Genomic DNA, 70,708 nt, shown 5'->3' with positions numbered 1-70,708 from the left:
GCCTGTAAGCCAAGCAGTTAAGGTTCTAAGGATATAGTGACAACATTCAAAACAAAAGGCATAAATTCCTACTTTTTAAGCTTAAATTATAGTGGAGAAAGAGAGAGTAAGCAAGTTAATTAACAAAATATAGAGTATTTTAGAAGGCAACAGGAAAAGAGAACGACACAGGAGAAAGGCTGTGCAGTGAGCTTAGTGGGCGTTGGGTCAGGTGCGGTGGCAGAGAAGGTCTCTGGGAAGGCAGCATTGAGGAAAACATGAAGAAGGGAGCTAGCCCTGAGGTTACTTGAAGGAAGAGCATCCCCTATAGAGAGGACAGTGGCGCCTTTGTGAGATTAGTTATTATGAGGCAGGGAGGAGACATGGTTGGGTTTTGGAAAGGAGAGTGATGTGGATGAGGCTGAGCTTTTCCCTTCCCACATCTTTTTGGCTTGGTTGGATTTTTGTTTGTTTGTTTTTTGGTTTTGTTTGTTTGTTTTGGGGGGGTGGGTTGAGAGAGGGTTTCTCTGTATTGCTTTGGAGCCTATCCTGGAACTCACTCTGTACACCAGGCTGGCCTTGAACTCACAGAGATCTGACTTCCGAGTGCTGAGATCAAAGGTGTGTGCCACCACTGCCTGGCCCCTTCCACATCTTTTTATTTTGAAAAAAAAATTTCAAATATTCAAAAAAATTGAAATCATCAGAATAGCATAATACTATTTCCATAGATTCACCAATTAATACCTCGGCACATTTGCTTTTCTATTTGGTTCTTATTGTCTGTGTACCCTTATAATTTGTTGTTAGAGCCACATGAAAGTAAATTCCAGGTATCGTGACACTTTACCTTAAATCTTACAGCCCTTACCTCCCAAGAATGAGGACTTTGGTCATAATCCCCACACCACTTCAGTCCTAGAGACAAGGCTGCACAGCACTCTGCAATATTGTCTGATCCCCAGCCTATGTTCAGAACCTTTCCCCAGTATTTCACATTAGGTTCCATTTCCTTCTCCTTGTCAGCAGGCCTGGCTAGGGACTAATCCTGGGTCTTCAAGCCTCCCCCTTGACCACACCCCATCTTGGAAGTTTAGTTTTAAATTAGTGGGATACCCAATCAGGGTGCCTGTATTTTTTGTTTTCTTCTGCAGTGTTGCTGGCGATGGGGTCCATCAGCTCCCTTCTTCAGTCTTTGACTCTCTTGTAGTCCTGCTGTCTGTTTGCTTACCTGCTCAGGCGACTCAACCCAAGACTTTTTTGCTATTTTTCTGATAGGTCTTCCCTGGACTCTGAAGTAGAGGGTGACCCTGTCACAGCTCTCATCCCTACTGTATCCCCATTTCTACAGTGGTCTCTCCTAGAACATCACATCAGTAATCATGTCTGATACTCACTCAGACATCAGTGACTCCTGTAGCTGTGTGGCTGGCCCTGGGACACCCTCACAGTCCTGTCCCCTGGAGCCTGACAGTCCAGTGGGCGTTAGGCCCCAAGCATGGCATAGCTGGATGGTAGATGGGGCTGGAGTGTAGCTGTGACTGAAGATGTGGCATTCTTCACAGGGAGCACTCCACTTGGTTGCTACAAGAAGCTGATTGAGTACTATAAGAATGGGGACCTGTCCTTTAAGTACGTGAAAACCTTCAACATGGACGAGTATGTGGGTGAGTGTTTCTTGCAGAGAACCCAAGTACAGTTCCCAGCACCCACCTCAGGTGGCTTACAACACCTGTAACTCCAGTTCCAAAGGATCCAGCACTTTTTAATGTACAGTTCAGAAGTCTCGTCTGCATTCAGTTTACTCTGTTCCCCAGAACCTGACTTCTCCAGGCACCTCATGGGAGTCAGGTAATGAATGTATTTAGCTGTTTGTGCCTGGCTTCTTCACATAGCATTCTTCCATTTATGGTATGTACCAGAATTTTTTTCCCCTTTTGGTTTTTTGAAGTAGGATCTTGCTGTGCCCAAGCTGTCCTGGAACTTGTGATCTTCTTACTTTTCCTCTGGAGTGCTAAGATTACAAGTATGCACTACTATGCACAGCAATTTCTTTCATTTTAAAGACTAAATGTATTTTGAAAAATACATCCATTTATTGCGTGTGTAGATTAGAGGGTTACTTGCTGGACTCTGTTATGTCCTTCCACCATGTGGGTCCTGGAGATCAGGCCACCAAGCTTGGGGGCAAATACTTTTTCCAACTGAGCCATCTTGCCATCTGTTTTTTTTTTTTTTTTTAGACATGATCTCACTAGGTAGCCTCGTCCTAGATCCCATTTTGTAGTCCTCAAACGCAAAGATTGGCCTGCCTCTGCCTCCTCAATGCTGGGATTAAAGGTGTTTGCCATAAAGGCGCTTGCTACCACCTCTTGGCCATTGCTGCTTTTAAATATGTTTTGAGACAAATTTTCCTTTGATTTTGGCATAGCTGGATTGAACCCAACACCAGGGGTATCCCTGGCAAGTGCTCTACCACTGATAAAAATTCTTTGTCTCTGGTTTAAAATGGTTCAAATGTTTTAAGACAGGGTCTCACTATACAACCTTGGCTAGCTTGGAACTTACTGTGTAGATCAGGCTGACCTTGAATTCCTAGAGATTCTCCACCCCGCTTTGTCTCCTGAGTGCTAGTTTTAAAGGCATGGTTTTAAATATTCTACACATTGAAATTTTTCAAAAACATCTTTCGGTTTTGAGACGTTCTGATATTCTCTCTAGGCGCTTAGTGTTTAGGTTGGAGTTCAGGGTTAGTGGGGAACGATGGAATGAAGGGTGGGGTAGAAGGCCCAGGGTAAAGAATGTGGTTGCTTCTATCCGCATGGACTCAGCCTTACCATCCAGGTGGGAAAGCCACCTCTAGCTACACTGTGTTCCTAGACTGCATCTTGTGATCATTCCCTTATGAAAAGGTGATGAGTGTTTGCCCCCTCCCCCCCCCAAACCCTAAGCTGGTGTGAAAGACAAACTGAGGGTCTCATACATGCTAGGCAAATGCTCTATCACTGAAGTACAGTGGGGATCACAATGAGATTTCCCCCCCCCCCGCACTCCCCAATATGTAGCTACATCCCAGCCCAGCTTGTAGTCACAGATAATGGCCATGGTTGATTACAGCCCAGTGTGTCCTACATGGTCGGGGGTCAGATGGACAGTCTCCCAAGGGAACCTGTGGCCAGTATGACCTCCCAGCATTGTCCTTGGGAGGAGGGCTCTGGCTTAGCCTTGGCCTGATTGAGTGTCCCCTGGTCCCACAGGTCTTCCTCGAGAGCACCCAGAGAGCTACCACTCCTTCATGTGGAATAATTTCTTCAAGCACATTGACATCCGCCCTGAAAACACCCACATACTGGATGGGAATGCAGCTGACCTGCAGGTCGAGTGTGATGCCTTTGAGGAGAAGATCCGGGCTGCAGGCGGGATTGAGCTCTTCGTTGGAGGTGAGCATGGCTACATAAGACACTCTGGAGAGAGTGGGGGAGGGGAGGAGAAAGAGAAAGAGAAGGAAAGAACTAATAGAGGGGAGGGCAGGAGTTTGCAGGTCCTAGATAGAGTTTGGTTTGCTGGATTCTAGCTCTGGGCAGGAGGGAGGGAGAAGTTGTACTCCCCCACAGTCTGGAGTGGGAGGGAAGCTATTTTACACAGTTCTAAGCTATCTCAGGGTAGAAACATGTTACCAGAGTCTGTGTGTGCCTCAAGTAGAAGAGGTGGGGAGGGAAGTCACATGTTTGACGTAGACCTGACTTAAGGTACAAATGAGAGAAGAAATGTAGTTTTCAAAGATTTTTTTTTTTTTTCCAGAGCAGGAAAGACTGTTGCTTTTTAACTTTCTGGTCCCTGGGACTCATGGTGCTGCTCTCTCATCTGCACAGGCATCGGCCCAGACGGACACGTTGCTTTCAATGAGCCAGGTTCCAGTCTGGTGTCCAGGACCCGTGTGAAGACTCTGGCCATGGACACCATCCTGGCTAATGCTAGATTCTTTGATGGCGATCTTGCCAAGGTGCCCACCATGGCCCTGACGGTGGGTGTAGGCACTGTGATGGATGCTAGAGAGGTAAGGGTTCAAGGCTCTGCCTGCAAGCCTTTGCTAAGATTGGAGAGAGGGCTTATTTTATTGTTCATTTTAAGCTATACAGGCACCAAGTATACATTCTTATTAACTGAACTCTTCATAGATAAAGCTAAAATCCCAGCTGGCCTTGACACTGCTTGTCTTCTGCCTTTAGAGGTGAGGTCGTCCCTGGGGTGAGGGCAATCATCTGGACCAGAGCCTGGGCTGGCTCTCTCTGCTTGTGTACCTCTTTTTTATACTTGTACGCAGAGGCTTCTGGCACCACTGGTGGAAGACTAAGACATTTACCTGCCTGGGTACCTACCGAGGAGCTACTTGGTCCCTATGGTTTACTGTTTGAAAGGACTCTGCTCCTGCAACCCAAGAATGCTGTGTCTATAGCCTTGTGCTTGAGGGCAATAAGTACAGTTAGATGTAATTAGACTGTAGAGAGGTTTTTCTCTTTAAAAATCAGGTATCTTTTAATTTAATTTTATTTTATTTTTGTAGTTTCAATTTCCTACTGTGTCTGAATTATATTTTATCTTATTCTTTCTTTGGGGGGGGGGTTTGAAGACAGGGTTTCTCTGTATTGCTTTGGAGCCTATCCTGGAACTAGCTCTGTAGACCAGGCTGGTCTTGAACTCACAGAGATCCGTCTGCCTCTGCCTCTTGAGTGCTGGGGTTAAAGGTGTGCACCACCACCTGAAAATCATTTCTCATTGTGTCTGTATATATGTATATGCAATTGCCTGTGGCAGGACACTCGTGGAGTTCACAGGATGACTTTGTGAGTCAGTTCTCTCCTTCCACCGTGTGGGACCCGGGGACAGACCTCAGGTTGTCAGGCTTGGCTGCAAACAAAGTGTTTTCTTTGTCTTTCCCGGGTATTATACTCTGTGGGAAATGGCTGTAGATAGTTACTTTCCAATTTCTTTGCTCAAGTCTGTGACTAAGCATCTGAATCATTGGAAAAGTAGGTGGCCTGAATCAGTGCTTGCCTCTTAGAAGTACAAGGGTTTGGAGGCCAGGCACATAAGACCTGGAAAATGGACCAAGAGTGGAATGTGTGTTAGGGCTTTTAGAACCAAAGTCGCCTCACTGAGCCTCTGTGTTCAGTTCTTTAAGAGGAGCAGTAGTAGTGCACACCTTTAATCCCAGCACTGGGGAGGCAGGGCCAGACAGATCTCGAGCTCAAGGCCGGCCTGATCTACAGAGCAAGTTCTAGGCCAGCCAGAGCTAAATGTAGTGAGACCCTGTCTTAAATTTTTTCAAAAAAGGGAAGAAGCAGTGATCCTGTTGTCTGCTCTGAGGTGGGAGTGGAGGACTTCAGGTGAAGGGCATCCGCAGAGCTGAGTTTCTCGGGGTCACCTTTCAGCATGTGTGTTCTTGGTATCTTAGCTCTGGAGTGCAGCCACATCATTGTCTTCTGAAAACAGAAACACCATGCCTATCACACTAGCGCTTTCAATGCTCTGAAATGAAAACAGTAGATGTAGGGGCAACCTTTGTGAGAGTTGACCACGGGCCCCAGACAACTCCCACCATGGCCTCCCATGCTGCCTCGTCTCCATCGCTGGCCCATGGCTTCCCACGATGTCTTGTCTCCATCACTGGCCTGTTTTCTAATCCCTAGGTGATGATCCTCATCACAGGCGCTCACAAGGCTTTTGCTCTGTACAAGGCCATCGAGGAAGGTGTGAACCATATGTGGACTGTGTCCGCCTTCCAGCAGCATCCCCGCACCGTGTTTGTATGTGACGAGGATGCCACCTTGGAGCTAAAAGTAAAGACAGTCAAGTATTTCAAAGGTAAGGCTCAGGCAGCAGAGAGCTCTAGGCAGGCTTGGGTGGGAGGTAGGGAAAGGAAGGGAGGGCAGATGGGAGGGAGGGAGGGAAGGAGGGAGAGGTGTGGATCTGGCTTTCATTCTGGGTTTTGCTTCAAGTCAGGGTCTCTCTGAGTTTTCTTTGCTTTATTTGAGTCAGGGTCTCTCACTGGGTAGCTCTGGCTGACCAAAACTGACTTCGTACAATGGGCTGGCCTTGAATTCACAGAGAACTACTTGCCTCTGCCTCCTGAGTGCTGGGATTAAAGGAATGTACCACCACACCCAGTACTTTTTTTTTTGTTTTCAGACAGGGTCTCACTTTATAGCCTCCAAGTTGTAATCCTGCCTCAGACTCCTGGGTGCTGAAATTAGAGTTATTACTACCACACCCAACTTACTCTATTTTAATCAGCACCTGTGTGGTGTGGTGTGTGTGTGTGTATAGAGAGAGAGATCAGAAAGCAGTTGTGGAATTGGTTCTTTCCATTCAACCTTATGTGGGTTCTGAGGATTGAACTTAGGTAGCTAGGCTTGTGCAGCAAGCACCGTTACCCACTGAGCCATCTTGCTGGCCCATCACCTATGATCTCAGTAATAATAAACTAAATAATAATCAAGCCCTACAGTTCCACAATTTGGTCATTCCTTTTTCTGTCTGACTGGAAGATGGAGAGTCTGTCTCTGGAGATGGTGACTGAGGAGACAAGGAGATGTAGGTACAGACCATAGGGCTGCGGTAGTCTCACAAGACATGGAGCCTCTCATTTTCCCTGTCACATCTCGTACAGGCACTGCTCCTGTAGTTGGGGCACTAAACCAGCTAGCTGGGAACCTTTGTTTCGAGGATACATACTAGGACAGTTGAGAGTAGCTTTTCTAGAGTGCCTGCCCAGTAATGGTAAAACCCTAGCTGTAAGAAATCTTATGTGACAATCCTCATTCATTAACCAACTAAATAGAATTTGCCCTTTGCTAAAAAGATTAATCTTTAAACAGCCCTCTCCCACAGTGGTCCAGCTGACATAGTTGCGAACTCTGTTGGTCCCCAGAATCAAGTGTTGAGTGTTTGGAGATCACAGATCAAGGTCTGCTGGGCCACTTGAGAGCCTGTGTTCCTCTTGACAATTGTGAACTTCCGCCTCTGCCTACATTGACTACTGTTTGCTTTAAATCTGTTACAGGTTTAATGCTTGTTCATAACAAGTTGGTGGACCCCCTGTACAGTATCAAGGAGAAGGAAATTGAGAAAAGCCAGGCTGCTAAGAAGCCATACAGCGACTAGCCTGTGCCAAGACATTTGAGTACCTCGGAGACAGGAAGGTCTTTCTGGAAATTGTCTATAAAAGAGTAGAATTACTTTGCTTCAGTTCACTGTGGTTGCTGCAGACCCTTGGCTAGGCATGTACTGACTGTGGAGAACATTGAGTTTAGCTATGGAGAACAGTGTTTATAACTTTTACCTTTCTTTTTCATTCAGTACTGGGGTTTGAACCTATGGCCTTGCCACATGTCAGGCAAGTGCTCTACTGAGCTATATCTCCAACCTTCTGCCCCTTTTCATGATTTGATTTTTGTGTAACAATAGAGAAGATCTCCGTCATTGACTGTAATCACACCCAAATGAGGACTCTTGGCTCTCCTTCCGTCCTGATACACATGGCCAGCACACTCCCACTGAGAAGTCCATCTGTATGTGCACTTGCTCTTTAGTGGGCAGGGGTTAGTTAGGGCTTGTGCACTTTGGACACAATTTTTTTGGAGTCTTGAGGGCCCCTCTTTTGCAGGTGTACCCATTGAGATCATTGTTCTTGAACACACTTCCAGAAGCTGAATTGTGCACAAGGAACCAAGTCTGTAGGGATGTCTGTACTTGCTATCAACAGCTAGCCTTCCTATAAACAGGTTTTCTGGTTAGGTTTTGGCACAAGAGGGGGTGTAGAGGCTAAGGTGGCTTCCACAGATAAACTCAGTTTCCAAAAGCCAACCATGTCTTGCTCTCTCTCCAAGATTCCATCAGGAGAAAGGTGGAAACCCTTTCCCCCCCAGACTCATGTTTTTTTCAAAGGGTTCTTATACACTCCCTAGTAATGTGGTAGACATGGCCGTGATTTCAGTGTTGTTTACCCATGATGGAAAGCTGGCACCTCCACACACATGTGCTTCACTCTCCTGCATCATCAGAGCTGAGTGACAAGATTATACACACATTAGTATTGTCACCGTGCTTAAACCACCCTGTCTTTCCCACCACTCAGGTTTGCGAGGTGTCCTCTGGTGGTCTCAGAGCATCAGAAATACAACCCTTTGCCCACTTGTCCTTCAGGCCCCCATCCCAGGCTCCTCTGCTAGGCCTGTGTTTATCTTCTCCAGCCTCTGTGGAGTGGTCACTGCCTCCTCCTGTCTTTGTGCCTGTCTGAAGCGACAGTTTCCTTTTCCCAGGAGAGGTTTTTCAGATCCTGGCCCAGGCTCCTCTAGAAGTACTGTGCTTAGTTCCAGCATTTTTGTTTAGTTTTTATATGTGATTGTGCTGTTCTTTGTTAAGCTAATTAATCAATAGACATGTTTACAATGTGATGTTTTCTATTAAATCTAATATTTTCAAACAAGATGAGTCATTTGTGAGTTTTGACATTCTCCTGAGTCACTATTCCATTGCTGTAAAGAGACACCATGACCAAGGCCACTTACAGAAGAAAGACCATTTAATTGGGACTTGCTTGCAGTTTCAGAGGGTTAGTTCATCATCATCATGACTGAGTGCAGCAGCAGGCAGGCATGATGCTGGAGCAGTAGCTGAGAGCTTACATCTGCAGGATGGAGGCAAACAAAGAGAGACTTGGCCTGGTATGAGCTTTTGAAAGCTGAAAGCCCATCCACAGTGACATAGGAGGCCACACTTAATCCTTCCTAAATAGTCCACTAACTGGGAACCATGACATTCAAATATATGAGCCTATGGTGGCCATTTTTACTCAAAACTTCCCCAGAGTGCAGAAGGTCATCGTCTGAAAATGTATTTGGGCAACCTCTGTAGACATGTGTTGAAAGAAGGGAGAGTGTGGGCCACAGCCTGCAGTCTGCAGCCTTTTTCTTGGCGCTGGGGGCTGAGAATGGGTGCTGCCTAGATGCTGCACACAGGAGAAATGTGACTAAATCACAGATAATGGGAAGCGGTAAATGGTACAGGAAGCCTTTGTGGGGAAGGGGTGTTAACTGTATTCTGAGGTTGAACAAAACTGAAAAGGAAAATGAGTTTAGTGCTTTGGGAAGTGTTTTAAGAGCTGCCACTGAACCCTACTTTTCCCCTGGAGAGTAACTGAAAGTCAGGGTTCATCAGCAAACCTAGCAAGACTATGGCTTGACAGGTCGACACAGAACTGGTAAAATAATAAGCAGGAAAAGCATCTAGTAGGGAGTGAAATGGACCTTTGGTGGTTAAAATAAGGATGGTCCCCATAGGCTCACGTATTTGAATGCTACTTGAAAAGAGAAGGATTGGGAGGCGTGGCCTTGTTTGGGGATGCCAGTCACCAAAGGTGGGCTTGGAGGTTTCAAAAGCCCAGGCCATGCCCAGAGTTTCTCTGCTTGCAGATTAGGCTGTAGCTCAGCTACTGCCCTGTGCCTTGCCTGGCTACATGTCACCATGCTCCCCACCATAATAACAGACTGACCCCAGTTAGATGCTTTTGTGTAAGAGTTGCCTTCAGGGGCTGGAAAGATGGCTCAGTGTTAAGGGCACTGGCTGCTCTTCCAGAGGCCCTGAGTTCAATTTCCAGCAACCACATGGTGGCTCACAACTATCCGTAATGAGATCTGGTGCCCTCTTCTGGCCTCCAGGCATACATGCAGGCAGAACACTGTAAAAATAAATAAATCTTAAGAGATTTGCTTAGTAAAAAGAGTTGCCTTGGATGTTGTGATCCTTCATAGCGATAGAGCAGTGATTAAGGCATACCCCTAAATAAACTAATGAGGAATACACAATACCCTAGTCTCACAAGCACAGCTATTGTCTGCTGATCTCTTCTTTGGGTCACCAGCTCACAAAAAAATGACACAGAGACTTAGACTTACTGTTAATTACGAAAGCTTGACCTATAGATTAGGCTTATTTCTAACCAGCTCTTGCAACTTAAATGAACACATTTCCATTTATTAAGTGATGCCACGTGGCTCATGTCATGCTTTCTCCACATCTCCTTGTGACTCCCCAACTCCTCCTCTTCTTCCCAGCATTCTCTGTGCCTGGAAATCCTGCCTAGCTATTGGTCATTCAGGTTTTTTATTAAACCAGTAGGAGTGACACATGTTCACAGTGTATAAAAAGATTATTCCAAAATACACCAGTCAGTGCCTTTGTAGGTCAAGTGGGACATGCACCCCTGTGACAATGTGAGCTTCTTGGAGAAGTTGCAACACATCATTCATCTGGGGCAAAGATCATACTGGGCCTGTAAGAATCTTAGAAAATAAAGATGCTTTCAAGGTGTGTACCGCAGTGTTGAGAGCACAAAGCGGCCAGCTGAATGGGACTTCTTCCCCCACTGGCCAGACCAAGTTTGATTAGAAAGGCTTAATGGCTGGATATACAATGTAAACCTTGTTAAGTCAGGATCATCATGAATTCAAGGGTAGCTTGGGCCACACAGCAAAACCCTATCTCAATAACATAGTTGATAAGGCCAAGCTGAATCTATACAACAGCAAGCCTAATATCCACAAAAGGGAAAGATACTTCAGCAAGAATGAATAGAATGACTAGGTTTCACTTTGTTTAGTAAAAAACTATCATGGACATAAGTGTAAGTCATCATCTACAGATACCTCTGCTCCATAGATTTGGAAACAGAGCCCAGGCCACTGGTCCCCCTACTCAAATGCCATTTACCAGAGCCATCTCCCCCACCTTACACATAAAACCACAAGCCCTATTCCCTAAACGCTGCCCAACTCTCTTCTCAGAACTGCTTACAGGCAGGTGTTTTATTTCCTGCCAAACAGAAGCCTCACAAGGACAGAGTTTATATTGACACTTCTCCAAGCTCTCAGATCCCTCCCTGGCTGTGTCTAGTCTACTGATGAGCCCACTCAAGAACATTTGTGGCCATTTACTATGTTTAACGTTTAACTTTCTTTTGGGCTTTAGTTTCGTATCTAGCTGGCATTCTATCCTTTCATGTGTTGTTACTGAAGACTTTAGATGTGTTAACTATAGTCACTTCTCCGTCAACTCCAAAGTCTATGTCATAGATATCTAAGTCTGTGTCTGATGTCTCCATTGTGTCTGCTTCCCTTCTGGCATTGTTTTACATTGGAATCTGGACCTGCTGGACTGGGAATAGGAGCTAAAGCCAGCAAACCTTTCATGTAGTCATGTTACTTACATTAGCCTAATGTTTGCTGGAGTTATGCTGGAGGCTACAGGTCCCATGTTCCATGTTTTGTTTTCTCCCCTTGTCTTTGGGTTTTCTTTTTAAAAAGCCTTATATTGCATGAGACTTCCTGTTCTCAGTGGTCATCCAGGTTCTCAGGAACCCCACTGATGACCCCTGCTACAGAGGAGCAACATTGATTTGTTTGTGACACCCCCCACCCCCATCCACTCCACTCCCAGTAGGGGAAAACCACTGGGTTGGAAGTTTTCCCAGCTCTCTTCCCCCACCACTACTCCTCCTTCTCCATCCTTCATGAGACGGGAAGGCCAGAAGGGGCCTTGAGACATCCAGTTGCCCTCACAATAGTGGGCCAGAGAAGGAGCTAGCAAAATGATTGTCCCAGGTCAGGCTTGTCTGTGAACAAAGTATGGAGCTACTTAAGTGTTTCAGTGGCTCCCTTCCGTTCTTCTGCTCAAAGCACAACAGAGTCTGTGCTGTGTGTGTTTATGCAGTGTGTGGGTGTGTGTGTGTTGTCATGGTCCTACGGTGTTTTCCCCGACTCCAGTCCCCTGCATGCACTGTTTCAGTGAGAGCTGTGAGGTGCCTGGAAGCCACAGAGATGTGAAGGCCCCCCTTAAGACAAAGGACAAATGTGTATTTTTCTGCTTCCCTTTTATGGTGGAAGTTAACCTGTGACCTCGGTTCTCTGAATGACCTAGGAAGAGAGCTCGTGGTTTTTACTTTAAGCTTATTTTCCTTTATGATACCCCATTCTTTTTCACACACACTCCAGATTTCACACATATGCACATTCCCCAGTGCTCTAAGCATGGATGGCTTAGAGGCAGTCATTAGAGTTCCTGTTATTGACCTATGCGCAGCATGCTACAAGGCTGATCACATCTGCTGTTCTGAGATGACTGGTCACTCAGTGTCCTTTGCTGGCTTATCTTCATTGGTCTCTTAGCATTTGTAATATCCCAACAGTCCACAGTAAGACTATTCTCTATATACAGAGCTATACAGTGAGACCCTGTTTCAAAACAAAATACTCTCTACCAACCATAGCTTTCTTGACACAAACTGTTAGTAGGCTGAGTTTAGGCAATGGTATCAGCGGGTACCAGTGTCTCTTCATCCTATTTGAGAGTATCGTATATAACTTAATTGCTTATGTCAGGAATGGCTAAAGGTAAGTATGACTGTCAGGTGTGGCACTTTGCTACAGAGCAATTGTATAAAATACCAAGAATGGATCTAAGATACTTTTGAGTGCCCTTAAAAGTTTTTTGCAACACTGTCATTTCTGTCTTGCTGTTATCATGTTGTATCTTCCAAGGAAAAATCAAAATCCTAAAAATTGGGGCTAGAGAGATGGCTTGGTGGTTAAATGCACTGACTGCTCTCCCAGAGGACCCGGGGTTCAATTCCCAGCACCCATCAGGCAGCTCACAACTGTAACTCCAAGATCTGACACCCTCACACTGACATACATGCAGGCAAAACACCAATGCACATAAAATACATTATAAAAAAGAGCCTAGAAATTGAAACTGCTTTCACCACAAAATACTACCAGTTTCTTGAGTCAGTCTTGCTATGTTACCCAGACTGAACTACTCAAGCCATCATGAATGGCTCTTGGCTCAACCCACCCAGGTGTGTGTGATCAGGGCCAGAGCCTGTTTTTAATGACATAGTAACTGCTGCCACCTGCTGGCTATGTTCCCAACAGTACTGGGGAGCTGCAACTTCCAGTCAAAATTTTAATATTCAAAGCAAGTAGCATATGAATAGTATTAAGATTCTTATTGGTTACTCTTGGCAGAAACACACATATATAGAGATTTATATTGTTAACTACACCTTCTACTACTAAAAATGACCCTACTTAAGGTGGGCATGCTGGCACACTCCTTTAATCCCAGCAATTAAGAGGCAGAGGCAGTCAGATCTTTAAGTTTGAGGCCAGCCTGTCTACAGAGTAGTTCCAGGCCAGCCAGGGTTATGTAGATAGATCCTGTCTCAAAAACAAAACAAAAACAAAACAAAACAAAACAAAACAAAAAAAGCACAAAGAAAGGAAGGAGGAGGAAGGAGGGAGAGAAAAACAACCTACTGACCACGATCTATAGATCTAGTTAGCCAGATCAAGGCTTTTCTGCTTGTAGTATCTCAAGACAGGGTAAGATGCGCCATGCACATCCAGGTCCAGGTGAAATGGCAGGCTTGCCCTTTCACACGAATTCAGGACCCATATGGGTTGACACTCCCTCTGTCCCCACCCACCCAGGTATTCCGTGTCCAGTGTTTAAATGCTTTTTCTTTCTTTGTATTATTGAGCAGGGAAATGATCATAACAGGTAAACAACCTAAGACTATGTACAAAACCAGTGAAATGTCCTGAGTGGTAACTAGTTTATTAAAGTTACAAATAAAAATATTTCATTAACTTGCTGACCTTTCAGCAAGTAGTTTTCAGCTTCTGATCAATCCAAATGCATCAAGATATAATTTATTGATGCAACGGATAAAAATGGATGGGACAACTATGACAGCCAAGAGACATCTAAAGAAACAGGGTGACTAAATGTAATATTCATGAGTTCCCAGAACACAAAACATACACAAAGAAGAAAAAAAAAAAAAACTGAGAAAATCTGTGTAAGGCAAGACCAGTAAGTGTTGGCCATTACTAACACATGTTATCAACAATGGGGAAACAACATGGGGTATAAAGGGACCTGAATACCACCTTTGCAGCTTGGGGTGAATTCCCACTATTTTTGAGACAGGGTTTCAAGTTGCCTAGACGGGCCTGGAACTCATTATGCAGGCAAGATACCCATTCACATAAAAATAAATTTAAAAAATAGAATTCTACTAATATTGCCTCAAAATTAGATGCCTCAAAAATAATAATTAAAAATCCAATTGTCTGTGTTAAATTGAGGGTGAGGATTTTGTACCTAAGGAGAAAACAAAGCTATAATGAGATGAGTAAACAAGTCTAAAGCCACTGTTGGCTCTTTAAAGCCATACATGAGTGAGGACTTTCCTGTTTCTTTCATGGCAATGTAAAGGCTTCATTCTCACTTCTAAGATATAACCAACAAAATGCACAATAGCTAATATTAAGTGAATAACTGCCATCATTTATTAAGTAGCTCATAAGCCAGGCCATGTCAGCGGATACACTGAAACATACACCAGACTGAATTCCTACTAACATTTCTCTCAGGGATTTACTCAACACTCATTTGACTTTCATTTCTTACCTTCAACTTATTTTTTAACTCATGATTATATAAAATGTGCTGATGGAAGCCCATGAAAAGAATATGTACAAATAAAATATGAGTAAAAAAAGGCACAAGCCCAAGAAAAAAAGGAGGTGCTGTTCTGGGACTCCTCCTTCTGGATTTAAGGTAAGTTTGTGTGTGTGTATGGGGGTGGGGGGGCCACTTAATGGCAGGCCTCAGGCTCAGCATGCTTGAGGTCTTGGATCAATCTCAGAACAAAATCAACACACACACACACACACACACACACACACACACACACACACACACACCAACAGGACAAACAGAAACATTAATTAGCTTTAAATTCGATCAGTGTTTTGGTGACAGAAGCAACAGGGCATCTCTATTTCAATTGTAGGATGAATTTTAAACTATTTTTATTTAAGATTAAGCATCCTCACTGACAATCCAGAATCAGTCTGTGCTGACAGTTAAGCAATTCCTTAATTTTCAGTGTCAAAGTAGAAAACACGTGTTCACAAGATGAAGGTAAATGACTGTCATTTTCAAAATATCACCAAACCAAGTGGCTACCAAGCCACTTACCGAATCATGAGGAAGACAGTTTTCCAAAAAGCCAGTAAAACCCAGAAATAAAATCCAACTATCAAGCTGTAAGTATCACCCCAAACACTGGTGTCTAAGGGGGAGCATAGGAAGCCCGATTCCTATCAGTGATTAGAGGACCTGCGTGTTCAGAAGGTTGGGGCCAGAACCGTGGTGCTGTCTGTACAGAGGTTCAGAGAGTATTCATCTGAGGAAAAAACTGGGCTCTTTCCTATTCCAGCAGAGGAAATAACACACTGCTGAAATCAAGATTAAAACTGCCCTTGCCAACAGAAGGCAGGGGAGCAGAGGAGAAAGTGGAGAACAAAATGTGGCAGAGACAACTCTGAGTCTGAGTCTTCTGCCCAAGCGAGCAGGAGGGGGAGCTCTGAATCAGAATCACTCAAGCCCACAGTTGGCTCTACACTAGTGGATTCAATATACCATTCATAAACACCAAGTGACCCACAGAGCTTGTGGTACTAACAGTATTTTTAAATGTATTGTAAATTTCTATTCTGAAAAGTGGTAGATCAGAATGACTGGAACAGCTGGTCAGTTACAGAGTAGAAGGCTCTCTCCAAAGGAACTGAAGAAAGAGATTGCAGTATACAGCAAATGGACCAGGCTCTCGGTACAGTGTCAATGGGGCTGTGACCGTCCCCAACTGCAAGGGATAGTACTGAGAGGGCTCCAACAGTGTCAGGCTTCTTGGACATAGTCTGAAAGTTCAACTCTTGACCCTTTCCCTAACCTAAAGCTTGGGGAAGAAAATAAATATTTACTTTATATATCCACAGTTTGGGCATATTATAATATTTAATCTCCTATAGTTTTCATTTCTGAACCTTTGGCATATAATTTTGTCAGAATTATGTTACATGGAAAAAAAATCTATGTGCCTTAATCAGTAGTACCAAAGAAAAATATAAACCCTGTTCTTCCTTCTACATAGGAAGTGTGAATATATGGTACCCTAAACATCTTGCAAGGTTTCTTTGTGTACTTGACGGAAGATTAGGGCAAACCACTCCATTTCTATATGGCAAGCAGAAGGAATGAACTAGTCTTCAATTTCATCTTCCCAAACATCTCCATTAACATCCACAGCATGGAAGAGTCTGAAAGCATAAAACAAAGGTACATACTTATGCTAATCTCTTTCCCTCTTTCAAAAACACTCTACCCATCTGATAACACCTCTGCATACATTTTCTTCTTTAGCCATTTCTTTAAGGAGGGCTGAAATCTAAGTCTTTACAAACAAGCTTCAAGATGTTTGTAAGAACAGTATTGGTCAGCTAGGCATGGTGGTGCTTGTCTTTAATCCCAGCATTTGGGAGGCAGAGGCAGGGAAATGTGTGAGTTCGACACCAGCCTGGTATACTTAGTGAGTTCCAGGCCAGCCATGAATGTGTAGAAAGATCTCCATTAAAAAACAAACAAACAAACAAACAAACAAAAAGTTAAAATAAACCAGCAGTGCATGCCAGGAAAGTACCACTAAACTGTACCCCATCCCTCACTTTACTTTATAAAATATGGGGAATGGGCATCATCAAACTGGTAATGTATATGGTCTGTGAAATAAGTCAAGAGTGGAGAGTCATGCAGTTTGGAAGAAACTGAACTCTTTCAGTAAACAAGCCAGCCACATGCTAATCTTTCCATGCTTTCTGGTTACATCCTTGCTCCTCCGTTGGTGGCATGCTGTGTAGAGGCCCTTTGGTTTCTTTCCCTCTCAAAAGCTGGTGCCATTTCCAACACTAGCTTGCAACAGTTCACAGCAGGACTAGGTCCTTCAGTTTCTCTTTGACTTTTATAACCCTAATGAGTGTAGGGTCTCTACAGAAACCAATGGAGAAGAACACTGATAACTTTGGTGAACTGCTGAACAATAATCCACACTGTGTCAAAGAATCACCTTCGATTCTTTTCTAATACAAAAGGGAAAATATATCTCTCTGCATGCATTAAATGACAGCACACTAACAGAGGCAGTCTGACCATGGTTCTCCCACTAGAGTACCATATGCATCATCACATGAAATATCATTGTCAAAACTGTTACTATTTTGGGGTGGTGGCACAAGCCCTTAATCCCAGCACTCGGGAGGCAGACAGGGAGGATCTCTGTGAGTTCCATGCCAGCCTAGTCTACAAAGCACAGCCAGGACTATACAGAGAAACCTTGAAAAACTAAAAACAAAGAAACCAAACAACCATTACTATAATCCCAACACTCAGGAGGCAGATGCAGGTGGATCTCTGAGTTCAAGGCCAACCTGATCTACAGAGGGAATTCCAGAACAAGGTAGAGCTACACTCAGAGAAACCTTGTCTTGAAAAACCAACCACCTCATCCCCAACCCACCCCACCCCAAACACACACACACACACACACACACACACAAAAAAAAAAAAAAAAAAAAATTAAAAAACCACCAGGATTGAGAATTCAAAGCCAGGGCTACCAATACAGTCCACAAGATTGAAATGCTTGCCTGAGTTATAGCCCCAGGACCCATGGTGGAATGTGGTAGAAAGAAGGTAACAACTGCTAAAACTTGTCCTAATTTTACATGTGCACCATGACACAAATACACCTACACCACACACACAAAAATAATTTAAAATTTTTAAACAAGTCAATATAGGCCAGGCTATATCACATATGCTGTCTTTTAAAATGTGGAGTAGGTGGCTCAGTAGTTAAAATCATGGCTGCTCTTCCAGAGGACCTGGGTTCAATTCCTAGCACCCACATGGTGGTGTGACAACCATCTGTAACTCCAGTCCCAAGGAGTCCAACATGCTCTTCCAGCTTCTGCAGGTACCTGCACATGTGGTATTCAGACATACATGTAGGCAAAACACCCTTAAGTATGTTTTTTTACCCTCTGAGACAGGGTTTCTCTGTGTAGCTCTGGCTGTGTTGGAACTCTGTAGACCAGGCTAATCTCAAACTCAAGAGATTTGCCTGCCTCTGCCTCATAAGTACTTGGATCAAAGGCATACACCACCACTGCCTGGCTAAGCATTTTAATTTAAGGTAAGAATAAAAAGTAGCCAGGTGGTGGTGGCAGACATTTTTAATCCTAGTATTTGGGAGGCAGAGACAGATGGATCTGTGACTTTGAGGACAGCCTGGTCTACAGAGTGAGTTCCAGGACAGTCTCCAAAGCTATAGAGAAACCCTGTCTCAAAAAAAACAAAACAAAACAAAACAAAAAAATAAACAATAAAAAATGTTTTTCAAGAGGTATACTCTGATTATAAACCCATTTCAAGAAGGTTTAAAAATCACATGTAGGAAGAGTTCTCCAAGTTTAGCTACTTTAGAAAATAAGCTAACCTGCAAAATGGTATCAAAACATATTGCAGATGGGCTAGAAAGACAGTTGAGAATGCTTGCTATACAACTGTGAGGACCAGAATTTGGATTCCAGCACACATGTAACAAATCAGGCATCCTGCAAATACCTGTACTTTTTGCTTCAACTTTGAAAGATTTGAAACCATTTCGACCCTGTTTATGCGAAGAGTCTCCTCCCTCCTCTCCCTTCCCCTCTTCTCCCCTCTTGACTTTTTAAACACTAATCTAGGGAACCCTATGTATACAAACCTGTTAAAGCATGGAGAATCGGGGTCAGTGAAGTGTTTGTAAGGGTTTGCTCTGGACAGAGAACCCATGCAGATCCAGCAGAAGTACTGCATACAGCCGGTACAGGTCATCTTGTTACAGCCGTCTAACTTCTGGTGGGAGGAGACATGACAGCAAGGTGGTAAAGGCAGAAGAGGATGCAAAAGCAACATACCACACTCCCCAGTCCTTTGTCCTTCTCAGGGAGGACTGGTACACAGGCAACAATCTCACTGACAACCACTTATACATTTGCACTCAAAGTAAAATGCAGAAATACTGAGCAGGTGGTCCTGCAACTAGATGCTTAGCACAATCTCTTCTCATAAATATAGACACAAGGCTGGGCGGTGGTGGCGCACACCTTTACTCCTAGCACCCAGGAGGCAGAGGCAGGAGGATCTCTGTGAGTTTGAGACCAGCCTGGTCTACAGCTAGTTCTAGAACAGCCAAGGCTACATAAGAAGCCCTGTCTTCTTAAAAAAAAAAATGAAAAAGAAAGGAAAAAAATTGGGAATTTAGCCGGGCATTGGTGGCACACACTTTTAATCCCAGCGCTCAGAAGGCAGAGGCAAGCAGGTCTCTGTGAATTCGAGGGCAGCGAGTTCCAAGATAGGCTCCAAAGCTACACAGAGAAACCCTGTCTTGAAAAACCAAAAAGAGAGGAAAAAAAAAAAAGTGGGAACTTAGCCTGAACATTGTATTTAGCAGCAGGGCTCTTGGGAGAAGGATAAGATGAGGTCATCTGGCTGGCTCTCAATCACTGGATACTGGTGGCTTTCTACAAGAGGGCACTACCAGTGGAGACACACTACTTCTCACTAGGTGATGCTCTGCACTGTCTCAGGACAGAACCAGGACAAAATCCAAAATAAGCTTTATAACTTACCCAGCCTTGGTATTGTTATTAGCAAAAGAAAGTGGAATGGAGCAACATCTACTCAATTTTGAGGTGGACACAATGTGAGATAAATTGTCTTCCTATAAAAAGCACTTTGAATAGAGAAGCCTACATGCACTTAAAAGTCAGTAACAATATTTACTAGTGAAATTTTATTTTCCAAGTGAGAAAGCTGGGTAGATGCCCAAATGTGTTTTTTCCATAACATAACAATTACAGTTAACCAGTAGGCTTCTGAGGTAACTGTGCTCTAAGTCTGTCCTACTGCAGTCACCTGTATGGGAGTTCCGCAGCAGGGGCAGCTCTTGGAGTTCTTTTCCAGCCAGTCTTTACTTTCCATCTCCTCCAAGGCCTTCTGAATCACCCTCTTGCCATATCTCTGTTCCAAGAACCTTTTAGTAGCTTCATCTGCTTGTAAGTATTCATTTCTTAGGTCTATTAATTTTTCTGGAAAATACAATAGAAAATTAACTCTGTTACTTGCAATATTGACCAAAAATACTCAAAATGTCCATAATGTTCACAGTAGTGCACAGCTTTATCTCTAGCACTTGGGAGGCAGAGACAGGCAGATCTCATTGAGGGAACTTGAAAGGCTAGCCTGGTCTGCATACAGTTTTCCAGGCACACCAGAAGTACATAGTGAGACCCTGTCTGTCTTGAGAAACAAAAGTCTAAAAGAAAACCAAAAATCCCCAACAATAACAACAACAAAAAACACTCAAAATATTTAAATATAAAAAAATAAGGAGGAGATGGGGGAACAGTGGAGTGACTATGACCAAAACATATACATGCATAAAAATTTCATAACAAACCCATTATTGTGTATAACTAATGTCAATAAAAACCATAAATATATTGTATGTGAAAATGTGAACAATCTCCTATAGTTTAGATCTTAGAATCAAAAAAAGCTTTCAATATATCGGAAAAAACCAAAACAAAACAAAATACAAAAAGACTTAATTGGTGTGGCTAGTATTCAATCCAAATACTCATAGTGTGGTGATATTTTATGATCTAACAAATAAAGCTTGCCTGAAGATCAGAGTACAAAGCTAGCCACACTAGTTAGCCATAGAGTCCAGACGGTGGAATACACCTTTAATACCAGCACTCGGGAGACAGGCAGATGGCTCTCTGTTCATTCCAGGCCACCTTGGACTACACAAGATTGAATCTGTCTAAAAGAGAAACAGAGCTTAACAAAGGTGATCTCAGCACTTGGGATCCCACACCTTTAATCCCAGCACTAGAGAGGAGTATAAGTCAGGACGAAACAGGAGCTCAGTGCAGTCTGAGGTTTAGTGGAGACAGATGCAGTCTGGAGATGCAGTCTGAGGACAGGATCGCCCTCAGTCTGAGCACTGGTAGAGGTGAGAACTTTCAAGTAGCTGGCCACTTTGCTTCTCTGATCTTCAGCTTTAACCCTAATATCTGTCTCTGCGTTTTTACTACTAAGAACAATTAGAATTCATAGCATCCAAAAACAGTATACTTACATGTATGCAAACAGAGGCAGGCAGGATCCACCCACTAGGAGAGTCAGACTTGCTAAGGGGGCAGGGTTTCCCCCTGACTTTGGTTTCTCAATACTGGCATGTTTATGTAGCTGGCAACATTCAATGAGAACTGGCTTGTCGAAAAGAACAAAGAGCCTGTGGAGTTCAGTGGCAGAGTGTTTGCCAAGACCCTGAGGTTAATCCCCAATACCATACCATACCAAAATCTGTAAGTTGTAGACACTGATTCTACACTGTGTAAAATATCAATCATCGTAAACAATCTGGCATACAAAAATAGTGACTAACATTCACTTTGTTGCAGATGCTGAAAAGCTGTTCCTGAGGTAGTTGAGATGGCTCAGGGGGTAAAGAAGCTGGCTGCCAAGCCTGATGCCCATAGGTCAAGAGTCAGATCCACACAGTGGAAGAACCAACTTCCACAAATTGTCTTCTGACTGCTACAGAGTTTGCATCCCACCGCCACACAATTAGTGTGACTTTTGAAGCAGTTCTTCCTTGAGGCTGGAAAGAAGGCTCAGCAGGTAAGAACATTTGCTGCTCTTCCAGAGCACCTGGGTTTGTTTCTAGCACACCAACATCATCATGAGGCTCAAACAACCGGACACACAAGCTCCGGGGGAGGGGTGGGGGGGGGAGAATCTAATGCCCTCTTGTGGCCTCCATAGGCACTGCACTTACATGTATATACTCACACAAACCAATAAAAATAAATTTTTAAGAAGTTATTTTCGCCTTTTCCCCTAATATTCTTCAACTGGCTTATATTGCTGCTTTACCACTTAAATGGATTAAGCATCCATGTGCAAAGGTTCCAGCTGCAGACAAAGCTTTTGTTCCCAATTGTATCCCCTTAATTTTTCAATACAATTGAAAACCTCTCATAAAAGTTCTAGTTATTTAGTTAATTTTTATTTGGGAGATACGTGTGTAGTGTGTGTACAGATGTGTGTACCTGTGTGCATGAATATGAAAGCTAAAGGAGGACATCTACTTCCTCCTCTTACTCTCTACCTTACTCTATTAAGACACTGAACTAGAAGCTTGCCCACTTAGGCTGGGCTAGCTGGTCAGTAAGCTCCCAGGATCCAACTATCCTTGCCACGAAAAGATGGAGTTTCAGGCATGTGTGGTCACACCCAGAATTTTACATGAGTGCTGGGGACTCAATCTCAGGTTCTCATGTTTACATAGCAAGCATTCTCACCACTGAGCTACCTCCCTGGCTCTGCTCTTATTATATTAGTATGTTTTCCTCATATTACTTAGAGGTCTGATGTAGCATGAATAAACACCAACAGACAGACATTGGGGTTCAAGCTGAAGGTCAAAGAAGCAAAGCAGCCAGCTAGTAACTCTTATCTCTACCAAGGATGAAATGGAGATCCTGCCTTCCCTGTGACTGGAAACCCAATCTCCCATGAGATTGCTTCTTCCTTATACACCTCTCTAGTGCTGGTATTAAAGGCGTGAGCTCTATTACTCTTTTAGACTAATTCACTTTTGTGTGGCCCTGGGTGGTCTTGGACTCACAGAGATCCATCTGCCTCTGTCTCCTGAGGAGTAAAGGTATGTACCACTGCCCAGCTTCTATAGCTTTGCATTCTGATCTCCAGTGGCTTTATTAGATCATAAACAATGTCACCACAGTCTATTCCTTTTAAGCAAGACACCTTCTGAGGCAGACTATGTATGTTTTTTCTCTTTTCAACCTGTAAATTCAACCTGTATTGTGCATTCCTGTGGCAATACCACTGTATTTGGATGTAACAGACATCTTTTTCATCTCTAATAATTCAAAGCATTTTTATGTTCTTCAATATCTTAAGGACGACATTTATTGCTTAATATTCTCAAAATAACTATTTCATGGATATGCATACATACACACATACTCAGACAGATTACTAATTCTGCTGAAACCCCAAGCTTACTTGAACCTCTCCAAATTCATGAAACATTGCCCTTCTCTCACCAACAGGAGTAGAGAAGACTAACACTGTATTTCAGAACAATCTGAAGTACAAACCACACAAACTTCAGCTACACGACTGCCCTGAACTAAGTGGAACTGCTGGCTCACTCTCCCCTAAGACATTTCCTTGTAAATAAAGGCAGTCTGCTGACATTACCACGCAGTGACCAAGTAGCATTAGCAGTCACCACTCTGCACCTCATGCAAATTAGCCCACAGTTTGTCACATTATCCAGGATGAAAGATAAGTCCTCCTGTCAGGAATCAATACTTTTGCAAAATACAACAGAAGGAATTTCTAGAAAGATTAACAACTATGAACTTAAATTTTGTATTAGATTTGAGTCATTCTGAAATTGCTGCTAAGTTTTTAGTCCTGACTTTCAATTTCTGTATCTACTTTGTCACAGACTCAACAACAACGTAACAATTTTGCATGGCACTTTCATTAGTTCTCTCCATTTTCAAACACCTTTGCAGTATTTTCATCTTCTTCATTAATCTGAGAAAACCTGGGACCCCAATGGCCAATGAAATTGACAAAAAGGGCCTGATTCCCAGACCCTACCTGCATCAAAACTGGCAAGCACGTTTCACCTCCTACATTCACTCCAGCACAGGTGGCTCAGGGAGAAAGCATCTGAGGACCAAGCATACATCTGTGCCAGAGTCAAGAGTAGCAGTTTGGATGCCTGCATTTGCCATCCAGGACTGTGTTACTCCACATGCATGGCAGATTCCACACGCTAGTCCTTTTCCTAGGAAGCCTTCCCTATCTGCATGGTTCTGCTTGCTTCCAGTGAAGCTGCCCCAGTGTCCTAAAGAGACTCTTAAATCTTCTTCTCTCAGAACACTTCTTAACGTGTTCTTACTTTGTTTTTCCTCCTTAGCACTTGCCACAGCTTACTCTCTGTACGTTGTTGTCCCCAGTAGACTGAAGTTCCATGAAAGGATTTTAAAAGTCCCTGGTCATTCCTCTGCCCTTAGAGCAAAGATGCTAACTGAGAAAAGCATTCAGGAAGATGGTTCAGTATGCACATCTGCCATCAGGCTCAGGAAAAACTGGAGCAAAAGCCAGTTATAATTGGCATGCAACTCTACTTTAGTAACTCTATGACTGAGACAAATACAAACACTATCAGTGTGAGGGCTCTAAATGTATGAATGGAAGTCACAGGCCTCTGTGAGGGAGGGCTACTGGATGGGGGTTGGGCTCATAGTCACAACATACCTGCAGTTACCTTACATGGAGAGACCCCGTGATAGGTCAGTCTGCACAGGGTACAGAAGGCAAAATTGCAGCTGGAGCAGATAGCCATAGTACCACCAGGCTCCTGCATCACAGGGAGCTGGCAGCATGGGCGGGGACAGTACACCACATCAGCCATTAGATCCAAGGTAGACTGGAGAAGGAGGCGGTCATAGCGAGCAAATAAGTCTGCTTCCACCAGCTCTTTGACCTGAGAGGAAATAAAAGCACCACAGATTGGCCACTTCCAAACTAGTTCTGACCCTGAGAAGAATCTTAGGTTGCTGATATAAAAAGATAGGTGCAAAATTCAAACCTCTATTCTTGTTTCAGCATCAAAGCAGATTTGGCAATAATTTATGCCCTTTTCATTTTTTGAGCAAGGGGTGGGACATGGGGCATGTAGTCCATTAACTTTGAATTTTCAGCAATCTACCTGCCTCAGCTTTTCATGTCTTGCTCTAACAGTCTACAACCCGACTGAGGTTATGGTTGCATGGATCCACACAGTGGTCAAAACTAAAGTTGGGCATGGTGGCGCCTGCTTTCGGTTCCAACACTCGGGAGGCAGAGGCAGGCCTCGGAGTTCAAGGCCAACCTGGTGTACAGAGAGAGTTCCAGGACAGCCAAGGTTATAGAGAGAAGTCCTGTCTCAAAAAAACAAAACAAGGGCTAGACAGATAGCTCGGTAGTTAAGAGGCTGTACTTCCTAAGGACTTGGATTCAAATTCCAGCACCCACATAGCAGATTACACCTGTCTGTAAGTTCAATTCTAGGGGATCTGACATTCTCATATAGACATACATGCAAGCAAACACCAATGCATGTAAAATAGAATTAAACAATTAAAGACAGAACAGAAATCTGCCTGTACATGTGTATACATGCATTTGCCCACATACATTTATACAGATTAAAAGACAATCTAAGGAAGCTGGTTCTCTCAACAGGCTTTGTGGCAGGTTCCTTTACCTAATGACCCATTTCACTGACCCTGGTTTTGATTTTTGAGATAGATCTCATGCAGCCCAAATAAGCCTTGAACTTGCTACAGTCCAGGATGATATTGAACACTGATTCTCCTGCCTCTACCTCTGGAGTACTGGGATTATAGGTGGCTGGGTACTATACCCATTTTATAGCATTCTTAATATATACTATGAAACAACTTGTGAACTACACCCAAGGACTTAGGCTACACCATGAATACTATCAAGAAAGTTTGTGAGGGTGGGAGTGTGGCTTAGTGGGACCACTTGCCTAGTAGGTGTGAGGGCTGGGACTGATCCTCAACACTGCAAAATAAACACATTAATTTTAATTAATTAGAATTCCTGTGGCAAGTGTAGTGACATATACCTACAATCCCAGTGTTAGGGAAGTTGAGGCAGAAGGATTATGCGTTTGAGTCCTGTCTCAAAAGAAAAGTTCCCAAGAGGTTTTCCTTTGTGAAAAGGACTGTGACATCAACAGAGTGATGTTACCTGACCAGGAGTAGCCACTGAAGAGCACTTTGGTTCTGGACAGTTGAGGCATTTCACTTGGCCATCTTTGATCTGGATTTCAAAGTAGTCCTTCAGACAGGCTTTGCAGTACACATGTCTACACTCCAAGAAGTACATGCACTCACTACCCAGCTTCTCACAGAAACATATATTGCACAGGAACAATTTACTGTTGAAGCTTTTCATCTGCTGAGCTTGATTGAAGTCCAAGATTTCTTGGATCAGACTTGACAATGATTCTACATCCTGCACCGCTCTCTCGTCCACAATTTCTTCTTGGTCTACATCAGATCCAGCAGCTCCTCCAAAACCTAGTTCTGTGCTGGAAGAGGCCTGAGCTGTTGTCCTTCTCTGAACTTTTTTCTGAGACCCCATCTTGAGCTCAAAAGGAGAGACAATATTCAGGTAGGTGAGGGTTTCCTCCTTAAGAAACTGCATCCAGGCAAACAGCACCACACTGCCTCGGTGTTCTTCCCACAGGTTGTCTAGGTGCTTGCAGAGAGCAGAGAGCTAGGAGAAAGCAAACAAGGATGCTGAGTTTGGGAAGATGATGATGATCTACCAATTCCTGATCTTCTGTAGGCTCTTTGAAACTTATGTTAGTATAACTTGCTGACACTACTTTTTCTTACCACCAAAGTAGTACCAACATTCTCACCAAATCATTTCTTCAACTATTTAGCAACAGTGGCCAGCATAAATAAAACAAAGTCAGAATCTAGAAGTAGCACAAAAACAGAAATACAAAATACTGTAGGATACAGACCCAGATTGCTACTTAAGCTATTGAAACAGGACTTTAGCATCACTCTATCTCATGTGTTAGAAAGGAACTATTTCTCTTCAGTAGTGGTGGTGTACGCCTTTAATCCCCCTACTCAGGAGGCAAAGGCAGGTGGATCTCTGTGAGTCTGAGGACAGCATGGTCTACAGGGCAAGTTCCAGTTCAGCCAGGGCTATACACAGAGAAACCCCATCTCAAAAAACAAACAAAACAAACAAACAAAAGAAACTGTTTCTCTTTGGGAGCCCTTGTAGGTGATCTAGAATTGTAATTAGAAAAAGGATAGTGTATAGAGCCATTCAAAGCCCTGCAAAATCTCAGTACTTGTTTCTGGGTAGTAAAATTCCATGATTAGCAGTGTGCTCATTTCCCACACCCTTTCTGTTCCTTTTTTGGATTAACTGTACTTCCTATAACAAATCTGTCCAACAGAAATTTGTAAAGCATATATGAAATAGTAAATGGGCTGAAACAAAAAGTAAATGAAAATAAAATATCATTCATAGCTGGGGACACAGCTGAATAGTAGAGTGCTTGCCTACCTAGTCCACAAAAACAAAATAAAACAAAAACATCCAAGAAAGGGCAGCATCTTCAACACATGGTGCTGGGAAAATTGAATATTCACACTCAAAAGAGCCAAACTAAACCCTCAACACACACATCAGTTACAAAACCACCTCAAAACCCATGAGGCTTTTTATCTAAAGGAACAGCATCTGCAGAGGAGAGGGACAACTGAGTGTAGGGACAGCCTACCAGGTGGGAGAAGTCAGTGCATACAGCACCTGACAAGGGCTAATGCTTAGCACATATGACAAACTTCAAAAAGCCCAAATCCCCAAAATAATCTGATTCTTTTTTTCCTTTTGGCAGTACTCAGGGGGAATTCAGGGCAGATGCTCATCATGAACTGGAGTTCTCAGTCTTCTTCCTAATTTTATTCTGAGACAGGATCTTGCTAAGTTGCTCAGGTTTGCCATATACATATGTGTGTGTGTGTGTGTGTGTGTCTGTGTGTGTGTCTGTGTGTGTGTATATACCCAAAAATATGTATATAAAGGTGGTGCACACCTTTAATTTTAGCATTCAGGAAGCAGAGGCATGCAGATCTCTGACAGTTCAAAATGATTCTGAACTGCAAAGCAAGGTTTCAGGACAGCCAGGGCTACACAGAGAAACTCTGTCTTGATAACAAAAAATATGCATTTATTTTATATGTAGTTATGTGTAGGTATGGACATGCACATGCCATGCCTAAATGTGGAAGTCTGAGGACAACTTGTAGGGGTCACTTCTCTCCTTCCACCTCATGGGGTCTAGGGATCAAACACAGATCATCAGGCTTGGTGGCAAGTGGCCCTGCCCACTCAGCCATTTTATAGGTTCAGGCCTTGAACTTTTGATGTTCCTGCCTCAGCTTCCTCAAGAGGTATGTTCAAAGGCTACTGCTGGTTCAAACAATCTGATATGTAAGTGGGAAGATGAGGGTCTGGGGTATTGCTCAATGGCAGAATGCATACATAGCATGGACAAGGCTTAATCCCCAGTACCGCTCTCAATGCACACACAAGGGAAAGACCTAGCAGACAGAAGACATGCAAGTGCCAGGCAAAGTTCATGCAAAAATGCTTAGCGTCTCGTCACCAATCAGGCTGATGTAAAACCCAGACACAGGAAGGTATCGCCTTACTCTGGTACAAATGGCTATCATCAAAGACAAGTGCTGGCAAAGGTGCCAAGAAAGGGAACTAGAACTAACTCTTGGCATACTGTTGATGGGAATGTAAGTTATACAGCCACTGTGGGAATAGTACAAAGGTCCCTCAAAAGAATCAAAACCAGAACTACAACATGATCCAGCAATACCTGGTATATATCTACAGAACATTACATTATGTTCTGGTATTGCAGAGTGATTCATGTTGCCAAGGAAGGAAATGACTTAAACATCCATCAACAGCTGGGTAGATAACAGTGAAATACTGTCTGTCCATCTATAAAAGAGAATAAAAAGCCGGGCATTGGTGGCTCACGCCTGTAATCCCATCACTCAGGAGGCAGCGGCAGATAGATCTCTATTGAGTTCAAGGCCAGCCTGGTCTACAGAGCGAGTTCCAAGACAGGCTCCAAAGCAATAGAGAAAAACCCTGTCTCAAAATACAAAAAAAAAAAAAAAAAAAAAGAGAGAGAGAGAGAGAGAGAGAGAGAGAGAGAAAATAAAATCCTCTTATTTATTTATTTATTTATTTATTTTTGCAATAGCATGGATGAAATTGGGAATTACTATGTTAAATAAGCCAGGCTCAGAAACACAAGCACTGAGTGGTTTTTGTTCAGATTACAATATAAAAAAGTTAGTTGGCCAGTGGTGGCACATGTCTTTAACCCCAGCACTTGGGAGACAGAGGCAGGTGGATCTCTGAATTTGAGGCCAATTTGGTCTACAGAGTGAGTTCAAGGACTCAAGGACAGTTAGGGCTACACAGTTTAGAAACCCTGTCTTGAAAAAAAAAAAAGTTAACCTCAGCTAGGCAAAGTAGGACTTACCTTTAAGCAGAGACTGAGGTCAGCTTGAACTACATGAAATCTTGTCATTTTCTCTCTCCTCTCTCTCTTTTATGGGGAGGAGGGCTAGAGAGAGTTAAGAGCACTGGCTACTCTTCCAGAAGACCCAGGTTTGTGTTAGTGGAATAGTGGTGAGCATGGCTATGGCTGGCTACCTTCCAGAAGACCCAGGTTCAGTTCACAAAACCCACATGGTGGCTCACAACCATCTGTAAACTCCAATTCCAGGTGACCCTAATGTTCTCTTATGGCCTCTGTGAGTTCTGCATACATGTGGTACACAGACATACATTCAGGCAAAACACTTATACACATAATTTTTTTAAATAAATAAAAAACAAAAGTAAACACCAAACAGTTCATTTTATAGAATTTGAGAGCAGAGGTGGGACATGGAAGTGAGGGATGGAGGAAAAGTAACCAGTGCTTACTAAGTCACAGTTATGGGACCAAGAAGTCCCATGTGCACATAGTAGGGATGGAGGAGACCTGACCTTTGATTATTAAGTCACAGTTATGGGACCAAGAAGTCTCATGTGCACATGGTAGAGATGGAGGAGTATGACCAGTGATTACTCAGTCACAATTACAGGACCAAGAAGTCCCATGTGCATATAGTAGGGAGATATTGGGAACATTGTGATAGCACAGGCTTGGAATCCAAACACTTAAGAGGTAGAAATAGTGCAACTGTGAGTTTAAGGCCAGCCTCAGCCACACAGAGTTTGAGGACAATCTAGACTATATGAATCCCTGACTAAAAACACTAAGCACAGCCACTGTATATTTTAAAATGCTAGAAGTGGGGAAAAGGCTGAAGAAAGAATTTTGAGTGTTTTGCTATAAATAATAAAATGTTGGATGAACATAGTCATCATAATTGTAAAAACATTGGTTGTCCAATCTTAAATATTACACATGTATCAAAACATCATACAACTCCATAAACATACAATTTACTAAGTGCACAACTATAAGCCCAGCACTTGTGAGGCAAAGCAGGAAGATCACAAGTTCAAGGTCATCCTCAACTATACATTGAGTTAAAGACCAACCTCAACTATAGGAGACCCTGTCTCAAAAATTCTTTAAAATTGTTAAAATGAAAATACCATTCAAAGTTTTAAAGTTAATTCTAACTTTCAGTCCTATCAAAGAGCCAAGTCAGCTGATATAGTCATTTGTATAATTAAACCCAAGTTCTTTTTTTCTACATTTGCAATAAACTTTTTTTTCTTTCAGTCAAGGGATTGGATGGAGGGTTCTATGCTTGGCAAGAAACACTTTAGTGCTAAGCATTGGTGGTTCATGCCTTTGATCTCAGCACTCAGGAGGCAGAGGCAGATGGATCTCTGTGAGTTCCAGGAGAGCCTGGTCTACAGAGCTAGTTCCAGGACAGACAGATTCCAAAGCAATACAGAGAAACCCTGTCTTGAGAAACCAAAAAAAAAAAAAAGGAAAGGAAAGGAAGAAAGAAGAAAAAGAAACACTCTAGCACTTAGCAGATCCCCAACTGACAAGCTCTAAGAAATCTGGATCTACGTCAAATCTGAATAGTAGAGGGAAATAGACTGACACTGGCCCTGAGCATTCATTACAGGCCCTCCACATCTTCGGTTGCCACAAAGAAAGCTCTCAGTTCTAAACTAAGCCATCAAAGTTAAACCATTTTGACCTTTCCACTTAAAAGTGATGTGTTTCATTAGAAAGTCAAGTATAAGACAATTTCCCATTAGAATGTAAAATATTTGTAACTGGAGCTCAGGAATTATAAGCTGCTTTTCTTTTTGCTACCTGCAAAAACAAGCTTTCCAGAGGGCAAGTAAATTTTGAAAATCACGGTGGAAAAAAAAAAAACCAATTTCTGTTCCTTGCTGTGTGGTGTTTCTGTCAGTTCTGCACAGCACTTACCTAAATACTTACTAATAACTAAAGCTTTTTCAGATTTGCTTGGAGCTTATATTATGAACCATGGTTTTTGAGAAACCCGCTAAAATATAACAAATATTTATTTTGGGGGTTTTATTTTTTATTTGTTTTTACATGCATGAGTGCTTTGCTTGCACATATATGTGTCCTAGTGCCCACTAAGGTCAGAAGGCATCAGATTCCCTGAAGCTGGAGCAGATGGCTGTGAGCTGCCATGTGGATGCTGTGACTTGAACTGGGGTACTCTGCAAGAGCAACAGTGTTCTTAACCACTGAGCCACCTCTCCAGCCCCAAGTGGGTAACTATTTAAATGGGAAGCTCTGCATGCCATGTAAGTGGGGTCTGATAAAAACACATTCTCTTCCTTCCTTCCTTCCTTCCTTCCCTCCCTCCCTCCCTCCCTCCCCAGTTCCATGTCAGAAAAGGCATGCATATAAACGTGAAGTAGGAAGAGGAGGAGAAAGAGAGCGAGTATAGAAGAATACTACAGAATTAGACCCACTCTGATTCTATCTACCCACCCCAATCCTGAGTGACAGGTCCATGTGTCAATTTCATGACAAGCAGGTGGAATTCACAATGCTATGAGTCAGGGTATAGCAACAAAGATTGAACTAAGAAACACAATCAATTAAAACATCAATTCTCTGTGTGATTTCTTTGATAAAGAATTCTACTATAATTTTATCTAGAGACAAGAAGTAATGAACCCTCCCTATAGTGCTCCCAAAGCTAGCATTAAGTAGACACTAGACTCTGACTCTGAAAGTACATCATGCATCCAATTTATCTTGTCCCTTTTTGTGCATGTGTGTACAAGCACATGGCGGTATGCAGAGAATGAGTAACTCTACACAACTCTATGAGGCTCTAAAACCTAAAGAACTTGCCAACATCAGTGATCTAAACATCATTAATGGTAGCCTCAACAAATAATGAGTGGCCTCACACCTGCTGCTTCTGGCACATATTATCTTTCCTATCCTACAAGCATTATCCCCTTTAAAAGTGAACTTTCTTTTTAAGTTGTAATCTTAATTCTTATAAAGGTACCATTATGCAAAAGATTAGATGGGGGAACAAATCCTATATGATAAAACCAAGTAGGCTGTTGTGCGCATATAATCACAAGCTCTCAGGAGGCTGAAGGAGGAAGATTAATGAGATTTAGCCCAGCCTTGGCTATGAAGCAAAACTCTATCTCCAAATATAAACATATCAAAACTATGTGACTAAAGGGAAAAACTAACGAACCATTTCCTTGAGGTCAACAACTAACAGCTTTTGTCTTAATATCAGCTTATCAGTCTTCATAACTTCTAGAAAAGTAGCTATTGATCCATCACATTTCAGAACACTGTACTAGCTTCAAGTCACATTTATGTCTTAATCAAACACTGACACTGAAGAGAGGCGCTTGAAGGCTACAGACATAATTGATATAGAGACAGACATACTAATTACCCTGGTTTGAGTAATACATGCTGTATACAATATTAAGTCGAAATAATAACAATGTGCCCCATCATAAATATATACAATTATTACCTGTTAGTAAAAGCTATTGAGGTTATTAGGCAAGCATAAATAACACACAGAGAAGGAAGGCTTTCAATATAAGGTCTCAAGCCTTAGAAAGTTATCTACAAGAACTATACAGATTTTTATTTGTGTGCACAGAGCTAAGTGATACTAAGTGACAATTACCATTATTAATACAAGATTTTTGTGGAGAAGCATTTATTACATTTATTCAGGAAATAAATAGCTTATTATAGCTATTTAGCTAAATTTTCTGTTGTAATTACAATTAAATCTTTTTTTTAAGGAATGAATAAGAAACTGAGAATATAATATCAGCATCTAAGGAAAATGCAGACGACCTTGTCTCTAGGAAAAGAAACAATACACTTGATTAAAAAACATTGCTGTTGAAATTCATAAGGACTAATTAAGTTTGTTTACTGCCATTTCTTTCTTTTTCCATTACTGAGGTAAGAATCCAGGGTCTTGAACATGTGAGGAAAGAACTCTACCAGTGAGCCATATTCCAGCCCTGCCATTCTTTCTAAAAACATCAAGCATTTTCAATTCATTAGCATTAGGATTCATGAACACTAGGGGGAAATTTTATAAAATCAAAGCCGTTTGTTCTTTATGCACTGAGTTAAAGATCACCAAGGTAGTCTTCGGTTAAAGATGATTTTGTAAGTTTCTAAAAATGGATAGGAGAAATTAAGTTTTGGGTCTACCTGAGTTGGTGACAGCCATTTGCCACTAAGTGTGAATGAAGGTGGGGAGGAGGATGGATAATCTGGTGGCAGTTCAAAGTTCAGCACAAGTGGTGGCAGAAAGCAAATGGTGTATTCAAAGCCACTATTCTGGAGACACTCATTTGAATTGCCTGAACCAAAAACAAAAATCAGAAAGGATCAGTTGATCAACACTGGAGTGTCCAAAACTACTGAGCAGTGCTCAGCCCTAATGCTTCAGTAGAGGGGATAAAAACCCTCCCCCAGAGCACCCTCTATGCCTTAAATGTTAATTCCCTAGTCTTACCTTCAAAAACAAAACATAACACCTTACAAGCCCTTGAAAAATCTACTTAGGTGCCATGTTATGTATGAAGTCACACAACTCACTCTTGTAAACACTTCCTAGTACAATTCCTAACACTAAAGACAAAGTAATGCACAATGTTTTGTTTCATTGTTGGTTTATGGTAGACAATTAAAGACACAATCTAGAGGGAAAAAAAAAACACTTATTTCTATAAAACAACCATGACTTACTAAGACCAGCATATGCCAACTAGTCATGAATTGGTTGGGGAAGTATATGCCAACAAAGTATTATCAGGCTTGAGGACATAACACGGCACACAACACTCTCACAGTCACAGGGTCATCTAAGTGATCACAGGTTCTAGGAGAAACATTGTGAGAAAATGTGCATCAAGTTCTCTGCAAATATATCAAAAAAGTTTTGTTTTTCTCCAACAAAAGGTGGCAGAGTAACAGCATATACCCTACCTGTCCATGGCAGTTACTCTGATTGTAGAAACCATGAAGAATCAACCTTGTGGCACTCTATGGTGCTCCAAGCATCTTCACAGCTGCTCGTTATTAACTTTTCTTTGCCTCTAATTATCAATGACTGCTGATCAACTACTGATTTGAAGACTAGGCAGCATGAAATATGCAGGATCTCTCAATTCAGTGGTCAAAAAGGCAAGATCTAATCGAAAACTGTTTTGCATCCCACCCCACATTTTCTTTTAAAACAAACATGTATTACATCTATGCCACCAATAGTTACCAATAATCCCTTATGGCTATATTCACAAGTGACAACTAAAATATTGTGAGAAATCAAGTATAATTTTTATTTAGAAAAATCTGTTAAGATATTCTTAACTAACCGCTCACAAATATCTTGAAATTCTGCGGCAGATCCAGATAGATCCTTGTTTCTCCACCTTGGACGGACTCTGCTTTTCTGAACTCATCTGCATCATAAATACTCGCCAGGGCCAAAAGTTCATCCTCCTGGGCTTCTAGATCTTCTGACGACATTGACTTTCCTGAGGATTGAAGACCATCATTCAAATCAGTTAGGAGATGCACGGCGCATAAAAGTTCCTTACAAACAACTGCAAAGGACTTATCAATCCTCTCTTTTCTGCTCAACACTTAACACTCGGTACTAAGTCTTCTTCACTTAGGGGTGCTTCTAACAACTAATCCAGAAAAACAACTACTACTTTGCGGTAGCTGCTCCATCACAGTTACTGAAATGGAGGCTGGTAAACCGAGAGTGTGTTCTGCACAGTCTAAAAGATGCTGCTACAAAATCTGAACACCTGTTTAAATGACTTCATTTTCTTTCCATTTTTTTCTAAACATCCCCTATCTGAAACAATTCCATTTTCAAAAAAAAAAATATTGCTTTTCCTCAGCACTTGTTACACTCTGCTTAAGTTTAGCCCTGTGTGAAACAGAGACATGTTCCATTTTAGGTCCCTTAGTACCTGTTAGTAACAACTAGAAGAAAAGGATATTAACACTGCAGTCAGGATTTCAGTTCGGCTGTAATTTGTGCAAATCCCATTTATTTTTCTAGCCAGTGGAGCTGAGACTGAAGTCCCACACCAAGATGTGGGACTCAGAGGTACTATGGAAATTCTGCCATCTGCAAAAGAGAAACAGGAAGGACGTGTGAGGATACTCTCCAGATTCAAATTCCCCATCAGAACTATCACCACTTAAGTCAAACACTAACACAGCAACCTCAATCCACAGGCAGTATTATTCTCTGAGCAAAGATTAAGTCACATGGTTAAAAGGCAACTGTATGTTCCCCAGTAATGGCAGATACCTTATCAGACTGCCCTCAGCCCTGTAACTGAGGTGGTTATTTGAGATGATGGGACGCCACACCCAACAAACATCACCTTAAATTTGTTTGTTGTTTTCTCCTTCCCTCCTCTATGCCTTCTGCTCCTTCATTTCCCACCTCTCTGGCTTTTATTCTCACCTGCTCACAAATTAATCATGCAGGTGGCTCTAGGGAGGAACACACACACGAGCTTGTAAGATTTACTCTAAGTATGTAGAGCCAGCTTTCCAGGACTGGGGCTACAGCTCAGTGTAAGAGTGATGAAGTCCATGGACAGGTTATGGAGCATCTTGCAAAGATGTTACACAAAACTAACTTTAAAAACCATAGTCTCAGAAGAGAGTCCCAAATAGGTTAGTATCATAATTAGCTTATGATTACAGAGCACCAACTGTGTACAGTACTAGCTTCCGATCACGTTACCTTACTGAATCTTCAATAATCTGTCCAGGAAGGAGCACATGGTGAGGGTAGGGTTAAGCCCTTTGTTTCTTAGCAAACAGAGAATTTTCAGACACCAGAGATGTATTTACTGACTTAGTGTTTTTAGGTTAGCATTCTCCATCTTGCCTGCAAATCAGAATCTCCTGGAGAAACTGCTTCTTTAAAATTCCAATACCCAGGCCATATTCAAGAACAACTAAGTCAGGACTCTACAGTTGTCGGGGAAATCACTTAGTAGGTCTCATTGCAGCACTTTCGCTTTGTTGCGATTCCTCCCTACTCTTTTTCTCATCCCTCTTTGCACCATCCACCATTAGCAGTCCCCATCCCTTTCAGCATTCCTTCTATTATTCATTCATTCAATTATCCCCCTCCCTTCCTGAAAACCTCTATTTCCCCTCTTAGTCTCCTTTCTAGTTCATAACCTATCCCCACAACGGCTCTCTCACACACAAAATACACAACTCATCATGAATTTGCATGTCATTCTCTCACAGAGGCCATGATAATCTCTGCATCATTCCAATTTTAGTTTATGTGCTGCTGAAGGCAACGCACTTCTTGCTCGACAAGAAGCACAGATGATTCCAATATGCAGCTTGGACTGATAATCTTTACTCCAAGTAACTCTGACCTTTTTATTTCCCATCCCACCTGACCCTAGCTCAAGCAGAAGGCTAGACCCAGGTGGCCCTTAATTCAGGTTGCTAGCTTTCACTTCCTCCCGATTTCACCCAGTCAGCCCTTGAGGGCAATCTCTGAAGTCCCAACTCTACACAGTAGTTTCCCAACAGACACCGTCTTCTTTAAAATCGGATCGTGCATTTCTTCTACCAGCTTGCATTAGTTCTTCAAGGGGCAGGCCCAAGTCTTTTCCATCTACCTACTGTTCTCAGCATCTAGCAGTGCCCGGGGGACTGAGATAATACCTGGAGGAAATGCAACGTGCTGGAATGGAGGACCAGGTGCATAGGATTCAATGACCACTTTGTCGCATTCCACCAGGAGCAGGAGGTTGGGTCCGTTGTCACAGTAACACTGGTAAGAACAGTAACAATTAGTGAGTTCTTACCGAGTGTCAGGCATTGTGCTAAGCCCTTTCAATGCACTAACTGACTCTATACTCCACAACCACGTGAAGCAAGCCCTATTACTATCTTCATTAATCACAATTAGACAAATGACAGCTTGAGCTCTTTTCTGGACCATCTCTGCGCATAAAATGCCTGATTTCTTCATCTGTAACCTGGAAACAAGACTAAACCTGGCATAATCAAACAGTTAAAAGTTTAGTAATACTACTGTTGCAAACCGGAAGCTGCTCCAGCAGGGCGTGGAGCCCCTCCTCTGCCAGGTTTCCCTAGCTTGGGGAAATCCTACTCATCTTCCCGGCCACTCCCTGCAGGCTCCGGCCCAGGGGTCAGCCCGGGTCGGTCTCCGCCACCTGCCAATCTCCATGCAGACATGTTTGTGTGACTCCCCAGCAACCCAGGGCAGGATCAGGCGGGGCCACAGGCCCAGCTCTGGCAACGGCGCAGAGGAGCCGGCCCTGGGGCTTGCCCGAGGCGCAGGGCCCTCCGCCCCGCCCTGTCCCCTTGGCGCCCACGGAGCCGGCCGCCCCGTCCCGGGCAGGGGAGCCCGGTGTCCACAGAGCAGGCCCGGCCACCCGGCTCTGCCTCGCGCATTCACAGCGCGCCCCCGCCGTACCTTCCGGCCGCCCCGCCGAGCCCGGCCCGAAAGTTCCGCGCTACGCCCTCGCCAGGGGCCCAGCGACACGCTCGCGGCCAGGCCAGGAGACAGCCGGCTCCACCTGAGCACCGCCTCTTCCGTCTCCAGAGCTGTCAGCTGAGAGGGGCGGATGCCGGCGTGGGGAGGGCTCTGCGCAGCCGCCGTGAGCGCCGCTGGCTCCTGAGCGCCCTCCACAGGCCGTGGACAGAGCTGCAGGTGCCGCCACCGACCGTACCCTCAAGTTGAAAAGCACTCTTTGGTATAAATGAAGTTTCTGACCCACGAATTCGTGAGCCAAACATGAACCCGAAATAACGATCTACCCAGGGGCAGAGATTCCCTCATCAATCCCACACCTGCCCTTGAGGTGAATGGCTGCATCCATCTTCTCATCTGAGAATGCATTAACTCCCTGGGCATAGGATAATAGTTACTACCGCGTTTGTTGAGCATATACAGGCTTCAAACTATATGCACATTTTCCTGCTCTTTACCAAACTTTATGGTTTGGGTTCTGTTTGCTAGTCTTATATCATAAAGGAAATTGAGACTCAAGTACAATAAGTTACTAAAAGCCAAATGATTATTGAGTTTTAAAATACACACTTCCTACCTTATAGCATAATGCAAACATTAAAATGGATCGAAGATTTAAATGTGAGAAGCAAAACTATAACACTCTAGGAAGAAAACAGGAGGGAGGGGGTTTTCAGGAACTCAAAGAAGTGTGTGTGTGTGTGTGTGTGTGTGTGTGTGTGTGAGAGAGAGAGAGAGAGAGAGAGAGAGAGAGAGAGAAATTAGATTTATCAAAATTAGAAACATTTGTGCTTTAATGAATGCTAGTAAGGAAGTGAAAAGACAGCCCACAATATAGAAGATATTTTCAAATTATGCATCTAGTAAAGATGTATCACCTAAAGTACATAGCTCTTGTGAGCCTGAGTACACATCTTTGAGTGTCCTAGGCCAGCTTGGGCCAAATGAGGAAACAGTCAAACATAGTGGGACCACAGAAAATAAAAAGAACTGATGATGACTAGATAAATAAACAGGAACTTTCACACACTGATGATTGAAATGAAAGATAATACAGGCCCTATAGGGAAGTTTGGAGGGCCCTCAGGAAAGTTAAATGTAGGATTACAGAAATACTCAGCAATTCTACTCCTAGGTACTAAGGAGAACTAAGAAAAATAAAACCAACTATATTTGCATAAATACTTGGTCATAAATGTTCACATAAACAACAAGTCCAAAACTCCATCAATAAATAAACAGAATGTGGTATATCCAACAATGGAATATTATTCAGCAATTAAAAATAATATACTGATACATGCTCTAACATGGATGAACCTAGGAAACACTAAGCCAAGTGAAAGAAGTCAGATATAAAAGGCCACATTTTATATTTGCCCCCTTACATGAAAAGTCCACAGAAAGCAATGGTAGCAAGTAGGTCAGTGGTTAGCTAGCGGGTCTGAGATATAACTATTAATGGGTATGTTTTGAGGATGAGAACAATGGAGAATTAGCAATGACCATTGCACAACTTAGTAGATGTATTAAAAACTGCTGATTGTGTGTGTATACACACACACACACACACACACACACACACACACACACACACACGGTTTATTTTTAGTACAGGTGAATTATATCTCAGTTAAACAGGAAGGGACTTACATAGCATTGTTCCTGACATTTAAACAGAACACAGAAATGTTGTTCTACTCCCGGGGACCATCAAGCTAATGTGGTTCTAATGATCTAATAAGTTCCTATGTTCTCATTCTGTATCCACCCCCTCCAAAAGTAGATTACAGATCTGGGACTCTAGCCCAAGCATGCAGGACTCTGAAGGTCTTATTCAAGTGAAATCCCCTGGAGTAGATACCAGATGAGACACATACCCCTTTAAAGATGCAAAAGGGTGAAGGAGAACCTCCAATGAGACCAAATACCTCAAGATCTCTCAGATGTAAAGAACAAAGGGGTTCAAGAATCCGCTCAAGAGAGTCTCAAACTTGGAGCAGGGGATGGATTGTGACATCATGCCATGACCTCACACCAAGGTCACAGCACTGTGAGGAAGGCAGTGTTTCCAAGCAGACTCAACAATTCGGCGGAAGTTAAAAAGCAAATTAAAGATTTAGAGTATAGTTTTGAGAAAAAGATTGGATAGGGTTTTTTTAAAATAAATTTTGTCATTAGACTCCATGAAAATAGCAGGCTTTTCTCGTTTTGGTTTTCGGCTGCCTGGTTAGTTTTTCAGATTGAACTTTTCCCTTGTGTCCAACTCTCTACTCTATTAAGCATTTTATATGCATTACCTCATTTAAAAGCCCAGGACCCCGTGACTTAGGCAATTTTGTCTCCCTATTCTGTAAAGGAAGAAATGGTGTTAGTAGGATGAAGTGATCCTTCCAGTAGTTGTGAGATGCAGCCAGGATGAGGACAGATTCCTCATGGTCTGACTCAGTAGCCTGTGAGAGAATTAGAATTTGCTGCAGTAAATAATGCAGAGGAAGAAATAGTTCTTGTCCAAAGCTGTAAAATAGAAATTAGTTTCAAACTTGATGATACAATGAAGCCAAGCATGGTAGCATATGCCTATAACCTCAACATTTAGGAGGCTCAGGCACTGGGCTACAACAGTGAAGTGAATTCCAGTTTGTCTAGGCTACAGAATAAGACTCTCTCTCTCCCTCCCTCTCTCTCTCTCTCTCTCTCTCTCTATATATATATATATATATATATATATATATATATATATATATATATATATGATTTATGGCAATGATAGGTAAAGAATTTTTAAAATTTTGTTTGTTGCTTTGTTTTTCGAGACAGGGTTTCTCTGTAGCTTTGGAGGCTGTCCTAGAACTTGCTCTGTAAACCAGACTGTCCTTGAACTCACAGAGATCCACCTGCCTCTGCCTCCTGAAATTTTGGTATTAAGGGCGTGAGACACCACTGCCCGACAAAAATAAAAATTCTGAGAGTGGAAGAAACAAACTCCATCCTCTGGCTGGCTGCAGATGAAGGATCAAGGCTGTCAGAGAATGGAGTGTGTGAGCTACACCAGTTGAGTAGACCCAGACCATGAATAGCGAGCAGGAATTAATGTGGGACAGTTACTACACAAGTCACAGGTAGGCAGGCCTTCCACCAGGCCCCACGCTCATTGCCTTTTAATAGGCACCCAGAAACTCACTTTTACACACATTCTTCTTTCCAGGGGCCATCATTCCAGTGTCATCCCTGAACCAGGCCCTTTACATTTAGACAGCAATAGTATGGAAAGAACAGTTCTTTCTAGCCTCAGAAGCACTGGACGCTGGTGAGGCCTTCCCAGTAGCGAAATAGCATTGATTTTTGACTTATGAATTTTTTTCCAGGTCTGGGCATTGGATTCAGGAGCTTACATATATAAGGCCAGCATTTCATTGCTGTGCTGTCCAACTGTGGTGGTTTAAATAAGAATATCCCCCATGGTTTCGGGCATTTAAACATTTGGTGGCCAGTTGGTGGCGCTGTTTGGCAAAATTTAGGAGGTGAGGCTTGGTGGTAGGAAGTGTGTCATTGCTGGCAGGCTTTAAGATGAAAGAGCCTTGCTTGTTTTCAGTGTGTTCCCTCTGACTCATACTCGCAGCACAGGATCTAAGCTCACAGCTTTCTGATTCTGCCACTTGCTGCCATGCTCCCAGCCATGATGGACTCTCATTCTTCTGAAACTGTAAGCCCAAACAAACTTTCTTCTGTAAGTTGTCTTGATCTTGATGTTTCATCACAGCAATAGAAAGTAACTAAAGTTAGATGTTAGTACCAGATAGTAGGCTGCTGCTCTGAAGAACCTGACCACAGTTGTTTTGTTTTGCTTTATTTCTTTAGAGGAATGTGGAAGAGTAGAAAAGTGTTTGAATGCTATAAGCAGGATGCAATGAACTGTTCTGGGATGCCTAAACAGATCACTGAGAGCAATAAGGACCGTAGAGGCTCGACTCAAGCGATTTCAGAGGGGGATGTCAGCAACTGGGCTACAGGCCATTCCTGTGGTGTTTCAACAAAGAATGTGGCTGTCTTCTGTCCCTGTCCTAAGAACTTGCCTGAGGCTGAATTAAATAGCAATGGGCTAATTTCTACTGTGGAGGCAAGTTCAAGAAAGTATAATATTGCCAGGTGTTGGTGGCACACAACTTTAATCCCAGCACTCAGGAGGCTGAGGCAGGCAGATCTCTGTGAGTTTGAGGTCAGCCTGGTCTACAGACCTAGTTCCAGGACAGGCTCCAAAGCCACAGAGAAACCCTGTCTCAAAAAACCAAAAAAAAAAAAAAAAGTATAATATTGAATCTGTGGTATGGATATTATTAATGACTATTCTGCAGGTGGCTGAATGTTACAGTCAAGACTTATGCTGAAAGAAATAAAGGGATTAAGGGAGGCCTCAGCCTCACACTGGAATAAAGGGATGGGTGTCTCAGGGAGAGACCATGCACAACTAAGCTTCCAGCTTGCAAAAGAACCCAAGTTCTTTTCTGCTCCTAAAACACAGTTGAATAAAAAGCTCTGCCCAAATGATTCAAGGGGGTAAGGTCCATCCAGTCTGGCAGCTGGCCTTGGCAAGTGTCATCTATGTAGTAATGGCTTTAGAGGCACAAAAGATGCAAGAGTGAAGGGGTTGTGTTTTCCCACAGTAATAGGAAGTAAGCTAAGATACCCAGTGGCCCTTATCATTGACTCTAGGTGGTCCCTTGTTACTGTGTATTTGTTGACCATGGAGATCTTAAGGGAATCTGAAAACTTGATGGTTATTTTTTTAAATGTAGGTTTCATCCAAAAAACAAAATAAAAGAAGCAAATGATAAGTAGAGGCATGCAAATACCTATGTTATGAATAATTAAGAGAGTCCTATCCATGCACTAGGCTACCCTGGAAGTCATGTGCTGACTGAGCTTAATATACAGCAACCCAACACAAAGTCATTGTTGTGGTCATCATCAACATCCTAGTTGTCACCATAATTAATTTTAATTATGTGTATGTGTAAAAATATGTACACATAAGCACAGGTGTTCACTAAGGCCAGAGGCACCGGATTCCCCTAGAACTGCAGCTACAGGCAATTGTAAGACACTCAACATGGATGGTGGGAACCAAACTTCGGTCCTCCATAAGAGCAGTGTGTGCTCCTAACCACTGAGACACTGCTCCCTTCCAGCCCTGTTTTAAAGCTGAGGAATTAAAAATTGATCGTGGAGAAGGTTATAGGTTTGACATCATCTCTGATAAGGTAAATGACAGAAAACCAAGCTATGAGCCTGGACAGTAAGAACGCTGAGCCTGCATCATTTTCCTCATGCCATGCTCAGAGAAACTCAACACTTTTCACAAATAAAGTGGTCAGTTTTGTCTGTAAGGACAACTAGTTAGATAGCTGGTGTGACCAACTTCCTGGATCAGTGCAGTCCAAACAGTCCCGTGGGTCATCCCAGGCTAATGTAAAGACAGATCCCTGCAAAGGCTTCTGGTATCTGATAGTGTGGAGTATTTCCTGTATTTCTGATACAAGGTAGAATTTGATTATGATAATAGGCACAGAATGATCGTGTTTATACTTGCAACCTGGCAATTTATTATTATTCCTCCGAATAAGAGTGAAAAGAGTTTTGTAACCCCAAGGTAACATAGTTCTGTGAGGAGGAAAGAGGTTGAGGTTTAGCAGCAGCTGCCATCATAAATCAGTGTGTGGCAGTTTCTCTCAGAGCTCCGGGCTCAACTCCTAGCTGTCAGAAACTTGTAAAGGGAAGCCCCCTGAGAATTTATGTAACGATGGGAAGGCTCATTTTCCTTCCTGCAAGAGCCGTTCTGGAGCAAGGAGAGGATTAGGCTGATTAGATTCTCTACAGAGAGAAAAAAATCCAAACCCAAGGTTCAGAGGGAGGGAGAATGTGGGTCAACTTGAGCTATTTCCCTTGCTCCCTAAAAATTGACCTTGTAAACAGAGAAGAACATGCTGAATGCCACCAAATAAATGAATGATTGGGGGACTGAATGATTTAATGACTGAGTGTGATCCAGGCTTCCTCTGGGCTCGCTCTTGCAGTGTGAGAACAGTTCGATCCCAGACTGACCCAGAAATGCTGAGTGCATAACAAGGCCAATCAACAGTCAGCTTCTGAATATTCATGTGCAGATGATGCTCCCAGTCAGTGTGTTTGTTTTTTGTGTTTACTGATACATTTTCAAATTCACTGTGTAGATCAAAATGTGGGGTGTTGGGGGACGGGAAGAAACTTGTGCTGAAGTGAATATTATTTCTAGGCAGGGCTGCCGGGTAAAAATACTTAGAGCAAAAAAATGTATTCTCTGTTTATCTGAATTTCAGATCTAACTAAGCATCCTATATTTTTATATGGCAAACTGGCAATCTGTTACTGAGCCAATAATGCTCAGGAGAGGGTTAAGGACCGTGGCCGGGGACATGCTACACCTGGGAGCTATAAGGAAGGAAAGCCAAAGGTGAGGTCTGAGAAACAAAGAACTGTGTAGAATGTGGAGACAGAACCAGGTGACTCCACAGCTTAGGGAAGCAGAGAGACACAGGTATTGGGAAAGAAGGTGACCTGGAGGATGCTGGGTAAGCATCCTCACTTTCTGATGAAGCTATAGAGTTGGTTGTAGGATTTGGCTTTATAAAGCTGCTGGTGCTTCTGAAAAACTACTCAGAGTTCCTAGTGGGGCTGGGGTAGAGATGGAGTGTATGTCAGGAGCACCTGCAGAGTATTGGAATTGAAGTCTATAAACCAGGAGACACATATCTGTAACCCCAAGACTTGACAGATAAGGCAGGAAGACCAGGAGTTCAAGGCCAGCCTGAGCTACTGAGATCCTTCCTCAAACAACAACAACAACAACAACAACAACAACAACAACACACACACACACACACACACACACACCAGAATTCAAACAAGTAAATTAAGCCAGGTAGTGGTGACCCACACTTTTAATCCAAGCACTCATGAGGGAGAAGTAGGTGAATCTCTGATTTCTGGGCCAGCATGGTCTACAGGGTGAGTTCTAGGACAGTCAAGGCTACACACAGAGAGACCTTGGCTCAAAAATCTGAAAAGAAAAAAAGAAAAGAAAAGAACAAGTAAATTAGTGCCTTCCCCTCTGAAGATTGGTGATCGAGAGGTTGAAAATACCATCAATCTATTTTTGCATTTTTTTCTGAAAATCATGAAGGAGGTCCATAGTTTGCCACAACTTCTTCAATGTCCTCACCTTCCACTCCCTTTAGAGCTTGTTTTCGCCAACAACATTCCTAACTTCTTCAATTTTCGTTGCTATTTTTTCATCTTATAACATAGATCAATGTGGTCTCATAAAAAAGGAGGGAGGGGATCCAACCAATCTGATACTAGAGGCCTTCTAGAAGGAGTGATAATTAAACTACAAATTGAATAATCATCCTTGGCAGACTGGGAAAGGAAACACGCATTTTCTTAGCCTGCCTCTAGCATTTCTCAACCTTTCCAGTCATTCCCATGTGTGGACCCTTTGAGGACTACTGCTCTTTTCTAAGACAGAACACCTTTTCATTTCTTGAAAAGTCCTATGTCTTGACACGTTTCTCCTTACAAAGTCCATTTTTCTTTCTGCACTTGTCTAGAAAGAGATGCCATGGTGTGAGACTTGACATTTGTCACCTGTCCTAGTAAAGCCCTAAAGGCCACGCCAGGAGCAAGTGACCCAGAGTAACTAGTTGAGTTCCCCTAGTCAAGACTCTTGGCTCTCACTTCAACAATGTCTGGCTCTAAAAGGAGGATGACCTTGGATGGTCCAGCCACCTTTGTGAGTGGAATGATCCTGAGGGCAATGCTTCCAGGCCTCCTTGGAGCTATCTTAGTGGGCAGTCTCAGGACAGCCAATCCTAAAGGCCAAATCAGGATGCCTATACTGCGTGGGTGGGCTTAGCCTTTATTTAGCCATCTTGTCAATGGAGATTCCAACTGTTCTGAATAGATTGGCTGGTTCTCACCCTTCTCATCGTATCCCTCAGTTCCTCACTGTACCCAAGGAGTCACCCTCAAGGCTCGGGGTTCACAAAGATGTCAAGCTGTAGCCCCAGTTTACCGTTGTCTTCATATCTCTAGGACCTGAGGGAGGCCATGTTCAGCTGTTTCAAACCTATTTCAAATACTTCCTCTGCTCCTTCCAAACTTTTTTCAACATTCAAGGAAATGAAATTTCTAAACAAACTCCAGTGAGAGCTCTGCTCACCCTTTGACAGACTGTGGTTAAAGGTTATCCCCCAGAAGAAGGAAGGAGAGAGGACAACATGGACACCTCCTTCCCAGACACAACACCTGTGAGCGGTCTGATGTCTTGTTTCATAAACTTTTGGGACTTTCAAGGTGTACCTCAACTTTATGTCACCAATGCCAATAAAACAAGCATATAACAATGATTTTAAAAAAATCACACCAGGAGGTGGTAGTGGTGCATGCCTTTAATCCCAGCACTCAAGAGGCAGAGGCAGGTGGATCTCTGTAAGTTCAAGACCAGCCTGGTCTACAAGAATGAGTTCCAAGTCAGCCTCCAAAACCACAGAGAAACCCTGTCTCGAAAAACAAAGGAAAAAAATCATACCTAGCAAGCTATGAATGACACCATGCACCTGTAATCTTAATATTCAGGAGGCCAAAGCAGGAGGATGGGGAATTTTAAAGGTCATCCTTTGCTTCACAGGGAGTTCAAGCTGTATAAAACCCTGTTTCAGAAAGAGATCCCCAAAACCAAAACCAAGCAATAACAACAAAACACATGTGAAGTACAAATTCAAAGTTTTGTGATGTGAGCTCATTTTTTTAAATTCATGGTCGTAACATACATATGCACGCATAAGCACATATATTCTATTATATGTAATTGTACATAGCATTGCTAAATATCCACAGCAGTTTCTTCTCAAGAATATAAATAACACATGTAAAATCGTGAACTCCATTCTTTCTTTCTGAGCCCTGGTTATCTTTTGATGTTGTTGCTGTTTTGAGATAGGACCACATGTAGCCCAGGCTGGCCTCCATCTTGCTTTATACCAAGAATAACCTTGAGCTTCTGACCAGTACTGACTTTACATGAATGTAGTATCACACCCAGGTTTGATCATCTATTAAGAACGGTTTTCAACTTGTGGGTATGTGACCTTTGGGGGGTCACATATCAGATATTTATATTATGATTTGTAACAGTAGCAAAATTACAGCTACGAAGTAGCAGTGAAATAATTTTATGGTTGGATATCACCACAACATAAGGAACTATACCAAAGGGTCACAGGGTTAGGAAGGTTGAAAACCGCTGCTGCACTGAGCTATGTTATTATTTGCGGTCTCTTCTGTTTATGTGCATCTGTGCAGCACAGCTCTGTGACCCCTCCCACTTTGGTGGCTGTCCTCTCGGTGCCTCTGTGCTTTGCTCTCTGCCTTTGGCCACCAGATGGCATTCTGGAAACATTCCCACTCGGGGAAACATTCTCTGCATTCTGCTCTCCTGCAGACTCTCCACTGGTCTCCCTTTTCTGCTACCTCTCCGGGTGTAGCTGAAGAGGCTTTCTGGAAGGCAAATCTGTAGGATCTTGGACAGTTTTCCTGTGATCAGCTTCTTTAGCCAGATGACGTGGCTGTGTGGTGGGGGCAGGGGAGGGGGGATGAGAGGACATGGGTAAATCACTCAGGACAGAGGCTGGCAAGTCGTTGCTGTTCTTATCATCCTGCTTTGAGCCTTCCCAAAGCTCCTCTGGCCTCCAGAACAAGTTTTAGGTCCTTCCTGTGGGGATCCAGGCCTTTCATCTTCCAGTGACCCTGTTCCAGCCTTCCATCGTCTGTACCACATAGACCCTCCAGGTGCAGCACAAGAAACCAGCTTGTCCACATTGCAGTCTCTGCCCAGCCTCCATCTGTGGCCTGCTTTGCCTTTCTTTGCTCTTCCCATTGCCCTAGTGAACTGCTCCTGTCCATCAGGGATCACTGAGCACCTGTCCTGAGGCACTGCCACTGACTCTCAGGCCACAGTCTAACGACTACACTGGGCTCACATTTTCATTTCCCCTACTTCCGCATCGACCATAAGCCCTTTGGGGTCACAGTCTCTGCTGCCTGGTGCAGCAGTAGGATGAATAAGGGTCAGACAGTGAGGTCATCATGTAGGCTGTCACCAGAGGACAATGAGCATCCTCTGTGTTCCTGTGCTCTGAGGGAAACCACATGGCTCCCCTTGTACTATAGGCTTCATCTTGCCCACCTAGAGCTAAGGGAGACCAGACAAAGGAAGAGAAAATGAACAAACAAGCAAACAGCAGCAGAAAGGTAACTGCATGACTGACTTCACATTTGCATATGAGCCATTAAATCTGCAAGATGAGAAAGCGAAAATGGTGGTCTCTACCTGCTGAGTGCTTCCTGCCAGACCCCCATACTCGGACCTCCGTGTGTATCACTCTTTTCATCCTTACTATAAACTTATAGGATGGATGATAACCACACTTTCAGAGATGGAAACTCAGGCTCAGAGAATCAATCATTTGTGCTCTAAATCTGTAAGGGTCTGGCAGTCTCCAAGGCTGTGCCATAGGAAATGGCCTTATGGACTCAGGACCCCCGCCATGGCTAAGTGGCCCCCCAGAGACGGGTGAGCAAACTCCATGAGTGAAATGCAGGATGGGAGGAGAGAAAGGGCAGAGGGAAGGGGAGGGGTGCATGTGGCTAACCCTCAGCCACCCCAAGCCTGACTGCCATGGATCTCTATGCCAACAAACCCTGAATGGTGTCACTGTATCCAAATGGGGCATCTCTGGCCCCAAGGATTCAGCAATAGACACCCCTCTTTGGGAAGTTGACCTTAATTTCTACCATTTCAAATGCTTCACAGACCCCAGAATACACTTACATAAGGCTGGGGCATAAGGCTAGAAGAATATTGGAGGAAAAGAAGGAAAAGAAGCCACGAGGCCACACAAGCAGCCTGCCCACTCCTCTGCCTTCCTGCACCTGCCTAAGTGAGAAGGTGTGAGAGAGCTCGCCTTAGTAAGTCCAGGGGTGAGAGTGGAGGTAAGGCATGCCTTGCCAGTGCTCCCATAAACAAAAGCGGGTTGAGAAGAATTGGAGGAAGGGACGGAAAGACGGATGAAAGGGAGAGGAAGGTGTGGGAGAATGAAACATAAAAAGCTCGAGACAGAGGAAGGGAGGCTGGGGGTTCCCCAGACAGGGACTCAAGTTGGACCAGATGCAGAGAACAATGGATCCCAAGGATTTCAGGAAGGGGAGGGGAGTCTTGCAATCAGATCAGACTGGTCTGGTAGAGCCATTGGCACCCTCAGGGGTCAATGTGAGTCAAAACTACCCCATGGCCAATGTAAGAGCTCCAACCACAGCTGGAATGTGCTCTGTCCGACTACAATCCCCTTACCCAAACAACATTATTGTTTGTGATTTGGGACCAGGACCAGACCTAGGGATTTTACACATCATATCATCCAGTCCTCACAATTCCCAGCAGGGAGGACAACTATTCTCCTCCATGCCCCACTGAAGGAATAGAGGGTCAGGCAGATTAAATCATCATCTCAGAAGACCCAGCTGATAAGTTGCAAAGTCAGCATCTGAACTGTTGTCATTTTAGCTCCTGTGGCTTTTCCACTAATAATAGTTGCTTCTTGGAGAGACAAACATGGGGGCAAAGTTGAGGCAGAGGGTCCAACAAGTATAAGAAAAAGACGGGAGTGGAAGATAGAAGAAAGAAGGTGAGAGAGAGAGAGAGAGAGAGAGAGAGAGAGAGAGAGAGAGAGAGAGAGAGAGAGAGAGAAGGAGGGAGAGGGAGAGAGAGGAGGAAGAGAGATGGGGAGCCTGATATGCCCTAGAGGGACATCAGTATAGGTCAAGCTCTTTGCTCACTTGGTTTCACGGTGGTTCCCTGTCCCTCATTGGCTGCCTTGCTGCATGGACAGCACCTTCTCATCCAACCCGTCCCAGGAGCCCTGGCCTTATCCTCTTCAGCGACAGGCCTCTCAGCCTCACAGGAAATGCTCTTTCTCTAATTGCCATTGAAACTTACAGCCCTCCCTTTTCCTGTAGGTGGGGTTTCCATAGGAAAAAGCAGCTTCTCTGCTTCCCCAGCTTAGTTACTGTTTGCAAGTCAGATCCCTGCATCCCGATTTACTAGGTCAAGTCTCTCTCAGACCAGTTCCTGCCCATCCCTGCTAAGTGGACCAGCTGGTGTTGCTGTGGAGCAGGAATCTCCTCTAGCAATTCATCAGTTTCGGGACCTCTCCAATCACTTTTGACAAAGATGGCCTTGCTTGCGAATCCTGCTTCTTCCAGCATCTTCTAATTATGGGACAAAGTTGTACCAGCGGGTCTGAAGCGGGAGATCCAGGCTGATCGAGCCTCTCAGGAACCACTCAGGGACGCGTCCTGCCTTTGAAGAGCTAGCTCGAGTGGGTTGAATCCAACTCTCTCTGCGGTAAGCATGATGCTACTTCTGCCATTCCTGCTAGGGCTCTTGGGGCCAGGAAGCTACTTGTTCCTTTCAGGGGATTGTCAGGAGGTGGCCACTCTCATGGTGAAATTCCAAGTGATGGAGGAAGTGCCATCCGGCACAGTGATAGGGAAACTGTCCCAAGAATGGGGAGTGGAGGAGAGGCGTGGGAAGGCAGGAGATGCCTTCCAGATCCTGCAGCTGCCTCAGGCACTGCCTATTCAGATGAACTCTGAGGATGGCCTGCTCAGCACTTCAAGCCGGCTGGATCGGGAGCAGCTATGCCGGCAGCAAGATCCCTGCCTGGTGTCCTTTGATGTGCTTGCTACAGGGGCTTCTGCCCTAATTCATGTGGAGATTCAGGTACTGGACATCAATGACCACCAGCCTCAGTTTCCCAAGGGTGAACAGGAGCTGGAAATCTCTGAGAGCGCCTCTCTTTACACACGAATCCCCTTGGACAGAGCTGTTGACCAAGACACTGGTCCTAACAGCTTGCATTCCTACTCCCTGTCTCCCAATGAGCACTTTGCCCTAGATGTTATTGTGGGGCCTGATGAGACCAAACATGCAGAACTTATGGTTGTGAAGGAGCTGGACAGGGAAGTCCACTCGTTTTTTGATCTGGTGCTGACTGCCTATGACAATGGGAATCCCCCTAAGTCAGGCACCAGTGTAGTCAAGGTCAATGTCCTGGATTCCAATGACAATAGTCCAGTGTTTTCTGAGAGTTCCCTAGCACTAGAAATCCCAGAAGATACTGCCCCTGGCACTCTTCTCATAAACCTAACTGCGACAGACCCAGACCAAGGACCCAATGGGGAGGTAGAGTTCTTCTTTGGCAAGCATGTGTCTCCAGAGGTGATGAACACCTTCGGCGTAGATGCCAAGACAGGCCAGATCATTCTGCGCCAAACCCTAGACTATGAAAAGAATCCTGCCTATGAGGTGGATGTCCAGGCAAGGGATCTGGGTCCCAATTCCATCCCAGGCCATTGCAAAGTTCTCATCAAAGTTTTGGATGTCAATGACAATGCTCCAAGCATCCACGTCACATGGGCCTCCCAGACGTTACTGGTGTCAGAAGATCTTCCCAGGGACAGTTTCATTGCTCTTGTCAGTGCAAATGACTTGGACTCGGGAAACAATGGCCTGGTCCACTGTTGGCTGAACCAAGAACTGGGCCACTTCAGGCTGAAAAGGACTAACGGCAACACGTATATGCTGCTCACCAATGCTACACTGGACAGAGAGCAGTGGTCCATATACACCCTCACTGTGTTCGCTCAAGACCAAGGACCCCAGCCCTTATCAGCTGAGAAGGAGCTCCGAATTCAGGTCGGTGATGTCAATGACAATGCCCCTGTGTTTGAGAAGAGCCGGTACGAAGTCTCCACTTGGGAAAACAACCCACCCTCTCTCCATCTTATCACTATTAAAGCTCACGATGCTGACTTGGGCATTAATGGGAAAGTGTCATACCATATCAAGGACTCCCCTGTTTCTCACCTAGTAGCTATTGATTCTGAAACAGGAGAAGTCACTGCTCAGAAGTCACTGGACTATGAACAGATGGCAGGCTTTGAGTTCCAAGTGATAGCAGAGGACAGAGGGCAACCCCAGCTTGCATCCAGCATGTCTGTGTGGGTTAGCCTCTTGGATGCCAATGATAATGCCCCAGAAGTGATCGAGCCTGTGCTTAGTGAAGGCAAAGTCACCCTTTCAGTGCTTGTAAATGCCTCCACGGGCCACCTTCTGTTGCCCATCGAGAATCCTAGTGGCTTGGATCCAGCAGTTATTGGTACAGCACCACTGGCTACCCACAGCCACTGGTCTTTCCTTTTGGTTACGATTGTGGCCAGGGATGCAGACTCAGGGGCCAACGGGGAGCTCCTCTACCGCATTCGAAGTGGGAATGATGCTCATCTCTTTGTCCTCAGCCCCTCACTGGGTCAGCTGTTCATTAATGTCACCAATGCCAGCAACCTCATTGGGAGTCAGTGGGACCTGGGGATAGTAGTCGAGGACCAGGGCAGCCCCTCCTTGCAGACTCAAGTTCTGTTTAGGGTCATGTTTGTCACCAGTGTGGACCACCTAAGGGATTCTGCTCGTGAGCCTGGGGTCCTGAGCACACCAGTGCTGGCAGTGATATGCCTGGCTGTACTGCTAGTCATCTTTGGGTTAATATTGGCGCTGTTCGTGTCCATCTGCCGGACAGAGAAAAAGGATAACAGGGCCTACAACTGTCGCGAAGCTGAATCCACGTACCGCCAACAGCCCAAGAGGCCCCAGAAACACATTCAGAAGGCAGACATCCACCTGGTGCCTATGCTTAGGGCCCAGGAGGATGAGGCTGATGAAGTTAGGTCATCCCACAAGGATACCAATAAGGAGGCATTGATGGAGGCAGGCTGGGACCCTTGCCTGCAGGCTCCCTTCCACCTCACACCAACCCTATACAGGACCCTGCGTAACCAAGGCAACCAGGGAGCTCTGGCAGAGAGCCAGGAGGTACTGCAGGACACCTTCAACTTTCTTTTCAACCATCCCAGGCAGAGGAATGCCTCCCGAGAGAACCTAAGCCTTCCTGAGTCCCCACCTGCCCTAGGCCAGCCACACTTAAGGCCTCTGAAGGTACCTGGCAGCCCCATAGCAAGGCTGGCTGGAGATCAGGGCAGTGAGGAGGCCCCACAGAGCCCACCAACCTCCTCTGCAACCCTGAGACGGCAACGAAATCTCAATGGCAAAGTGTCTCCTAAGGGAGAGTCCGGTCCTCAGCAGATTCTGAGGAGCCTGGTCCGGCTATCTGTGGCTGCTTTTGCGGAACGGAACCCCATGGAGGAGCTTGCTGGAGATTCCCCTCCTGTCCAGGTATCTCTAGCATGGGCAGCACTTTTTCTGGTCACCCTCGGAACACTACTAAAAGCATTAGATATCCTTATTTTTTCATATTCATCCTTAGACTCAGCCAGCACATTGTGATGTAGAAGTTAAGGGCACTGTAGCTGCGTTCAAAAGATCTTAGCAGTGAGATCCTGGACTAATTAGCTGTTTCTGAGCCTCAGTTTCCCTGATGGTGAACTAGGAATGGCAGTAAGAAGTGTGTGCCCTACAGAGTTGTCCTGAGGATCAGATCAGTTAATTCCTGTAAAGTACTTAGGCATGCCTGGCACATGTAGGCACACAGCAAAGGTAGTGATTAGGAATACAAACTTTGGAGTAAAGTTATGTGGGTTCAAATCCTGGCTCTACCTCTTCCCACCTGTGGCTCATAGAGGAGTTCCTCAGCTTATCTGTGGCAGGTACCCACTTCAGCAGCATGCTCATCAGTAAGACTGCATCAAAACAAAATGAATAGATCAATGGCAGGCGTGGCTGGACAGCAGTGTCTTCCTGGCCTGTAGTGTATGCTCAGCAAATGATTGCTGTCATCTCCACAAGGCCCCTCTCCATCCCTGCTCTCAACCTGATCATCTTGTCTAGGTAACCTCCCAGTGAAACAGTCAGGCCTAGGTGATGCTCCCTCTGGGGACTTGCTTGAGACCCCAAAGTTTCCCAGCTGGGGAGACAGTGGAAACAACTATCTGTCTAGTGAGGCAGATCCCTATTCAAACACAGCAACTTAGAACCGGAGAATGTGGGAAATGACCTTTAACCTCAGAGTCTCATTTTCTTCATCTACCAAATGGGAATTATGATGTTAAACTCACTTGGTCTCTACTGCCCTGGAAGGGAGGACTAATGGGATGATGGGCAGTCATCTGTTTCATGTCTGGGGATTTACTAAACACAAAGGGGAGGTCTTTTTCAGGGATGGTGCTTAATGCATCCCTAACTGCTTCTCTGACATCCAGAGAGCTTTCACTGGGCAAGGCTGAGCATCAGATACATATTTTTGTTGGGTCAGACAAGCAGCTCAGGTTTCTCATGGAGCAGAGACATAGCTTCTTTCCCAACCCCCTTCCCAGGAAGCCACTTGGAGGTAGTTTAGCTATTCTCTTAGGAATCTCACCCTGGGGCTCTCTGCAAACCCAGAGGGAACTACAGCCAACCAGTTCATTCACTCACTCACTCATCCACCAGCTGCTTTTAGGATGAACTCTTATGCCATGCCACTGGACATGACAGTAGGGAGCAGACAAGACACTCTGTGTGATGCACTGAAGCCGTGGAAAGAAAGGCACCCATTTGGAATCAACTAGAGGTCAAGAGTAAGATGCCCAATACCCAGGTCTCATTGACAGTTCAGTTGCACAATAGTCAGACCTGAGTTCAAGTCCCAGGTCTTGTTGCTTCGAGGACTGTGAGCCTCAGGTTCCATGTCTACAAAATGCATGGGACAGTATCATCTTCCTGCAGCTATTGTGTAGCACAGATGAGATTAGTTGTCACCAGGTAATCACTAAGTGCTACCTGGGGCTCTATCAACAAGCAATTCACCACGTGACCTCAGTCTCATCATTATACTGTTGAGGAAACAGGCTCAGAATCCATAAGCAATTTTCTAGGGCCATGAAGATGGGAGGTAAGGAGGGAATAGGTTTAGGGTATGAATCTGAATCCAACTCCAGAGTTTGGGTTCCAAGTGTGAAGTGACTCTCAATGGCAGAGCGCAGCATCGGGCTTCAGGTTGTGTTTATGCAGTATCACTTGAATAAAGGTGCTTCTCTTTTAAGGGCTTCTGGGCTTGGTGGGAAGGCAGACTCTACCTGAGACAGGCCACGGGGCCCTGATGCTCCCAAGCCACAGTGCAACCCTAGTCCTGGCCACCCAGAAGCGCATTTTTAGAGGTGACATTTCTGAATCTTAGTATCAACATTTCTACTTAGCACTGACAATGCTGTGGGGAATTTGAACCCACTTCAGAGATGAGAGATGATGAAGCTGAGGTCTCAGTAGGTCTCAAAATCTGAGAGTTCACAATCTAGTGACCATGAATGAGAGCTGGGTCTGTTTCCTCTCCCTCCAGGATCTAGGGGTATAGGGCTGACATCCAGACAATCCCCACTTCCCCCATCCTTCTGAAAAGCTATCGTTTTTCTAGTCTTTGAGAACCCCTTAACAGTAGCTGTCTTCACTTAATGTCCAGACCGTCCTGTCTCTGGAGGAATTCCTGTAGAGCTCCAGTCTCAGCAGGAGTTCCTGGCATATAGACAGAATTCAAAAAACATTTGTTGAATTGCCTGAAAGCCAAGGTTTGGTGGCACATGCCTATAGTTCCAGCCCCTCGGGAGACTAAGACAAGAGTTCAAGGGTAGCCTGCGCCACATAGCCAGATCCTGTCTCAAAAGACAAGCAAGTCAACGGTAATTTTTTAAAGCAGACCTCCTTACTGCCTGCTCCAAAATAGGTTTGAGACTGCTGCTCCCACAGACCTTGCCCCTCCCACACTCTGTCTCTGTCACTCTCTTCCCTGCCTTCCTTGTAAACCATGAACTTCCAAAGACAACCAGGTCCCCTTCTCATTCTTACAAGTCCCACGGAAACACTATGCCTGGCACAAAGAAATGCTTTTTAAATCATGCCCATTGGTTGACAGGGTGAATAAGTGAAATGGTTAAATGACACCACCATTTCTGCCCTCTACCATGCAGTCTTGGAACCCCCCCCACACACACACACACTCACACATATACACACACAAATTCAAGCCAGAATGCTTGACTACTGCTCAAAGGGGAAAATAACTCTTGAAGAGAATCCTTATCAAAGTAACAACCGCATGATCTAGAAATGCCTTTTTCCCTCCAACCCCCCAAGCCCACCAGTCAATCCAGGGAATGAGCTTATGGGGATGGATAGTTCCAAGGGTCCCCATGCTATCTCCTTCAGCTGCAGTGTCATAACAAATCTGGAAAGCACCCTCCCCCAGGTCCCTGTCTCAGTCACACAGGTCCATTTCCCCATCCCCCATCTGATCGCAGAAGCATCTGAAGCCAGAGGAAAAACTATAAAAAGAAAGCACCAGCATTGAGGGAAACATCCGGCGAGGAAGCGTGCTGGGTCGGAATTGTGTGGAGTCAACAGATTTTTCCTGTCTTGTAGCAAATCTCCCAGCTGCTGTCCTTGCTGCATCAGGGCCAATTCCAGCCCAAACCAAACCACCGAGGAAATAAATACTTGGCCAAGCCCAGCGGCAGCAGGTAAGCAGCATGTAGCACCCACAGCTCTGTCTCCTCCGGATCACTAGCCTACAGCCTTGGTGAGTGTGGAAGGATCAACACCATGTGAGCCCAGCCCAGGGGTTCACGCAGCACACAGCACCTATCCCCCCCTTTGGAGGCTCCATCCTGGGGCCGCTGTATCTATGATATTTACAGGTCCCAGTGTTGCTAAGGAAATTACTTCATCTCTTAGCTCTGACTATCTCCCCTGATTACTGGTTTGGTTTGAAACCTGTAACTTTTACTTTTCTTTCTATTGGCCTGCAAACATACTATATAAGGATGTAGATGTGAGGGCATGCCCCTGAGGACAATCCTGGAGCTAAAGAGACCTCAAGAGGATATCGAGTCCTATTCTTCAATATGCATGGAAAACAAACAAGCAAGCAAGCAAAAAAACCAGATTTTTCCTTCTGCAGGCTCAACGTTTGAGTCTGTGGGAAGAAATTTCCAACAGACCAGTGAACCGGATAAAAAGTTATTTTACATTTACTTATTTTGTGTATGAGTTGGGGTGTGTGTGTGTGTGTGTGTGTGTGTGTGTAGGACAGAGGACAGCATGTGGGTGTCTGGTCTCTTTTCCACCACACAGGTCTCAGGGATTGAACTCAGGGCATGTGGGTTTGGTGGCAAGTACTGTTAGCCACTGAGGCATCTATTTCATGGGCCCCATAACAAGTTTTAAATCATTGTTTTATGTGATACAGAAGAAGCCTTTAGAGTGAAGATCCAAAGACCCATCTTTAAGATTGGGTGCAGAGTTTCAGGGATACCTGTGAAAATATAATTGGCTAAAAGGGTATGAGCAAGTTGAAATTTAGACCAAGGAGGGAGTCCCAGCAAAGCTTATCTGAATGGATTCTTGGCTGCTCCAATGAGCATTCCCTGCTTTCAGGTATGAGCTAGGAGCTTTTCTGGAATGAGGGATTTATAACCTGCAATCAAGCTAGGCAAGTCAGAGAATTTCTTTATTGCCAATTCTTACACAGAAAGTAAAGGGGAAAGGTTTTATGGTTGGCTTTGGGAAAAGTTCTAGTTTCTATGACCTACTTTGGGAAAGGAATTCTAGATTGCTATCTATTGGCCTGGGGGGGTGGGAGCTCTGGGAGGTCAGAGGACCAGCTTTAAAGGCCTTCTTCACATTTTGACATGCTTTCCTGAACCCTAACAGTGCTCACATTCCAGAGTCATGGGTCTGGATTTAAATTCTTTCATAATTATCTAGTCCATGGGGGCCTTAGGCAAGCTGTAAAAATCTTCTGGGTGGTGAACGGGAATGATTCTTCTGTACAGGCTCCAATGGATGAGGGGCTGCACCTTGCACAGCAGGAGGCCTGACTTAAGGTAGTTGTCACCATCACCCCCAGCTTGCCACCTCCTGGCTGACCTCTTAATAGCACAGTGGGGAATGAGGACAACAAAAATCAAATAGGAATCACGGGCTTTGGAACCCCTCTAGGAGATTTTTCCTTTCACCTATGAGGTCTCATTTACTAAACCCCATGAAAGTTACTACTTATTACTCCCATTTCATAGAAGAGGAAACCATCAGCAGGAAGGCGGGGAATGTAAGATCCAGCTCACCCTGACTGTAAGCCAGGCTATGCACCAGCTCCTTGTATAGATGACAAATGACACAGATGCCATGAACAGACAGTTATGTGAGAATTCCTCAGGTGAAACCCTGTTGGCTTCTTCACAGGGCTACCAGCCCAAACACTGATGGTCCAGGTGGCAGGCCCGGTGGCCAAGCAGAACCTGACCTGGAAGAAGGTCCCTTAGGACCTGAGGAGGACCTTTCTGTGAAGCGACTCCTAGAAGAAGAGCTGTCCAGCCTGCTGGATTCCCATACAGGTAGGGATGTTCCGGGGTCAGCCCTGTTTCAGTGGGTGGGTTTCAGTGCCCATCATCCGCCCATGCACACACACACACACACACACACACACACACACACACACACACACACACACGCACTCCAGGGTAGTCCAATCTGCTATAGAGAGAGGTGTGGCCTGGGGAGGGGTGTGGTCAGCATCTTATTTTCCCTGCAGTCTCAGAAAGTGGTTATCTGTTTATTTAGTTTTGTGGTTGTGGTGTTGGTTTGATTGTTTATTGACAGGTTTCACTATCTATATGTAGCCCAGGCTGACTTTGAAATCCTGTCTCAACTTCCCAAGTGCAGGATCATAGTCATGAGCTACTGTGCCCAGCTTTCTCTTGTTTAGCGACGGGGTTCTACTTTTTACATTTTATTTATTTATTTTTATTTTATGTGCATTGGTGTTTTGCCCACCTATTTGCCTTTGGAAGGATCCCCTGGAACTGGAGTTATAGACAGTGGTGAGTTGCTATAAAAAGAGGACCCCAAGTTCTACTTTTTAGAAATCATTAAGAATAACAAACGGGGCTGGAGAGATGACTCAGTGGTTAAGGCAACTGACAGCTCTTCCAGAGGACCTGGGTTCAGTTCCCAGCACCCACACAGGAGCTCACAACTGTCTGTAACTCTAGTTTCAGGGACCCAACACACTTTTCTAAACTTCACGGTCACTAGATATACACATGCTACACACAGGCAGGCAAAACACTCATATACATAAAATAGAATATTTAAATCTTTAAAAAAAAATAGGAACGAGAATAACACAAGCACAAGGCTTGACTTAGGGTCATTGCTGAGTAAACAGCTACTTTTGGTCTGTGTATCAAGCACCAGGAAAGTCTACAGGTAGTCCTCTGGGGTAGATAATAGCAAATGCAATGCACAGGTGAACACAGGCTCAGGAAGTAAGCTGGCCTGCCCAGAGTCTCCTCAGTCTTGGCTGGGAGCCCAAACCTGAGAAGTATAAACTCAACTGCACCGTTGCTTTTGGCATATTTAAATAACCTTTCACTCCAGAAAAGAGACAACTCCTTAATGTGATAATTGAAAATAAAGAGATTCTTTGTTTTTCTACAAAATAAAGAAAAAGTGGTTTGGGTTAGAATGTAGCTCAATTGGTAGAGTGCTTGCCTGCTCCTGGGTTCATTCCCAAGCATGACATTAACTGGGCCTGTTGGTTTCAGCCTGTAATCCCAGGATATTCGAGCTGGAGATGGGAAGGTCAGAAGCTCAAGGTCATCCTTGACAAATTTGGGACTATTCTGAACTACATAATACCTTATTTAAAAATAAATAAATAAACAAAAAAACAAAAAAGGGAGGTGGAGGAAGGAAAGGAAAGCAATTCGTTTTAACTATAAACATAATATAAATTTTAATGCAAGACTGCCATTCAAGCACCTTCTGTGGGAACTGATCTACCTCCCTTAGGTGACGTACCCCACCCCTGACCATCCCATCCTCTGTTTCTGGAGTTAATTTATTTCCCCCTGTTCTATCTGGCTGCAAGGCATGGCAGCTTTTGCTCTCTCTGGGGCTAAACACCATAACTAGCATGGACAGAGTGCTTTTTAAGTGCAAGTCACCTACTGTAAGAGTCTTTGGAGAAAATATGAAGAGAAGGAGACTATCCATTATCCCCATTTCATAAAGGGAAATAAAAAAAAGCTGAAGATCAAGAGTATTTAACAATTTGCCAAGGGTCACACAACTAATGGCTATTAATATAGGCAATATGGCTCTAAATTTTAGAGCTGTGCTGTTCAGTATGGTAGCCACTGGCCACATAAGGCTATTTAAGTTTAAATAAAGTGAAGTTAAATAGAATGAAATGTTCAGTCCTTAGTCGTGAGAGCTCAGTACCCACATATGGTTGGTGGCTGTGGTTTTACATTTTATCATTGACCAGCTGTGGCTAGAACCTGTTGGCTCAATCCTTGACTCCCCACAGCCCAGAAGGCACTGGGCAATGTGAATTGGGAAGACCAAAACTGGGGCAGGAAAGACTTTGCTAAGAACTGGATGCCCCAGGGCTACTGAGACATGTTTAGGATTGGGGACTTGGAGATCAGACTAAAAAAAAAAAAACAAAACCAAAAACAAAAGCCATCTGAAGAAGTGATAACGATGACTCAGTGGGTGAAGTGTTTACCACAAAAGTTTGAGGATCTAAGTTTGGCTCCCCAAAGACCCATGTAAAAGCCAGGCATGAGAGTGTGCATCTGTAATCTGGGTGCTGGGGAGGCAGAGACTGGAGGGTCTCTGGGGCCTGCTGACTAGCTAGCCTAGCTGAATCACGAGCTCCCGGTTGAGTGAGAGAGTCTGTCTCAAAAACTAAGTTGGAAGTCAGGCATGGTGGCACATGCCTTTGATGCCAGTACTCACGAGGCAGAGGCAGGTGAACATCTGTGAGTTTGAGACTAGCTTGGTCTACATAAGGAGTTCCAAGCCAACCAGGGCTACAACGTGAGAGCCCATCTCAAAAAAGAAGAGAAATGGAATGGGACATCTGATATTGGCTTCTGGTAGCCTACACACACGGGGAGGGTGTATTTTATGAACATGAACTCACTGAATTCACTGAGCTCTCTGAATTCGTAATGAACGCAGGGAACTCATCACTTTGCAGCTCTTCTCACGTGATCCATAATTTCCCATTCTCCTCTGAAGTGGACCATGAATAAGGAAATGCTGGAGTCTGTACTACCAAGAATTCCAACTCTTATGTCTCAGAGTCTCAGGGAACTAATGTTTACAGTCTGCCAATATTAAGAGTCATTCATTATGTCCATTAATCATACAACAGACAACCACCAAATCCCAGGCAGGGGGGCCAGACACCCCATCCTGTACAGTTGAGAACTGAAGGCAAGAACCAGGGGGTCATTCACAGATTCAAACAAATGATTAGCTGCATGTTGAAATGACCTTTTCAAGTTGCCAAAGTACCATTCTTATAATGTAGGAAATATAGGCAAACAAAGTACAAATCATTCATACCCAGAGAATTTCAGTTAATATTTTACCCTATTTCCTTCCAGTATCTTCTTCTTGCACAGATTTAAAACAACTAACCTCAAACAAGCATTAAATACCTATTAACAATAACACATGTTCTCTCTCTACCTCTCTCTGATCTCTCTCTCTCTCTCTCTCTCTCTCTCTCTCTCTCTCTCTCTCTCTGTGTGTGTGTATGTGTGTGTGTGTGTGTGTTTCATAAGCAAGAAAGTGGGTTTCCTTTTTTACCCCTCCTGCTTTGTCTTTGATTTTGGGGCTGGAATCCATGTTTATTTGTTGTTATTTGAGAGAGTCTTACATAGTGGCAGCTGGCCTAGTGTTCTGTGTAACTTATTCTATCCTGGAACTCCCAGTAACCCTCAGCCTCCTGAGTGCTGGGAGCACAGGCATGTGCCACCCCACCCAGCTCCTAGAGTATTATTTTGAGACAAGATTTTCTGATGGAGAGATGAGGAAAGAAGTGTGATGGCGGCATGGGAATCTAGGGAACATCTTTTTTTTTATGCCACCCACACCAGGCTGCCGCTGCTGCTGACACTTCCCTTCCTCAGGACAATCCTCAGGCAGGCAGACCCTTCTCAGCTGGACACTAGGCCAGGACAAGTATCAGTGTGAGCGGGAGGAGATAGGGGCCAGGTGGAGACAGTGCACAGGCCCTGTCATCCCTGGGAATTCCAGAGGTGGATCTGAGGAGCACCAGGGGCAAGAAGGCCATGCTTCCCAGAGAGTGGGTAGGGTTGGGGAGTGCCAGGGCCTTCAAAGTCATCAGACCTAGGGCCAATCAGTTTTGGTTACCTAGAAAACAAGACTTCTTTGAGGGTAAATTTCCTCCTCCTTAAAATAGAGATAAGACTTTTGACCTCAAATGCCTGAGAAGGTGAAATGAGATAATTTTGCAATCTCTTGGCATGTAAGCAGTTAGTAAGTGGTCATTATTATTTCTTCCTTTTTTCTTCTTGTTTTAGTGATAGGGTCCTTGGATGGTCTGGAACTTGAAGTATAGATGAGTCTGGCCTCAATTTGCTGTGACTCTCTTGCCTCAGTTTCCCAGGTGTTAGGGTACCTGGTGTGTTCCTCCATGCTCAAACAGACTATCTTTCCTCATGCCACCAAGCTCTTCCGGCTGCTTTGGTCAGCAGCTTTCCTGCCCAGGGAGCTTGCCCATCAAGGCCTCTTCCTTCCTGTCCCGTTCTCACCCTACTGTGTCCGCAACCATTTCCTTTTCCTTCTTTGTCCACTGCTGTTGTCCTTCTTACAGCCACACCCCGCCTGGCTTCCCTGCCCTCACGGTGTCCCTCCTTCCTCTGCAGGTCTGGCTCTGGACAAGCTGAGTCCCCCTGACCCAGCCTGGATGGCGAGACTATCGTTGCCCCTCACCACCAATTACCGAGACAACTTGTCTTCCCCTGACACCGCAGCTTCAGAGGAACCAAGAACCTTCCAGACATTTGGCAAAACAGCGGGACCCGGACCCGAACTAAGCCCAACAGGCACTCGCCTGGCCAGCACGTTTGTCTCTGAGATGAGCTCGCTGCTAGAGATGTTGTTGGAGCAGCATACTGTGCCAGTGGAGGCTGCATCTGCGGCTTTGCGGAGGCTCTCAGTGTGCGGCAGAACCCTCAGCCTAGACCTAGCCACCAGTGGGGCTTCGGCTCAGGGCTCAGAAGCACAGCTGGGTAGAAAGAAGGCAGAAGAGGGCAGACTTGGCTGTGACAGGAATCTATGAACATGGTTGGTTGGGATGCCTTTGGATCCAAGAACCAGGTCCCCTGGAAGATGTTAGGGTAACTCAGGCTTTGAGGCTCTCACAGAGCGAGCTGGTTTCTAAAATTGTGGAACTCACTGGCCAGAGATACCTCTAATTTTAGGGTGACTGATGCTGTATCCCACAGAGGAGGACTAACAGGTAATTGGCCAAAGCAGACCTTGTAACAAACGCTGTGGCTGAGCTTTATGGAGGACAGGGACAGCTTGTTTCTCACCAAGGAGTTTGTGGTAAAACATACAGAGTGTTAAGAGTTGGCCCTCAGGAGGAGCAGATGCCACAGAGTGTAGAATCATAAGCATGGAGGTAGCCTCACTGGAGACTGAAGGCAGAGGGCTGGTTCCTAGAGGAGCCAGGCAATGCTCTCTGACCTACTAATGAAAAAAACCAAAAAACCAAACTACAGTTCGTTCTCTTGTTTGCCGGAGTACCAGAGTGAGGTCTGTTTGTCATCTAATTCCTGGCATGAAACTTCTGTTGTGTCATGGCAAGAGTGGGTCACACTGGTTCACAGTGACAGGTACGCAGGTGATGGACATGTGTCCTTGACCCCACTCCACTATGTGATCCAATAATATGTTTCTCAGCTGGAAAATCGGGATTAAACAAAGCAAGACTGTAAATAGAGTATTTATATGAGCCAGGCACTAGGCTTTCATTTGATTATTTTCCCCACAGTGCTAGGCTGGTGGTATTATTATACCCATTTCACAGATACGAAGCTTGGAAAAGTTGCCTGTCTTTCCCAGGAGTGCGCAGGGAGTAGAGGCAGAGCCAGGATTTGTGTTTAGGTTGGCCAAACACCAAAGCCCATGCCATCAACCATGGCACTAGATCTCCAACCACGGAACAGAAAAGGTAAAGTTTCTGAGATGAAGACTTGCAGATAGAAGGCATTCAGGCCTATATGGCTATCTGCTTACAAGCATGGGTTGAAAGGAGCTTGCATCTGCCCAATGCCAGACCCCCTTTCCAGGGAGTGGCCTTTCAGATGCAGAAGTCATCTTATCTGGCTCCCCAGTTGGAGAAGTCTTTCTCTACTGACAGGTTTGGGTCTGGGAATTGAAGCCCGAGGATGGTATGTGAACTGGGTCTATGAAATCCATACTGACAGCAGCTAGACTTTCAGGGCTGGGAAGAGTGAAGAAATAGCTAATATGTTCCCAAGGCTTTTTGTCCCTGGAAATTTCCAAGTAGTCACAGCTAGTTTAGGATAATATGGAGGTGCTCTCCTGGACACTAAAGGCAGAAGATAGTGTCTGCCTCACGTATCCTCTTCAGGGCCAGCCATGCTCTCACAGAAGGCTGGTGACAGTTGCACACACTGGGAATGCGGTGTTAGTCCATCTTACAGATGAGCCGTATGAGACCAGAAGTTAAGCATTTCAGAGGCAATGCCTGGGTCTCTCAATGCCTCACTCCAGGTCAGGGTGATCATAGGAAACCTGTGACTTCCCAGCTGGTTCACAGAGCTGCTGGGTTCCAGGCTACTGAGAGAGGCTGTGAAAACCAAGCAGACAGACATTCCAGCTTGTCCAGCCAGATGCCTGGCATAGATGACACTAGAGATACTTGTTAAGTGGATATATGAATGAATAAATGGGTAAACAAATGCTTCAGAGTTTCCCTTTATTTATGTTGACTCTCCAGGTAGGACTTCATTGGGGGGGGGGAATAGTTCTATTATGTAAAAGCAAAGCCTAAAGACTATAGTACAAAACTAGACCATGCTGATCTCACAAGTTATTAGTGGATTTGCAGGTAGAGGAGAGATGGAGTGGGGGGATGACCTGGGGATACTGGAACCGTGGCTGAGGCTCCATCATTAGAAACACTAAACCAATCTGGGCAGTGGTGACACACACCTTTAATCTCAGCACTTGGGAGACAGAGGAAAGCCAGTCTTTGAGTTTGAGGCCAGCCTGGTCTACAGAGTGAGTTCCAGAATAGTCGAGGTTACACAGAGAAACCTTGTCTCCACAAAAACCAAACCAAACCAAACCAAAAGAGAGAGACAGAGACAGACTAAACCATTGCATCACTCTAGTTATAAAGCTCAGGTATACCAGACAGAATTTTGTATAAAGCCCTGCATACCAGACAGAATTTTGTACACATTTTTATCTGAGCAGAAGATACAAAATTCTCATCAGTTTCCCAAGGAAATATATGACCTGTGGGTCTATGCAGCATGGCTCCGAGACACTAAACTATTTGCAGACACATACAGGGTCTGAACTTTTCACTGTCTCAACTCTTCCTTAGAGTTCAGGATGACCTTAAAATCTTGATCCTGCTGACTACTGTCTAAGTACTGGGATTATCAGTTCATGACTGTCACACCCAGCTCTCAGCTCTTCATTTTATAGCCAAGGACATGGAAAGATGAAACAATCGGAGACTTGCACAAGGCCACACAGCAGGTCTTCTGAAAAGCTAGGATCTGGGAACAGGAATTTGGAATTTAATATATTCTACATTATAGTGTGGTTTTAGTTTGTTTTTAAACAGGGTCTCACTGTGTAGCCCTTGTGGCCTGGTAGACTAGACTGGTCTCGACTTCACTGAGATCTGTTTGCCTCTGCCTCCTGATTGCAGGGATTAAGGGCATGTACCATCATACCTAGGCACTTAAATCTTTATTTATTATCTTTAGCAGGAGTGGATGTGGATGGGCAGCACACACACTACAGGGCATGTTAGGGGAGGTCAGAGGACAACTTGTAGGGGGTCAATTCTCCCTTTCAACTTTGTTGGTTCCAAGTATCAATATCAGGTTGTCAGATTTGGGGGCAAGCATCTTACCTGCTGAGCCACTCACTAGACCTCTCTTCCCTCTTTCTCTTCTTTATTTCCTTCCTTTCTTTCAGATAGTTTAATAGTGTAACCTAGACCAACTTGGAACTTACTATGTAGCCATGGACTTGAACACATGGCAATTCTCCTGCTTCAGCATCCTGAGTAGTGTTATCAGGTGTGTTAGCCACTATACCTGGCTTCCATCACAGGATCTTAGCCTATGGTGTCTGGGCTTCGGGATCAATGAATGGCTAAACTCCATGCTGAGCAGGGATGGGATGCATTCTCCTTTAGGCTGAAACAGTGCTTTATCAGATTTTTGAAGTGGACTTTGACTTCACTAAGATTGAGGACCACTGCAGCCCTCTAAGTTTGTCCTCAGCCCTTCCTGCAGAACCCAGACAACTCCTGGGCAATGCTGTTTTGTCAGAGTAGGGGAGTAGTGTGAGGGCTGGTGCCGTATCCTGCACCTCGCATCCCTTCCTAGCACGCTGACACCAGCACTTCTCCCTGCAATGGGCTCAGAGTGAGGCAGTACATATGGTGACAGAACTGGGTGTACTGAACAGGAAGGTTACTGAAATTTCTTGACATCAGCCAAGATGTCAAAGCTAAAGCTTTGGACATAACTTGAAACAGTTTCCACCAAGATGGGCTCTGTCCCCTGGGAGACAGAGAGCACAGGCGAGCCAGCAAGCACTCAGTTAAATGTCGTCTTAATTTGGAAAGCACAGAGGGACATTTTTTTTAAAATCAATAGTCAGCCGTTCTTCAGCACCAAGAGTGCAATGCATGTTCACTCAGCCTGGGGGCAGCTCAGAGATTGACAGGCAGTCTTCCCGTCTGTCACCCAACTTCAGCTTGGCAGCTCAGTGACCCTACCTCTCCTCTGGCTGAAACAAGAATGAGATGGCAATGCTACCCCTGGGACTCTGGAGGGAACCAAATTCCCAAAAAAGACAGGATGGGGGATAAGGGAGGCTTAGCATAGGATGAACTTGGCAAATCATATTTACCTGCCAAATAGGTCAGTGTTTTATAGCTCCTCCTAAGAATGCTGTATACTATGAGGGCAATATAAATATCACTCAGTAAACTTGTTTGAGTCAGAGTCTCTCACTGTAGGTCTTGAATTCAAGGCAATTCTCCTGTCTCAGCCTTTTAAGATTACAAATATAAGCCACCACACTTGGCTGTATTTTGTATTTCTTGAACGTTTTCTAAAGTGTCAGAAGTAGCATAATGATCATAAAGAGGAGAAAGGCATAGTCATTCATACATCTACAAAACAATTATTTAAAGCACTTACTATGTATAGGCTTGTTGCTGGGCAGAGTGGATGTGTTGAATAAGGATTTGCTGAGCATCTATTGAGTGCCCTGCACTATATTAGCAACAATGATCTTCTGGTCAGAATGGTTGTGTTCCCACCATCATGGCTTCCTGAGCAGAGCATCTGTACAGCTTTACTTCTCATGGCTGAGGAACCAGTACCACGGCTAGACCTGGAACGCTGTATTCCCCAGCATGCACATACACACACACTCACTCAAGCCAAGCTGGCCCTGTTGTGGGGCCACCTCCCTGCCCCCTCACAATTTTTCTCTTAGGACACTGGTGAGTCATTAATAGAATTTTAATGGAAGAAGCACGGCAGTTTTGGGTCTGTCCCTAAAGCCTGTCCCCTGAGACTGGCGGTGACTGCATTGAGACCACAATGCCTGCACTGCACAAACACAGGTTTGGGGCCCCTGATAACATCTCTTAGGCCTTCTACCCTTCGCTCTCACCAGGTAGAGGCTCTTTTTTTCTGAGGCTGGAGAGTTTAGAAATAGCCCACCTCAACTTGGGTACCCACTCAGTGTTTAATTCAGCAGGGACTGAGTGGGAGGGAGAAACTCATGGCTCAATCATGGCAGGACACCTGGACCCATTGTCTGACCTACATGGTTGGGGAAGCAAGCGGGGTTCAGGGGACACAAATGACTTAAAAGCTGCTTAGTGAGACTCCTGAGAATGCTGGTGGCAGCATTTCTCAGGGCACCCAGGAAGGCTCAGCTGCCTCAATGACCAGCCTCCATCTCACTGCAAGGCTTCCTGGAGTTCATCTTGCTGATATGCACTGTGAATCTATAAAAAGGGGCATCTAGGGAGGGCAATGCTTCCCAAACTTATTGGACCACAGAAACGTTTCTCATTTATTCATTTATTTCTGCCACAGCAGTTAGTGTACGTACTGCAAGGCTTCAAACTCCAAACATGGAGTCCTTGTTTGGGACACTGTTATAAGTGCCGAAACATGTCAAGGAGCATGGAAGGCATCATATAAGGTTTTCAGTAGGGCTGAGGATGGGGTTTATGGCAAATCTGGGAGCAGGGGAGGCACTAGGGCTTCAGGGGAAGGGAGGTGCTAGAACAGCATAGCTAAGACCACACAGTTGTTAGGAAAGGTAGGGGTGGGCAGCAGAAGAAAATGTGTACACCTATCTTTCCCAAGCCTTCCCATCTTTGAACTGCCCATGCTGGCTGGGCAAGGAAACAGTCACGGGGTAGGGTGGGGTGGGGGGGAGGGCTGGCTGGTCCTCCATTCCTCCCACCCCCTACCCACAGCCACATTTCTGCTATTGAACTTGGGCTAATTTCCAGAAGCCAGGGAACAGCTATTCACAAATTCAGTAATTGGAGTCATTAGCGTTGACTCAGAAGTCATTTTTTTTTTCTAAGTCTCGCTCTTGGAGAGCTTTTAAGACCCTTTAAATTGGTTAATGGAGAGTTCAGAGAAGAGGATGGAGCCTTAGCTTTCAGCTCCCCCTGCCCATCTTCGTGGCTCCCCCCTACACACTCAAGGGCAAGAGTGAGGAGATAATCCACCATCTGTTTTATTAAACACTTATACACTCCTACCTGACCTTTCCCCAAAAGGACTTGTGGTCTCTCCTCTCTGACTCCAGGAGCCTAATCTCTACTGACACCTCCACACCTGCAGGGTGATGATAACGTTTTCAAATGACACTACAGTGTGAACTGGCAAACTTGACTGGAGTCATGATGTCAGCTTTGATCCTCACCCAGGTCTCTTTCTTTGTTTTGTTTTTTGAGACAGGGTTTCTCTATGTAGTCTCTATGTAGTCTTACTTTGTAGACCAGACTGGCCTTGAATTCACAGAGATCCCCCTGCCTCCTAAGTGCTGGGATTAAAGGCACTCATACCATACCCGGTGGCTTGGTGACTCTTAAGGTCACAGAGCTGTGGGTACCACTCTACCTTTGGGAACCTAAGCAAAGACTAAAGTCCTTTCTACAGTGAAATGGCTGTGCCATTTAAGGCAGGAGGGTACAGGTTACTGTCCTTGGACTACAACTGAGAAAAGAATGTTTGAAAATTGGGTCACTGCTTCTAGGTGACACAGACAGGTCAGTGGCAGAGCCAGAGCCGTGGTCATTGCAGCATTCTTCTCGTCCATGGTGCTGGGGGGGAGGGGAGTGCTGAAGGTTCCCAGGAAGGTGAGCGGCTAACTGGCCTCTTCTTTGGGAATCAAGTTGTTATATCTCTGAGAACTCTTTCTCAGGCGCCATCATTATGGTGGAGGTCTGAAAAATATTCAAACAGACACACGTAAGCATCAGGCAATCTCTCCCTTCCACATCAAAGATGAAAATGATCATGAGTCCACTGCAGATGAACACGGCAAGGGAGTTGGTGACACTCAGGACTTCCCAAGCTCCAGCCACTCAAGGGAACACCTCCACCCTTTTGTCACCTTCTGGATCTGCCCTCCATTTGGCAGGATGCTTTGTTTTAAGTCGATTCCCTGCTTTTCTTCCTTTTTTAAGCTTAGCTTTGTACATATGTGTCAAGGAATTGCAGGTCAATTTGTTCATCATACTTGGCATTATAGATCAAACATATTACTAAAGTATCTTGATTTACATGCCGCATAAAATCTTGCCAACTACCAGGGGCATGCACACATCAGGGGTTGTTGGAAACTATGATATGGTGTAAGCGTAGTGAAACTGAGGCACAGGAACAGAGGTTAGTTATTGCTCAAAAACAAAGGCAAAGGTGACTGACAAATGGGGCTTCTGCAGTCACTGAGTGAATCTGTTTGTTTTTGCTACTTGGGAGGCTATCAAGTGGAAAAAGGACAAAAAGTCACTGATTAGCCATGCACTTTAAGTAGGTAGGCATCTGAGTACCAACTGGAATTGCTACTCTAGGAAGGGATATTACACCCAATTTTTGCCACCCATCCTCCAGTACACTCTCTTCCCAGCCAGGGCTGTATTTTTTTTTTTTTTTTTTTTTTTTTAAATCTCACCTTAGCCGAAACCCAGTCTCACGAGACTCATTTCCAAGGATGGTATAGCCCTGTTGGGCGCTCCATGGCTGGCTCCAAGATGGCCACTTCTGCAGAGGAGGCCAAGGTTCCCAGTGCTTGAGGCATGAGGGAGGCCTGAGGCACCTGCCAACAGGTTGTTCAAGCTACAGAGGGAGGGACTGGAGAAAGACTTCAGTCCTGTCATAGCCAGGTTGCTGGGCCCTGGGGCTAAAAAAAAAAAAAAAGAGGTGACAGCAATACTTATTCATACAGTTCTCTTAGCAGGACCTTTGTTTAAGAAAGGGTCTCACTCCATAGTCCTAGAACTCACTACGTAGACTATACTAGTCTCACACTCAGAGATCCACTTGCCTGAGCCTTAAGTGCTGATATTAAAAGCGTGTAGCACCACCAAGACATTGGCTCTCCCAAAAAATCATGACAGCAACCATCATCTACTGGTTTATTG

The 70,708-nt window shown here is 44.5% G+C and overlaps 4 protein-coding genes and 1 non-coding gene across 7 annotated transcripts in view; 2 read left to right on the top strand and 3 right to left on the bottom strand.

The window, feature by feature from the left end:
• Gnpda1 (glucosamine-6-phosphate deaminase 1) overlaps window positions 1-8,467 on the top strand; it is a 10,953-nt gene extending 2,486 nt beyond the window's left edge. For both annotated transcript variants that reach the window (XM_051200872.1, XM_051200871.1), the window contains exons 3-7: window positions 1,545-1,646; window positions 3,237-3,419; window positions 3,852-4,036; window positions 5,670-5,844; window positions 7,043-8,467. In XM_051200872.1, coding sequence (XP_051056829.1) covers window positions 1,545-1,646; window positions 3,237-3,419; window positions 3,852-4,036; window positions 5,670-5,844; window positions 7,043-7,143 — 746 coding nt within the window. In that variant the 3' untranslated portion in view covers window positions 7,144-8,467. The remainder of the gene's footprint in view (window positions 1-1,544; window positions 1,647-3,236; window positions 3,420-3,851; window positions 4,037-5,669; window positions 5,845-7,042) is intronic.
• A 6,420-nt stretch (window positions 8,468-14,887) lies between these two features.
• Window positions 14,888-35,392, bottom strand: Rnf14 (ring finger protein 14). Of its 2 annotated transcripts, XM_051201132.1 has the most exons (8): window positions 35,200-35,391; window positions 34,591-34,752; window positions 33,422-33,573; window positions 25,867-26,397; window positions 24,364-24,592; window positions 19,906-20,078; window positions 18,713-18,843; window positions 14,888-16,208 (listed from the first exon to the last, which is right to left on the bottom strand). In XM_051201132.1, the coding sequence occupies exons 2-8, from the start codon at window positions 34,742-34,744 to the stop codon at window positions 16,151-16,153; spliced, it is 1,428 nt and encodes a 475-aa protein (XP_051057089.1). In that variant the 5' UTR covers window positions 34,745-34,752; window positions 35,200-35,391; the 3' UTR covers window positions 14,888-16,150. The 2 variants fall into 2 exon arrangements, with proteins under 2 accessions (XP_051057089.1, XP_051057090.1); XM_051201133.1 differs by lacking the exons at window positions 14,888-16,208; window positions 18,713-18,843; window positions 19,906-20,078 and adding an exon at window positions 21,137-21,292 and having other exon boundaries at window positions 35,200-35,392.
• Window positions 35,393-36,463: 1,071 nt separating this feature from the next.
• Window positions 36,464-36,569, bottom strand: LOC127234331 (U6 spliceosomal RNA). The gene has a single exon (XR_007835571.1). It is a non-coding gene; the product is annotated as a U6 spliceosomal RNA (small nuclear RNA).
• A 13,333-nt stretch (window positions 36,570-49,902) lies between these two features.
• On the top strand, window positions 49,903-64,731 carry Pcdh12 (protocadherin 12). The gene is made up of 4 exons (XM_051200759.1): window positions 49,903-53,160; window positions 56,335-56,432; window positions 58,156-58,307; window positions 62,664-64,731. The coding sequence occupies exons 1-4, from the start codon at window positions 50,281-50,283 to the stop codon at window positions 63,077-63,079; spliced, it is 3,546 nt and encodes a 1,181-aa protein (XP_051056716.1). The 5' UTR covers window positions 49,903-50,280; the 3' UTR covers window positions 63,080-64,731.
• Window positions 64,732-68,772: 4,041 nt separating this feature from the next.
• Window positions 68,773-70,708, bottom strand: part of Dele1 (DAP3 binding cell death enhancer 1) — a 13,952-nt gene continuing 12,016 nt past the window's right edge. The window contains exons 12-13 of the mRNA XM_051200755.1: window positions 70,240-70,467; window positions 68,773-69,508 (exon numbers count right to left, since the gene is read on the bottom strand). Of these exons, the coding sequence (XP_051056712.1) occupies window positions 70,241-70,467 (227 nt within the window). The 3' untranslated portion in view covers window positions 68,773-69,508; window position 70,240. The remainder of the gene's footprint in view (window positions 69,509-70,239; window positions 70,468-70,708) is intronic.

This window comes from Phodopus roborovskii, unplaced genomic scaffold (genome assembly GCF_943737965.1).
Source record: "Phodopus roborovskii unplaced genomic scaffold, PHOROB, whole genome shotgun sequence".
NCBI classification, from domain to species: domain Eukaryota; kingdom Metazoa; phylum Chordata; class Mammalia; order Rodentia; family Cricetidae; genus Phodopus; species Phodopus roborovskii.
This window is presented reverse-complemented; position numbering and strand designations above follow the sequence as displayed.

What these genes read in the sequence shown, in the direction of transcription:
- Rnf14 (XM_051201132.1), bottom strand. Translation starts at nt 34,744, where the DNA reads ATGTCGTCAGAAGATCTAGAAGCCCAGGAGGATGAACTTTTGGCCCTG. An exon ending in TCCATGTAAGGTAACTGCAG is followed by an intron (nt 20,079 to 24,363) that starts GTATGTTGTGAC and finishes TGTATTTTCCAG; the next exon opens with AAAAATTAATAGACCTAAGA. An exon ending in GATTCTCCATGCTTTAACAG is followed by an intron (nt 16,209 to 18,712) that starts GTTTGTATACAT and finishes TTATGCTTTCAG; the next exon opens with ACTCTTCCATGCTGTGGATG.
- Pcdh12 (XM_051200759.1), top strand. Translation starts at nt 50,281, where the DNA reads ATGATGCTACTTCTGCCATTCCTGCTAGGGCTCTTGGGGCCAGGAAGC. An exon ending in GAGATTCCCCTCCTGTCCAG is followed by an intron (nt 53,161 to 56,334) that starts GTATCTCTAGCA and finishes CCTGTCTTGTAG; the next exon opens with CAAATCTCCCAGCTGCTGTC. An exon ending in GCCAAGCCCAGCGGCAGCAG is followed by an intron (nt 56,433 to 58,155) that starts GTAAGCAGCATG and finishes GCTTCTTCACAG; the next exon opens with GGCTACCAGCCCAAACACTG.